The 72,089-nt window shown below is 42.5% G+C and overlaps 3 pseudogenes; all 3 read right to left on the bottom strand.

The window, feature by feature from the left end:
- Positions 1-19,227: 19,227 nt before the first annotated feature.
- LOC148723532 (small subunit ribosomal RNA) lies at positions 19,228-20,098 on the bottom strand (annotated as a pseudogene; the record flags this gene model as incomplete).
- A 22,539-nt stretch (positions 20,099-42,637) lies between these two features.
- LOC148723531 (small subunit ribosomal RNA) lies at positions 42,638-43,508 on the bottom strand (annotated as a pseudogene; the record flags this gene model as incomplete).
- A 24,256-nt stretch (positions 43,509-67,764) lies between these two features.
- LOC148723530 (small subunit ribosomal RNA) lies at positions 67,765-68,635 on the bottom strand (annotated as a pseudogene; the record flags this gene model as incomplete).
- Positions 68,636-72,089: the final 3,454 nt, after the last annotated feature.

Here is a 72,089-nt window from a genome sequence, read left to right as displayed (position 1 = left end):
CAGGTTGACTGATTGAGTGACTGAATGGTCGGCTGACTCAGTGGCACTTGACTGGCTATCTGACCAGTTACCTGACTTGCTGATCGACTGCTGACTAACTGGTTGAGTGCCTGGTGGACTGAGTGGATGACTGGCTGGTGGTACTTGACTGGCTTTCGTACAGGTTAACTGACTTGCTGCCTGAGTGCGATGTTAACCGAGTGGTAACTGACTGGTTATTGACTGATGGTTAACTGGCTGATTGTTAACTTGCTTACTTACTTGTACCCCAACGGCTGACTAACTGGCTAACTGATTTTTTTATCTAACCGCTCAAGTGACTGGTTAAGTGAGTGGTTGTCGGACTGATTGAGTTAATGGTTACTAACTGATTGACGGGTAAACTAACTAACTCATACCTAACCGGATGACTGACTGGTGGAGTGACTCGCTTTTGCCTCACCAGCCCTCCGATTCGTCGACCGACATGGTGACCGACTACCGACGAACTGGTGACGGACTTGTGAACTAACTGGTTGGTACCTGAGCGGGATACTGTATCTCTAACTGACTGACTGAGTTAAAGGTTCCCGAGCCTTTAACTGGTGACTGACTGATTGAATAAATCACTGGTAGCCGACTACCGATCTGACTTGTTGACGGACGCACTGACTGGGAAACGATTGGGTAATTAACTGGTAACTGACTGGTTAATTTGTTGAATGACCCACTACTAGCTGACCAGCCTATTAAGTGGGGTCCTATGCGGTTGGCTCACTGGTTAACTAAACTTCTGACGAACTGTTGACTCACCAGTTAACTGACTTCTTAAATGAGTGATTGGTGACGTGGTGATCGACTGGTCGACTAACTCAGCGGTATTTGATCTGCTGACCAACCGGTTGTCCTAGCTACCGGTTCCTGACCGGCTGACTAACTGGGTTCCTAACTGAATGACTGACTGAACGACTTCAAGATTATTGACTGGCGAGTGACTGACCTAACGGGAATCCTGAGATTTTGACATCCTTGCTGACTCATTTATTGGTACTTAACTCGCTGACTTTCCGGTTGAGCGACTGTTTAACTGACTGGTTGAATGACTTTTTGACTGGCTGGGTGATTGGCTTGCTGACAGACTTATTAGTGGGTAAATACTGTCTTTCCGTCTAATGGGTTGACCGAGTTGACCTAGTACCTGAATGAGTCACTGACTTGTTGACTATCTTTCTGAGCGACTGGAAATGGACTGACTAACTGAGTGGTTACTGACTTGCACACTAAGTGACCGGGTAACTGACTGAGTGACAGACTTGCTAGTACTTGACCATCTGACAAACTCTTACGCTACCTGGCTGACCCATAGGTGATTGACTGGCTTAGTGACCAGTTCACTGAGTGGTTTAGCGAATTACTGGTATCCAACTGTGTATCTTAATGGTTGACTGGGCTGCCGACCCATTAATGAATGCACGGATAAATGACTATCCAACTTAATGACAAGTGAGCAGCTAACTAATTGGTTTACCACCTTGCTAATTGACTGGTGACTGACTTAATAAAAAACAAATAAAAAATATAAACAAAGTGGTGACTGGCTTACTGGCTGACTGACTGGCCGACTTCGTCGGTGGTACCTGACCAGTAGACTGACTAGTTGACTGACACATTGGTTCCTGAGGCCTCTTTGATTGGTCGACTGATGGGTTGACTGACCTTCATACCGACTGGCGACTGAAAGGCTGGGTGAGTGGCTGGTGGACTGACTGGATGACTGAATGATTGAAGTGGTAGTTGACTGGGTACCGGACTGGTCAACCGCCTTGCCAAGCGACTGGCGACTGCGTCGTATTTTGAGTCGTGACTCACCAGCTCACTGGCTGGTTTACTGACTCGCTGCCTGAATGTTTGAGTAACCCAGTCCTACTTAAATGGTTATCTGACTAGTTAACTGATTTGCTGCCCGATTTGTGATTGAATGGCTGGGTGAGTGGCTGGTGGACTGACTGGATGACTGAATGATTGAAGTGGTACTGACTCGCTGGTTTTCTGACTCGCTGTCTGAATGTTTGAGTAACCCAGTCCTACTTAAATGGTTATCTGACTAGTTAACTGATTTGCTGCCCGTCTTGTGATTGAAAGGCTGGGTGAGTAGCTGGTGGACTGACTGGATGACTGAATGATTGAAGTGGTACTTGACTGGCTACCGGACTGGTCAACCGCCTTGTCAAGCGACTGGCGACTGCGTCGTATTTTGAGTCGTGACTGACCAGCTCACTGGCTGGTTTACTGACTCGCTCTCTGAATGTTTGAGTAACCCAGTCCTACTTAAATGGTTATCTGACTAGTTAACTGATTTGCTGGCCGACTTGTGATTGAATGGCTAAGTGACGGGTGACTGATGGCCTGACTGGCCGTTTGACTAATTGGCTCTCGGAATGGGTGATATTTCTCTGGTTAACTGACCTGCTGAGCGATTCGTTACTGTGTGGCTAATTGAATGGTGACTCACTGGCTGCGTGGTTGTCTGAAAGGCTGAGTATGGTACCTGACTGGCTACGTGAATGGTTAACTGACTTTGTTACCGACTAGTGACTTCCAGGCCAATCGAGTACTGCGTGACTGGTATGTAGCCAGTTAACTGAGCTGCTCATCTTGTGGTGACTTGGAGGCTATTTTAAGTGTTGACTGTCTCGCTTGTTGATTGACTGGGTCACTGACTGTTTGACTGACGTAAGAGTACTTGGTATGCCACTTCCTTGGTTAACTAGTTTGCACAGCTAATGGTTCACTGATTCACCGCTACTTGACTGGGTATCTGATTGGTAAACTGACATGCTGACCGATGAGTGACTAATTCACCCACTGACTCGTGACTGACTGGCTGGTTTACTGACTGGATGACTAAATAGTTGACTAACTCACTGGTACTTGATGGTCAGCAAGTCAATTAACCACTCCGATAGTCATTGTGGTGCAGCTGAGTCAATCAAGCATTTAGCCATACAATAAGTCATCCAGCCAGTAAGTGACCAGTAGGTAGGCCAGCCAGTCACTAGTTAGTCAGCAACTCAGTTAAAAGGTCAGTTAGCCAGTCAAGTACCACTGAGTCAGTCAACCATTTAGTCATCCAGTCAGTCAACCAGCCAGTCAGTCACCAGTCAATGGAAGAGGCAGTCACCGGTCGGTCAGCAAGTCAGTTAACCAGTCACATACCCAGTTAGGTACCAGTGAATCAGTCAACCATTAGCTGAGCAAATAAGTGAACCAAGTAAATAATCACTCAAGTACCACCAAGTCAGTGACCCAGTCAGTCACCCAGTCAGTCGACAAGCGAGACAGTCAATACTAAAATAGCCTCCAGGTCACCACTCGGTGAGCAACTTAGTTAACTAGTTAGATAGCTGGTCTAATACCATTCACCTTGTCAACCTCTCAGTCAGCCAGTTAATCAGCACTCAATTAGCCACGCAGTCACCAGTCGGTAACTAAGTCAGTTAACTAGTCACATAGCCATTCAGGTACGATAAGGGTAGTCATCCCTTTATTTAGCCAGTCAGACAACCAAACCGTCAGCCAGTCAGTAACAATTCTATTAGCCACTCAGTAACGAATCGCTCAGCAGGTCAATTAACCAGACAAATATCACTTTAACAGTCACCCATTCAGAGAGTAATCTGGTCAATCGGCCAGTCAGGCCGTCAATCACCTGTCAATTGGCCACTCAATCACAAGTCGGCCAGCAAATCAGTTGACCAGTCAGTTAACCACTTAAGGTGGACTGGGTCACTCAAACATTCAGACAAGGAGTGAGTAAACAAGCCAGTCATCTGATAAGTTGCGACGGAAAAGGCGACGCAGTCGTGAGTCGTTCGAAAAGTTGGTTAACCAGTCCGATAACCAGTCAAGTACCACGTAGTCATTCAACCATTCAGTCATCCAGTCAGTCCACCAGCCACTCACCCAGCCACTCTGTCACAAGTCAGTAAGCAAGTCAGTCAACCCATAAGTCATCCAATGACATAGGCGTTAGGAACCAATGAGTCAGTCAACTAGTCAGTCATTTGGTAAGGTACTACTGACGAGGTCGCCCAGTCAGTCAGCCAGTCAGCCAGTCACAACTTTGTTAGCTAGTCAGTCACAAGTCGCTTATTAAGTCAGTCACCAGTCAATTAGCAAGGTGGTAAACCAATCAGTAAGCTCGTCACTTGTCAGTAAGTCAGATAGTCACTAAGCCGTGCATTCATTAATGGGTCCGCAACCCAGTCAACCATTGAGATACACAGTCGGATACCAGTGATTCACTCAACCAATTGGTGAAGTAGTCAATAGGCCAATCAGCTATGGGTCAGCCAGATAGCGTAACAGTTTGTCAGCCCATCAAGTACTAGCAAGTCTGTCACTCAGTCTGTCACTCAGCCACTCAGTGAGCAATTTGCTAACCACTCAGTTAGTCAAGCATTACTAGTCGTTCAGTAAGGTAGTCAACAAGTCAGTCGGTGAGGTACCAGTGATTAGTTCAAACCATTAGACGGTCAGGCAGTAATCACACACCAATAAGTCTGTCAGCAAGTGAATCACGTAGCCAATCAATTAGTCATTTAACCCGTCAGTCAATCAGTCGCTCAACCAGGAGGTCAGTAGTGAACAATCAGCCAGTAAACCATCAGTCACTAACCCGTCAGTTGCCACTAGGCTAACATCGCACTTAGAGAGCAAGTAAATTAACCAGTCTGATAACCAGTCAATTACCACTAAGAAAGTCAATCATTCAGTCATCCAGTCAGTCCGCCAGGCACTTAGCCAGCTATTCCGTAGTCGGTCAGCAAGTCAGGTAACTGTTCAGATAGCCAGTCAAATGCCACTGAGTAGGCCCACCATTCAGTCACTCACTCAGTCAACCTGCCAGTCAGCATCTCAATCACCATTCAGCTAGGCACTTAGTTGCCAGTCGGTCAGCAACTCAGCTAACTAGTCAGACAGCCAGTCAAGTACCACTGAGTCATGCAGTCAGTCCACAAGACACTCAGACAGTTAGTCACCAGGCAGTTAGTCACCTAGTCAGCAGTCGGTCAGCAAGTTAGTTAACCGGTTAGATAACCAAGCAAGGACCACTGAGTCAGTCAACCGTTCAGTCAGTTACTCAGTTAATCAGCCAGTCAGCATCTCAATTACCATTCAACGAGGCACTTAGTCACAAGTCGGTCACGAACTTAGTTAACCAGTCAGATAGCAAGTCAAGTGCTTCTGAGCCAGTCAACCATTCATTAATCGGGTGAGTCAACCAGCCAGTCGACCAGTCAGTCAGTAGTAATTTTATTAGTGACGTTGGGTTCATTTAATCAGCACGTCGACTAACCAAACACATAGCCAGTCAATTACTATTGATTTACTCAGTCTTTCTATCAGCCGCTTGGTCAGCGAGTCGCTTAGTCACCAGTGGATTAGCCGACCAGTCACCAGTTGTACACCAAGTGAGTTAACCAGGCAGATATGCAGTCCAGTACCATTAAGACAGTTTACCTTTCAGTCGGCCGGTAAGTCAATCAGGCAGTGAGCCAGTCAGTCAGTGCGATGTTAGCCGAGTGGCAACTGACTAGTTACTGACTGATGGTTTACTGGCTGATGGTTAACTACTTGAACGGCTGACTAACTGGCTAACTAATTGGTTATTTAGGTGCTTGAGTAACTGGTTGAGTGAGACGTTGTCCGACTCACTGAGTTAATGGTTACTGACTAATTGACGGCTAAACTAACTCACTAATAACTGACTGGCTGACTGACTGGCTGAATCACTCGCTCGTGCCTCACTAGCCCTCTGACTTGTTGACTGACGTGGTGACCGACTACTCACAAACTAATTGGCTGGTGACGGAATACTGATTTAACTAGTCGGTAACTCAGCGAGTTACTGAATGTTTAACTGACTGAATGAGTTAAAGATTCCTGAGCCGATTTACTCATTGATTGACTGACTCAATGGTAGCTGACTGGCCATTTGACCCGTTGACGGACGCACCGACTGAAAAATGATTAGCTAGGGTCACTCAACCATTCAGACAGCGAGTCAGTAAACCAGCCAATCAGCTGGTCAGTCACAACTCAATGAGCCACGCAGTCGCTAGTCGATCGTCGAGTCGGTTAGCCAGTCCGATAACCAGTCAAGTACCACTGAGTCAGTCAACCACACAGTCACCCAGTCAGTCCACCAGCCACTTACCCAGCCAATCAGTCACCAGTCGGTAAGCAAGTCACTCAACCCATCAGTCAACTAGTCAGATAGGCGTCAGGAACCAATGAGTCAGTCAACCAGTCCGTCAGCTTGTCAGGCACCACCGACGAGGTCGACCAGTCAGTCGGCCAGTCAGCCAGTCACTACTTTGTTAGCTAGTCGGTCACTAGTCGCTTATTCAGTCAGTCACCAGTCCCTTAGCAAGGTGGTAAACCAATCAGTCAACTGGTCACTTTCAGTAAGTCGGATAGTCACTTAGCCGTGCATTTATTAATGGTCCGCAACTCAGTCAACCATTGAGAGACACAGAAGGATACCAGTAATTCACTCAACCACTCAGTAAACTAGTCACTAAGCCAGTCAATCACCTATGGGTCAGCCAGGTAGCGTAACACTTTGTCAGCCGGTCAAGTACTAGCAAGTCTGTCACTCAGTCAGTCACTCGGCCACTCAGTGAGCAAGTCAGTAACCACTCAGTTCGTCAGTCCATTACCAGTCCCTCAGTAAGGTAGTCAACGAGTCAATTAGTCGGTCAGGTACCACTGATTAGGTCAACCCATTAAACGGTCAGACAGTAATCACCCACCAATAAGTCTGTCACCAAGTCAATCACCTAGCCAATCAACCAGTCATTTAACAAGTCAGTCAATAAGTCGCTCAACCAGGAAGTCACCGAGTTAAGTACCAATTAATAAGTCACCAGTCGGTCAGTAAGGCAGTCAACACCTCAGGATTCCAGTTAAGTAACAGTAGGTCGGTCAAGCCATCAGTCAGCCGGTCAAATATCATTGAGTCAGTCAAGAAGTCAGTCAGCCGGCGAGTCATCATTCAGTGAACTAGTTAGTAAACCAGTCAGTCAGTTAGTCAGGTACTAGTGGGTCATTCAATTAGTCAGTGAGCCTATTACTCAATCGTCAGTTAGACAGTCCGTCAGTAGTCGGCCACGAATGACTTAATTAACGCGTCAGACCGTCACTTAATCAGTCAGTCGCCAGTCAGTAATCTTTAAGTCTTTCAGTCAGTCAACCAGTTAGGGACCCAGTTAGTGAGCCGTTCATGAACCAGTGTGTCAATCAAACAGTTAGCCAGCGGATCAGGTACCAGTGAATAGTAAATCAAGTAGAACCAGTAAATAGGCTGGTCAGCTAGTAGTGAGTCAGGCAACCACTTAACCAGTCAGTTACCAGTCAATTAGCCAATCGTTTCTCAGTCAGTGCGTCAGTCAACAAGTCAGATTGCCAGTCAGCTACCAGTGAGTAAGTCAATCAGTCAGCCAATTGGCTCAGGAGCCATTAACTCAGTCAGTCAGTTAAACATTCAGTAACCCGCTCAAGTACCAACCAGTTAGTTCAAAAGTCCGTCACCAGTCAATTAGCCCGTCGGTAGTCGGTCACCACGTCGGTCAACAAGTCGGTGGGCTAGTGGGGCACTACCGAGTCACTCAACCAGTCAGTCAGCCGGTCAGGTACCAGTAAGTTAGATTACCCGTTAATCAGTCAGTAACGATTAACTCAGTCAGTCGGAATACTACTCACTCAACCAGTCACTTAACCAGTCACTCAAGCAGTCACTCAACCAATGAGTTAGCCAGTTAGTAAGCCGTTCAGGTACAAGTCAGTCAGCAGGTTAAGAATCAGCCATTTAACCATCAGTCAGTAACCAGTCAGTTGCCACTCGGTTAACATCGCACTCAGGCAGCAAATCAGTTAACCAGCCCGATAACCAGTCAAGTACCACTAGGTAAGTCAACCATTCAGTCATCCAGTCAGTCCACCAGGCACTCACCCAGTTAATCACCAGTCGATCAGCAAGTCAGGTAAACGGTCAGATAGCCAGTCAAGTGCCACTGAGTCAGCCGACCATTCAGTCACTCACTCACTCAACCTGCCAGTCACCATCTCAATCACCATTCAGCTAGGCACTTAGTCGCCAGTCGGTCAGCAACTCAGGTAACTAGTCAGACAGCCAGTCAAGTACCATTGAGTCATGCAGTCAGTCCACAAGACACTCAGCCAGTTAGTCTCCAGGCAGTTAGTCACTAAGTCAGGACTCGGTCAGCAAGTAAGTTAACTGGTTAGATAGCCAAGCAAGTACCACTAAATCAGCCAACCATTCAGTCAGTGAATCAGTCAACCAGCCAGTCAGCATCTCAATCACCATTCAACTAGGCACTTAGTCACAAGTCGGTCATTAAGTTTGTTAACCAGTCAGATAGTAAATGAAGTGCCACTGAGCCAGTCAACCATTCATTAATCGAGTCAGTCAACCAGCCAGTCGGCCAGTCAGTCAGCAGTCTATTATTCGCGACCAATTGGGCAGCAAGTCGACCAACCAGACAGATAGTCAGTCAAGTACCATTGAGTAACTCAGTCTTTCAATCAGCCACTCAGACAATGAGTCACTTACTCATTAGTCAACTAGCCGATCAGTCACCAGTTGTTCAGCAAGTCAGTTAACCAGTCAAATATCCAGTCCAACACCATTAAGTCCGTCAACCTTTCAGTCGGCCAGTCAGTCAATCATGCAGTCAGCCAGTTATCCAGCATTCAATGCGCCATTCGCTCACCATTCGATTCGCATGTCAGACAACCAGTCAGATAGCCAGTCAAGTACCACTGGGTCAGACAACTTCTTAGTCAGTCGGCTAGTCAACCAGCGAGTCAGCCAGTCAGTCACCAGTCAATTAGCCACTCAGTCACCAGTCGGTCAGCAATTAAGTTAGCTTGTCAAGTGCCAATGGTTTAGTCAACCTTTTCGTTAGCCGGTCAGTCAACAAGCCAGTCACCAGTCAATTACCTTCAGTCACCAGTCGGTAACCCGGTCACTTACCCAGTCAGATGGCCAGTCAAGTACCATTGAGCAGTCAACGTTTCAGTCATCTAGGCAGTCAACAAGGCAATTAGACACTCATTTACGAATCTGTCACGAAGTTAGGTAACGAGTCACAGCCACTCAGCTTCAACACACTGATTCAACCGATCAGTCAGAGAGTCACTCGTCACTCAGCAACCGGTAGGTGGTCAGCCAGTCTAATACCAGCTAGTATGTCAACCAGTCAGTCAGCCAGTCAGTCACCTTTGTTTTGCCAGTCACTCACCTGTCGGCCAACAACTTAGTAAAAAACAGTCAACCAGTCGGTCAGGCAGTCTCAAAGGAAACAATAAAATGTGGTTGATACTTGATGTTTCCTTAGGAATTTGGCCAGAGAGTGTAATGGGTCAAGTCTTGCTCAGTTCACGCTGAAAACACGGTTATACAAAAATTATCCGCAGACAACCCAAAAGCAGTTTATTTTACTAGATTGCATTGAAATCTGTAAGAAAATACTAAACTTTGCTTAATACTCGGTTTTCCTGCAAAACTTGGTTAGAGGGTGAAAAGGGTCAAGTCTTGCTCACCTCACCCTGAAAGCACGGTTTTGCCAAATTTATTTGCAAAGAAGCCAAAAGCAATCTTTTTGACTACATTGCATCGAAATCTAAGAGAAAACGCCAAAATTTGGTTGAGACCCGATCTTTCCTGCAAAATTTGGCCAGAGAGTGATATGTGCCAAATTTTGCTCAGCTGTGGCTCAAACCACGGTTTTACGATAAAGTATCTACGAACAAGCCAAATCCAACTGTTTTCATCAGACTGTATTAAAATCTATAAGAAAACACTAAAATTTGGATGAAACACGATGTTTCCTGCGAAATGTAGCCACAGAGTGGAATAGGTCGTCTTTCTCTAATATCGGTGAGAACTCGGTTTTGCAAAAAAGTATCTGCAAACACGTCAAAATCAATTTTTTTTGGAGAGATTGTGTTCAAATTTCTAAAAAAGCAAAATGTGGTTGATACTTTATGTTTCCTGGGATATTTAGCCAGAGAGTGAAATGGGTCAAGTCTTGCTGAACTCACTCTGACAACAGGCGTTTGCAAAAAGTATCTGCAAACAACCAAAAAGTAATTTGTTTGAATAGATTGCATTGAACTCTGCAAGAAACCACTAAAATTTCCTTCATACCTGGTGTTTCCTGCAAAACTTGGCCAGAGAGTAAAATAGGTGAATGGCTCAACTCACTCTGAAAATACGCTTTTGCAAAAACTATTTGCAAACAACCCAGAAGCACTTTTTTTACTAGATTGCATTGAAATCTATGACAAAACACAAAAATTAGCTTAACACCCGGTGTTTCCTGCAAAACTTGGCCAGACAGTGAAATAAGTCAAGACTTGCTCATCGCCAAAAACACGGTTTTGCAAAAATTATCTGTAAAGCCAAAACAATTTTTTTGACTAGATTGCATCAAAATCTGAAAGACAACGCTAAAATTTAAATGATACCCGATCTTTCTAGCAACATTTGGACAGAGAGTAAATTGAAAATTTGCCAAGTCTTGCTCAACTCAAGCTGAAAAGACAGTTTTCCACAAGGTATCTACGAACAAGCCCAATCCAATTTTTTTTACCAGATTGGAATGAAATCTATAAGAAAAAACTAGAATTTAGTTTAAACACGATGTTTCCTGCGAAATGTGGCCACAGTGAGAAATGGGTTAAGTCTTGTTTAACTCAGGCTAAGAACTCGGATTTGCAAAAGGTATCTGCAAACTTGCCAAAACCAATTGTTTTCAATAGATCATTACAAAACATGTAAGAAAACACTAACATTAGGGTTTAGCGTTAGGGTCAGGGTTAGGGTTAGGAATATGGATGGCATTTTCCTACATGCTACCTTCAGAGTCTAACTGGGTTCTCTTGGGGCAGCATGCCAAGAAATGGCACGGGGTAGTTGTACGCGGAAAAGACGTGGCTACATAGAGTTTTGTCTGCGTTGGGGAAAATAAGAGAGAAGGCCCGATGGCTCAGCGACCTTTGATGGGGACGCTTTGACGGGGAAGCAGCGAGCCAAGGCGCGATCTTTTGGAGGCCTTTCGCTGTCTGAGCATTCGAAAGAACGGAGGGTGCGGCATCGTCCGTTGGTGAGAGAGGCTTGTGGCCGGAGATTGAGTTGTTTTATTGGCGACTGACTCCGATATGGGATAGCTACCTTGTGTATCCTGCCAGTAGTCATATGCTCGTCTCAAAGATTAAGCCATGCATGTCTAACTATAAGCACTAGTACTGTGAAACTTCGAATGGCTCATCAAATCAGTTATCGTTTATTTGATTGTACCGTTACTACTTGGATAACCGTAGTAATTCTAGAGTTACAGTTGCGAAAAGTCCCGACTGTCTTCGGAAGGGATGTATTTATTAGAGTAAAAACCAATGCAGATTTTGCCCGGTGTTGTGGTGAATCATAGTAACTAATGGAATCGCACGGTCTTTGCGCTGGCGATGTTTCATTGAAATATCTACCCCATCAACTGTCGATGGTAAGGTAGTGGCTTACCATGGTTGGAACGGGTGACAAAGAATTAGGGTTCGATTCCGGAGAGGGAGCCTGAGAAACGGCTACCACATCCAAGGAGGGCAGCAGGCGCGCAAATTACCCAATCCTGACTTAGGGAGGTAGTGACAAGAAATAACAATACAAGGCTTTACAATACAACGATTTATATGTTTTCCCCCACTTTCATCATTACATATGCAACCTTCCTTCCATCCCCAGATCCTCATTAACAAAATGCTTACCTTTTTTTCTGAAGCTTATAACTTCCCCAAAATAAAAGATTAAGACATGAAACTTATACACAATATAGCTAATTTCATATGGTTTATACCGCTTGAATTTGTCGTGATTTTACCAAATATTTTTTATTTTATTCATATTTATCTTTCAACTTTCAGAAAATGAGACGTGAAGATCATAACAAATGTCCAATTATTTTGCCAACATTTTATCAAAGTACAACAACTTATATACCATAATAAATATCTAAGTAAGGGAAATACATTGGTGTATTTATATTCTCTAAAGGTTTGAATCCACATGTGTTGGAGACGCTAACAGATTGAAAGGTTTAGGTAGTTACCCACTAGCCCTGATGCCAAAAGAAACTCATTAAAAAGTTAGGTTTTAAGTAAAGAAGCCGCTCTTTCACGTATGTATAGACCTGATTACTTACTATATTTGTACAAGGTCTCGTATCATTTGATATGAAATTTTAGAAGTTATCGCAGTTAGAGTTAAATTTAAGGTAACAACGTTAAAAATGATACCAAAAAAAATTCATAAAAAAATTAGGTTTTAAGTAAAGAAGCCGCATTTTCATGTATGTACAGACATGGTTACTTACTATATTTATACAAGGTTTCATATCATTTGATTAAAAAGTGTAGAAATTATCGCAGTTAGGGTTAGATTTTGGGTAACCACCTTAACATCTCTGGAGAATCAGGCTAAAAATATCTCAAAGAAGCCCAAATTTGGTGTGTACATAGTTTGCACCATTCCCCACTCAGTGATTTTAACTAACGTCCATTCCCTCTAATTTTAGAAATCTGACGGAAAGCAAAAAAACCTTGGTATAGGTATATATCCTACACAAGGCTTGACACGAAACTCAACCTTGAAACTAGGGCTAGATCGCAAAACTGCTAAAACCTTTATTCTTAAGAGTTGAGAGCTGAAATTTTCAGAGGATGCTTATGGCATACTTTCTATCACGTGCACCAAGTTTCAAGTGATTTCAATCAATATTTTGGAATTTTTAGCCCTTTTTCGTTAAATTTGCATATTTTGAGAATAGTGAGTGTTAGGGCTTAAGGGCTTTTCGCGTTTTTTTAAGCACCATCTCATTGAATGTCAACAAGTTATACATCGTTGGAAAGTTCGTATTAAGGACTACAACTTCATGTATTCAAAAGTATTGAAATAATTACTGCGCATGCGCTGGAGACAAAAAAAGCTCGAAAAAAGGGGTTTTTTGAGTCTGTTTTTGCAGGGCTAAGAAACCTTAAAATTCAAACGAAATTGACACAAAATGATATACATATGATTGTCCATTTTCTTAACAATGGTTTTCTGTAATTGGTTTAAAAAAGAATTCATTTGAGATTTTTTTATGAATTTTCTTGTAACACGAGTCTCATATGTACGCTCTGCGGACCTATGTTTTTGACTTTTAAAAATTCGTAAAAAACTCACTTTTTATCGGTTTTCTGTTAAACTTACACCGATATCATTACAATTAAAAGTAGTTTTGATTAAAGTTAAAAACGGATTGATTTTTCCAACCTTTTCCGTCTTCTTTTACACGCCTTAAATCTTAAGCGTTTCTATCCATTCACCTAATACTTACACATACAATGGAACAGTTTCCGTACTTAATGCCTGCTAAGTTTGAAGGTCGGAACAATGAGGGCTTTTGAGTAACAGTAGATTTAGTGTGCCTGTCCATTTCACGATTACGCTATTTTCGCCTAACTCCTGACGTTTGAAAAATTCTAAAAAATTAACAAAACATTAACTGTATCTTATTTCACCAGCATAAGATAGAACATTAAACGACGTTATCTACCATTTAAATTTTGTTGAAACTTTTAAAATTAAATATTTGCTGTGATTGACAGAGGTCAACCTTAATTGACAGGTAGCAATCAACCTAATTTGCCTAAATTAAGAACACCATAAGAAAATCAAATGTCTCATCTCTTATGCCTGTAGGTTTGAAGTTGTTCAACAATAAGGTTATTGAGTTACAGTAGAATGAATGAATGCTACCCTTGGCCAAAAAATCCAAGATGGCGGACATCAAATAGGATACCCTCATGGGTACTGCTCTAACTCCTCAACCTGTGATGCTCTTCACTTGCAATTTATGAGAGTACTACAAGAGGTATAGAACTAGTCACACACCCAATATAAATACATTTCTTCAAGAGAATGGAGTTACGTTAGTTTGAAGATTGACTAGGAAAACATCAAAAATGGGCTAAGGTGTAAAAGTGAGAAAAACTCAGTCTTAAGGTCTGGAGACCACTCAGAAAGCGCTAGAGGCTGTTGTTGGGGATTATTGAGCGTATAGCAGGAGTTTCAAAGAAATTCAAAATTTTGACCAAAATGGCCATGCTACCCCTTTGCCAATAAATCCAAGATGGCAGACATCAAATGGGATGCCCTCATGGGAACTGCTCTAATTCCTTAACCTGTCATGCTCTTGACTTGCAATTTAAGAGAGTACTACATGAGGTATAGAACTAGTCACTTACCAAATATGAATACATTTCTTCAAGAGACAATGGAGTTAAGATAGTTTGAAGATTGACTAGCAAAACTTCAAAAATGTGCAAAGGGGTAAAAGTGAGAAAAACAGTCTTAAGGTCTCGAGACCACTCAAAAAGTGCTAGAAGTTGTTGTTAGGGATCATTGAGCCTATAGCAGGAGTTTCAGGGAAATTTAAAATTTTGATCAAAATGGCCATGCTTTGGCCAATTTAAAATTTTGATCAAAATGGCCATGCCTTGGCCAAAATATCCAAGATGGCGAACACCAAATGGGGTGCTATCATGGCAACTACTACAACTAACGAATCTCTAAGGATGTGGAATTGTAATTTTTGTGAGACATAGACATGGCGTGGAACTAGTTTGCTGAGATTTGAAGTAGTTAGATGCCTAATGAAAAGAGATATTGCAGCTGGAAGATTGACAAGTCAAACGTGTCAGATGGGCTAAGGGGTATAAGTGAGAATATCTTTGTTGTTGGAAAGAATAATGGACTTCAAATTTTTTTATCAAACAACAACATATTATATATTGTTAGAAAGGTGTTGACGAGAGGAACTTTTTGGTGTATTTAAAACCCTTCAATGCGCAGGCCTTGGACTATGCCTAGGACTAAGACTATGATTGTGACTAGCGCTCTTACAATGACAATGATTATGACTGGCTAGGAAGATTACTATTACTAATACTAGGACGATAGATTTGACTATGTCCAAGAGTAACGCCATGGACATGGTTATTGTCATAGTCATAGTCCTCCTAATCATAGTCAGAGTACTAGTCATAGTCAGACAGTCATGGTCATAGTCATAGTTTTGGTCATGGCTATGACTTTAATAATGACTATGACCATACTATGGTTGTGACTATGGCTAAGACTATGACTATGACTGATACTAGGAGTCATAACCATAGTATCGTCATAGTCGTTATCAAAGTCATAGCCATGACAAAAACTATGACTATGACTATGACTATGTCTTACTGTGACTAGGACTATGGCTATGACTATAGCTATGACAAGGACTAGGACTATGACTATGACTATGGCCTTACTCATAGGCATAGTCATATCTATAGTCATAGTATCAAGTATAGTCATAGCTATAGCCATAGTCACAACCATAGTATGTTCATAGTCATTTTGAAAGTCATAGCCATGTCATAAACTATGACTATGACTATGACTATGTCTGACTATGACTAGGACTATGGCTATGACTATGACTATTACTGTTACTATGACAAACACTATGACTTTGACTAGGAATAGGACGAGGACTATGTCTATGTCTATGGCCTTACTCTTAGCCATAGTCATATCCATAGTCATAGTATCAGTAATACTCATAGTCATAGCCGTAGTCAAAATCATAGTATCGTCATAGTCATTATCACAGTCATAGCCATGACAAAAACTGATTATGACTATGTCTGACTATGACTATGACTATGGCTATGTCTATGACTGTGACTATGGCCCTACTCCTAGCCATAGTCATATCTATAGTCGTAGTATCAGGTATAGTTATAGTGATAGCCATAGTGACAACCATAGTATGTTTATAGTCATTATCAGTAATAGCCATGTCACAAACTATGACTATGTCTGACTATGACTAGGACTATAGCTATGACTATGACTATGACTATTACCATGACTATCACTATGACTTTGACTAGGACTAGGACTAGGACTAGGACTATGCCTATGAATGGGGCCCTAACCCTTTAGGGTAACCGTTTGGGGTAAATTAGGGTGTGGTTGTGACTGTGACTGGCTGTGACTGGTTACCTAACTTCGTTACCGACTCGGGACTGACCTGGTTGCCTGGTTGACTGCCTCTTTGACTGAAACGTTGACTGGCTCAATGATACTAGAGTGGCGATCTCACCCTATATCTAAAAGATAAGGACTAACCCTGGTCGTTTATTCAAGAGCTAAGGAATAACCCAATCGCTAACCCTAACCGATATTTATTCCTAGCCATACCCCTATCCCTAGACCTAACCTAAATTTATTCTCGACCCTACCCTACCCTTAACCGTTTACCCTACCCTTAACCGTTATTTACTCCTTACCCTAACCCTAATTTAGAGTTAGCGTTATACGGTTGGGGTAAGAATAAATTATTGCATTGATGAGCCTAGAGAAATTTTACTAACCCTAGCCGTAACCCTCAGAGGTTAGGGTTAGAGAAGAATTAGGATTAGGGTTAGGGTTAACTTGATAACTTTTAGGATTAGGGATAAGTATAAATTAAAGTTGGGGTCAGGGTTAGGGTTAGGAATATGGATAGCATTTTCCTACATGCTACTCTTAGAGTCTAACCGGGTTCTGTTGGGGCAGCATGTCAGGAGATGGCACGGGGTAGTTGTACGCGGAAAAGACGTGGCATACATAGAGGTTTGTCTGCGCTGGGCAAATTAAGAGAGAAGGCATGTCTAAGCATAAGCACTAGTACTGTGAAACTTCGAATGGCTCATTAAATCAGTTATCGGATTTTTGATTGTACCCTTACTACTTGGATAACCGTAACAATTGTAGAGGTTACAGTTGCGAAAAGTCCCGACTGTCTTCGGAAGGGATGTATTTATTAGAGTAAAAACCAATGCAGATTTTGCCCGGTGTTGTGGTGAATCATAGTAACTAATGGAATCACACGGCTTTTGCGCTGCCGATGATTTATTCAAATATCTATCCCATCAACTGTCGATGGTAAGGTAGTGACTTACCATGGCTGCAACGGGTGACGAAGAATTAGGGTTCGATTCCAGAGAGGGAGCCTGAGAAACGGCTACCACATCCAAGGAAGGCAGCAGGCGCGCAGATTACCCAATCCTTACTCAGGGAGGTAGTGATAAGATATAACAATACAAGGCTTTTGTAAGTCTTGTAATTGGAATGAGTACAACCTAAATCCTTTAACGAGAATCCATTGGAGGGTAGGTCTGTTGCCAGAAACCGCGGTAATTCCAACTTCAATGGCGTATATTAAGGTTGTTGCAGTTAACAAGCCCCTAATTGGATCTCGGGATAGCCCGGCCGGTCTGCCCCAAGGTACGTCACTGGCCGAGCTTTTCCTCCTCGCAGAGACTGGGTGTGCTCTTACCTGAGTGTGCTCGGGATCTGGGACGTTTACTTTGAAAAAATTAGAGTGTTCAAAGCAAGCCGGTGCGTGAATACGTAAGCCTGGAATAATGGAATAGGACTTTGGTTCTAAAAGGACGTAAAGACAGCAGAGTGACAATAACTCTCAAAAAAGAAACAACATCTTTGAATTTAAATTTACAAGACATGTCATGACATTCTCATGTCATCTTCACTTGCAAATGAGCATTTAACTGTTGTACATTTGAATATAAATTAAGGGACGTTACACACTACGTGTCCGGGCTTACGTTACATTTGAATGTAAAAACGCGAAAAATGTAATTAGCACGCGCTTGACTAGATCAAAAAATAAATAAATAAATATAGTAATAATAAAAATAGATTAGAAGACCAAGGAACAACGTAATTAAAAGAAGAGAGACAATTCTAGGTTTTTCAATTGCTGATTAAGGATGGGTTTTTTCCACTTAATATGCAATGCCTCTTTGATCTTAATTTGGTATTTTGAAGCGGCAGAATCTAAGATCGTGAAAGATTCAGTATCACAAGAGTCAAGACAGGCCCTTGATGATTGCAGGTGCTTGTAAATATGCGAAGTTTTGAGAATACTTCTATCGAAGTAAGCAAAGCTGAGTTGGATTTGAATTTTCTTAAAAACTGTTTATCCTTCAATGTGTTTCCGATGTCCATCTGTTTTCAACTTCCTAACATAAGTAGACATGATGTACATGCTATTCGAAAACGCCTATTAAGTGCTATCGCCAAACGAAGAAAGAAACTCTGTAAGTTAACCATAGTGAGAGACAGATTAGCGGTGCAAATCAATGCCATTGTCAGCAACATCGATGGATACATCCTCCATGGAACTATTAATTATAATGTAAAGAAAGCTGTGAAAGGTGTTATCGTCACTCACGAGAAGAAACTTAGAAAGTTTAACGCGAAATGTGGTTCTACCGTTTGCTTCAACGGAGACAGTCACCAACCTCTCGTCGCACAATCTCACGTCCGAACAATTGGAAATACTTAAATATGGTCCTTCACACTCTATCTGTCCTCCTAACATTAGCAAAACGGATGTCTTCTCTTGTTTTGAGCTGATTAATCGCACCATGGTCAGAAATCTACTCGACAGAGAGCTAAAGGGAAACTGGTCGCAGACCTTTCTCATCTTGCCCATTCGTACGTTTCTTCCCACCAACCTTCTGCAGCGGACTTAAAGAAATGTAGGATACTAAAGGATTTGAGGAGGAACAAGGACATTGTAATACTGAAGCCTGAAAAACGAACTGGCTTGGTATTCATGGACAGGAAAGCCTACGAAGAAAGTATTTTTTCCATTATCAGAGAAACTTCTAAGTTTAAGGTTAATGATAACGATCCTACATTACAAAGGGAGGGTAAATTACAACGTTATTTAAGAGCGCATAAAAATAAGGGCCACTTAGAAAAAGATACGTGTGAGAGAATCTATCCAACTGGTTCTCAATCAGCCAGGTTTTATGGGCTACCTAAAATGCACAAGGCTCGGCAGCCTAATGAAACACCTCCTTTTCGACCCATAGTATCTTCAATAGGTACCTACATTTACAATTTATCTAAAATCCCTTGTAATCCTCTAGAGCCACATGTCCCGCGTGAATACAACGTCCGCGACACGTTTTCATTTGTACGTGAAATCAACCAGTTATCAACCTTAGGGAAGTTCATGTTATCTTTCGATGTCTTATAAAGTTGTTGTTTCTTTTTTGAGAGTTATTGTCACTCTGCTGTCTTTACGTCCTTTTAGAACCAAAGTCCTATTCCATTATTCCATGCTTACGTATTCCCGCACTGGCTTGCTTTGAACACTCTCATTTGTTCAAAGTAAACGTTCCAGATCCCGAGCACACTCAGGTAGGAGCACACCCAGTCTCTGCGAGGAAAAAACGCTAGGCTAGTAACCTACCTTGGGGCAGACCGGCCGGGCTATCCCAAGATCCAATTAGGGGCTTCTCAACTGCAACAACTTTAATGTACGCTATTGAAGCTGGATCTACCGCGGTTTCTGGCAACAGACTTACCCTCCAATGGATCCTCGTTAAAAGATTTAGGTTATACTCACTCCAATTACAAGACTTGCAAAAGCCTTGTATTGTTATATCTTGTCACTACCTCCCTGAGTCAAGATTGGGTAATCTGCGCGCCTGCTGCCTTCCTTGGATGTGGTAGCCGTTTCTCAGGCTCCCTCTCCGGAATCGAACCCTAATTCTTCGTCACCCGTTGCAACCATGGTGACTCACTACTTTACCATCGACAGTTGATGGGATAGATATTTGAATAAAACATCGCCAGCGCAAAGACCGTGCGATTCCATTAGTTTCTATGATTCACCACAACACCGGGCAAAATCTGCATTGGTTTTTACTCTAATAAATACATCCCTTCCGAAGACAGTCGGGACTTTTCGCAACCGTAACCTCTAGAATTACTACGGCTATCCAAGTACTAACGGTACAATCAAATAAACGATAACTAATTTAATGAGCCATTCGAAGTTTCACAGTACTAGTGCTTATACTTAGACATGCATGGCTTAATCTTTGAGACAAGCATATGACTACTGGCAGGATACACAAGGTAGCTATGCCATATCGGAGTCAGTGGCCAATAAAACAACTCAAACTCCGGCCACAAGCCTCTCCCACCAACGGACGATGCCGCACCTTCCGTTCTTTTGATCGCTCAGACAGCGAAAAGCCACCAAAAGATCGCGCCTTGGCTCGTTGCTCCCCCGTCAAGGCGGCCCTATCAAAGGTCGCCGAGCCATCGGGCCTTCTCTTTTATTTTGCCCAACGCAGACAAAACTCAATGTATGCCACGTCTTTTCCGCGTACAACTAGCCCGTGCCATTTCCTGGCATGCTGCCCCAACAGAACCCGATTAGACTCTGAAGGTAGGATGTAGGAGAATGCTATCCATATTCCTAACCCTAACCATTATCCTAACTCTCAACCCTAATGTTAGTGTTTTCTTACATATTTTGTAATGATCTATTGAAAACAATTGGTTTTGGCAAGTTTGCAGATACCTTTTGCAAATCCGAGTTCTTAGCCCTACTTGAACAAGACTTTACCCATTTCTCACTGTGGCCATATTTCGCAGGAAATATCGTGTTTAAACTAAATTCTAGTTTTTTCTTATAGATGTCATTACCATCTGGTCAAAAAATTGGATTTGGCTTGTTCGTGGATACATTGTGGAAAACTGTCTTTTCAGCTTGCGTTGAGAAAGACTTAACAAGTCCTTACTCTCTGTCTAAATGTTGCTGGAGAGATCGGGTATCATACAAATCTTAGCGTTGTCTTTCAGATTTCGTTGCAATTTAATCAAAAATATTCCTTTGCCTTCTTTGCAGATACTTTTTGCAAAACCGTGTTTTCGGCGTGGGATGAGCAAGTCTTGACTTATTTTACTGTCTGGCCAACCTTTGCAGGTAACACCGGGTTTTAATCAAATTTTTGTGTTTTGTTACAGATTTCAATGCAATCTAGTAAAAAAAAGTGCTTTTGGGTTGTTTGCAAATACTTTTTGCAAGAGCGTATTTTCAGAGTGAGTTGAGCAAGACTTCACCCATTTCACTCTCTGGCCAAATTTGCAGGAAACACCAGGTATGAAGGAAATTTTAGTGGTTTCTTAGAGAGTTCAAGGCAATCTAGTCAAGCAAATTACTTTTTGGTTATTTGCAGATACTTTTTGCAAACGCCTGTCCTCAGAGTGAGTTCAGCAAGACTTGACCCATTTCACTCTCTGGCTAAATATCCCAGGAAACATAAAGTATAAACCACATTTTTTTAAAGAAATTTGAACAAAATCTCTTCCAAACACTTGGTTTTGACGTGTTTCCAGCTACTTTTTTGCAAAACCGAGTTCTCAGCGAGATTTGAGAAAGACGACCTATTCCATTCTGTGGCCACATATCTCAGGAAACATCATGTTTCATTCAAATTTTAGTGTTTCCTTATACATTTTAATACAATCTGATGAAAACAGTTGGATTTAGCTTGTTCGTAGATACTTTATCATAAAACCGTGGTTTGAGCCACAGCTGAGCAAAACTTGGCACATATCACTCTCTGGCCAAATTTTGCAGGAAAGATCGGGTCTTAACCAAATTTTGGCGTTTTCTCTTAGATTTCGCTGCGATGTAGTCAAAAAGATTGCTTTTGGCTTCTTTGCAGATAAATTTTGCAAAACCATGCTTTCAGCGTGAGTTGAGCAAGACTTGACCCTTTTCACCCTCTAAAGAAGTTTTGCAGGAAAACCGGGTATTAAGCAAATTTTAGTATTTTCCTACAGATTTCAATGTCATCTAGTAAAATAAACTGCCTTTGGGTTGTTTGCGGATACCTTTTGCATAACCGTGTTTTCAGCGTGAACTGAGCAAGACTTGACCCATTTAACTCTCTGACCAAATTGCCAAGGAAACATCAAGTATCAACCACATTTCATTTTTTCCTCAGACACTGCCTGACCGACTGGTTGACATTTTTTAACTAAGTTGTTGTCCGACAGGTAAATGACTGGCAAACCAAAGGTGACTAACTGGCTGACTGGCTGGTTGACATACTAGCTGGTATCACACTGGCTGACTACCTACCGGTTGCTGAGTGACGAGTGACTCTCTGACTGATTGGTTGAATCTGTGTGTTCAAGCTGACTGGCTGTGACTCGTTACCTAACTTCGTGACAGGTTCGTGAATGAGTGTCTAATTTCCTTGTTGACTGCCTAGATGACTAAACCGTTGACTGCTCAATGGTACTTGACTGGCCATCTGACTGGGTAAGTGTGCGGGTTACCAACTGGTGACTGAAGGTAATTGACTGGTGACTGGCTTGTTGACTGACCGGCTAAAAAAAAAGGTTGACTGAACCATTGGCACTTGACAGGCTAACTTAATGGCTGACCGACTGGTGACTGAGTGGCTAATTGACTAGTGACTGACTGGTTGGCTGAGTGGCCGACTGACTAAGAAGTTGTCTGACCAAGTGGTACTTGGCTGGCTATCTGACTGGTTTTCTGATCTGCGAGTCGACTGGTGAGGGAATGGCTTATTGAATGCTGACTAACCGGCTGACTGCCTGATCGACTGTCTGGCAGACTGAAAGGTTGACGGATTCATTGGTATTGGACTGGATATTTGACTGGTTAACTGACTTGCTGAACAACTGGTGACTGATCGGCTAGTCAACTAATGATTAAGTGACTCATTGACTGAGTGGCTGATTAACAGTGATTTACTCAATGTTACTTGACTGGCTATCTGTCTGGTTAGTCGACTTCCTCCCCAATTGGTCGCGAATAATAGACTGCTGACTTACTGCCCGACTGGCTGGTTGAGTGACTCGGTTAATGAATGGTTGACTCGCTCAGTGGAACTTGACTTGCTATCTGACTTGTTAACTAACTTGGTGACCGACTTGTGACTAAGTGCCTAGTTGAATGGTGATTGAGATGCGACTGGCTGGTAGACTCAGTGAATAACTGAATGCTTGAATGACTCACTGGTATTTGCTTGGCTATCTAACCGGTTAACTAACCTGCTGACCAACTGCTGACTGAGTGACTAACCGACTAATCTGGTGACTAACTGGCTTTGTCTTGTGGACTGACTGCATGACTCAATGGTACTTAACTGGCTGTGTGATTACTTACCTGAGTTGCTGATCGACTGGCGACCAAGTGCTTAGCCGAATGGTGATTGAGATGGTGACTGGCAGGTTGACTGATTGAGTGACTGAATGGTCGGCTGACTCAGTGGCACTTGACTGGCTATCTGACCAGTTACCTGACTTGCTGATCGACTGCTGACTAACTGGTTGAGTGCCTGGTGGACTGAGTGGATGACTGGCTGGTGGTACTTGACTGGCTTTCGTACAGGTTAACTGACTTGCTGCCTGAGTGCGATGTTAACCGAGTGGTAACTGACTGGTTATTGACTGATGGTTAACTGGCTGATTGTTAACTTGCTTACTTACTTGTACCCCAACGGCTGACTAACTGGCTAACTGATTTTTTTATCTAACCGCTCAAGTGACTGGTTAAGTGAGTGGTTGTCGGACTGATTGAGTCAATGGTTACTAACTGATTGACGGGTAAACTAACTAACTCATACCTAACCGGATGACTGACTGGTGGAGTGACTCGCTTTTGCCTCACCAGCCCTCCGATTCGTCGACCGACATGGTGACCGACTACCGACGAACTGGTGACGGACTTGTGAACTAACTGGTTGGTACCTGAGCGGGATACTGTATCTCTAACTGACTGACTGAGTTAAAGGTTCCCGAGCCTTTAACTGGTGACTGACTGATTGAATAAATCACTGGTAGCCGACTACCGATCTGACTTGTTGACGGACGCACTGACTGGGAAACGATTGGGTAATTAACTGGTAACTGACTGGTTAATTTGTTGAATGACCCACTACTAGCTGACCAGCCTATTAAGTGGGGTCCTATGCGGTTGGCTCACTGGTTAACTAAACTTCTGACGAACTGTTGACTCACCAGTTAACTGACTTCTTAAATGAGTGATTGGTGACGTGGTGATCGACTGGTCGACTAACTCAGCGGTATTTGATCTGCTGACCAACCGGTTGTCCTAGCTACCGGTTCCTGACCGGCTGACTAACTGGGTTCCTAACTGAATGACTGACTGAACGACTTCAAGATTATTGACTGGCGAGTGACTGACCTAACGGGAATCCTGAGATTTTGACATCCTTGCTGACTCATTTATTGGTACTTAACTCGCTGACTTTCCGGTTGAGCGACTGTTTAACTGACTGGTTGAATAACTTTTTGACTGGCTGGGTGATTGGCTTGCTGACAGACTTATTAGTGGGTAAATACTGTCTTTCCGTCTAATGGGTTGACCGAGTTGACCTAGTACCTGAATGAGTCACTGACTTGTTGACTATCTTTCTGAGCGACTGGAAATGGACTGACTAACTGAGTGGTTACTGACTTGCACACTAAGTGACCGGGTAACTGACTGAGTGACAGACTTGCTAGTACTTGACCATCTGACAAACTCTTACGCTACCTGGCTGACCCATAGGTGATTGACTGGCTTAGTGACCAGTTCACTGAGTGGTTTAGCGAATTACTGGTATCCAACTGTGTATCTTAATGGTTGACTGGGCTGCCGACCCATTAATGAATGCACGGATAAATGACTATCCAACTTAATGACAAGTGAGCAGCTAACTAATTGGTTTACCACCTTGCTAATTGACTGGTGACTGACTTAATAAAAAACAAATAAAAAATATAAACAAAGTGGTGACTGGCTTACTGGCTGACTGACTGGCCGACTTCGTCGGTGGTACCTGACCAGTAGACTGACTAGTTGACTGACACATTGGTTCCTGAGGCCTCTTTGATTGGTCGACTGATGGGTTGACTGACCTTCATACCGACTGGCGACTGAAAGGCTGGGTGAGTGGCTGGTGGACTGACTGGATGACTGAATGATTGAAGTGGTAGTTGACTGGGTACCGGACTGGTCAACCGCCTTGCCAAGCGACTGGCGACTGCGTCGTATTTTGAGTCGTGACTCACCAGCTCACTGGCTGGTTTACTGACTCGCTGCCTGAATGTTTGAGTAACCCAGTCCTACTTAAATGGTTATCTGACTAGTTAACTGATTTGCTGCCCGATTTGTGATTGAATGGCTGGGTGAGTGGCTGGTGGACTGACTGGATGACTGAATGATTGAAGTGGTACTGACTCGCTGGTTTTCTGACTCGCTGTCTGAATGTTTGAGTAACCCAGTCCTACTTAAATGGTTATCTGACTAGTTAACTGATTTGCTGCCCGTCTTGTGATTGAAAGGCTGGGTGAGTAGCTGGTGGACTGACTGGATGACTGAATGATTGAAGTGGTACTTGACTGGCTACCGGACTGGTCAACCGCCTTGTCAAGCGACTGGCGACTGCGTCGTATTTTGAGTCGTGACTGACCAGCTCACTGGCTGGTTTACTGACTCGCTCTCTGAATGTTTGAGTAACCCAGTCCTACTTAAATGGTTATCTGACTAGTTAACTGATTTGCTGGCCGACTTGTGATTGAATGGCTAAGTGACGGGTGACTGATGGCCTGACTGGCCGTTTGACTAATTGGCTCTCGGAATGGGTGATATTTCTCTGGTTAACTGACCTGCTGAGCGATTCGTTACTGTGTGGCTAATTGAATGGTGACTCACTGGCTGCGTGGTTGTCTGAAAGGCTGAGTATGGTACCTGACTGGCTACGTGAATGGTTAACTGACTTTGTTACCGACTAGTGACTTCCAGGCCAATCGAGTACTGCGTGACTGGTATGTAGCCAGTTAACTGAGCTGCTCATCTTGTGGTGACTTGGAGGCTATTTTAAGTGTTGACTGTCTCGCTTGTTGATTGACTGGGTCACTGACTGTTTGACTGACGTAAGAGTACTTGGTATGCCACTTCCTTGGTTAACTAGTTTGCACAGCTAATGGTTCACTGATTCACCGCTACTTGACTGGGTATCTGATTGGTAAACTGACATGCTGACCGATGAGTGACTAATTCACCCACTGACTCGTGGCTGACTGGCTGGTTTACCGACTGGATGACTAAATAGTTGACTAACTCACTGGTACTTGATGGTCAGCAAGTCAATTAACCACTCCGATAGTCATTGTGGTGCAGCTGAGTCAATCAAGCATTTAGCCATACAATAAGTCATCCAGCCAGTAAGTGACCAGTAGGTAGGCCAGCCAGTCACTAGTTAGTCAGCAACTCAGTTAAAAGGTCAGTTAGCCAGTCAAGTACCACTGAGTCAGTCAACCATTTAGTCATCCAGTCAGTCAACCAGCCAGTCAGTCACCAGTCAATGGAAGAGGCAGTCACCGGTCGGTCAGCAAGTCAGTTAACCAGTCACATACCCAGTTAGGTACCAGTGAATCAGTCAACCATTAGCTGAGCAAATAAGTGAACCAAGTAAATAATCACTCAAGTACCACCAAGTCAGTGACCCAGTCAGTCACCCAGTCAGTCGACAAGCGAGACAGTCAATACTAAAATAGCCTCCAGGTCACCACTCGGTGAGCAACTTAGTTAACTAGTTAGATAGCTGGTCTAATACCATTCACCTTGTCAACCTCTCAGTCAGCCAGTTAATCAGCACTCAATTAGCCACGCAGTCACCAGTCGGTAACTAAGTCAGTTAACTAGTCACATAGCCATTCAGGTACGATAAGGGTAGTCATCCCTTTATTTAGCCAGTCAGACAACCAAACCGTCAGCCAGTCAGTAACAATTCTATTAGCCACTCAGTAACGAATCGCTCAGCAGGTCAATTAACCAGACAAATATCACTTTAACAGTCACCCATTCAGAGAGTAATCTGGTCAATCGGCCAGTCAGGCCGTCAATCACCTGTCAATTGGCCACTCAATCACAAGTCGGCCAGCAAATCAGTTGACCAGTCAGTTAACCACTTAAGGTGGACTGGGTCACTCAAACATTCAGACAAGGAGTGAGTAAACAAGCCAGTCATCTGATAAGTTGCGACGGAAAAGGCGACGCAGTCGTGAGTCGTTCGGTAAGTTGGTTAACCAGTCCGATAACCAGTCAAGTACCACGTAGTCATTCAACCATTCAGTCATCCAGTCAGTCCACCAGCCACTCACCCAGCCACTCTGTCACAAGTCGGTAAGCAAGTCAGTCAACCCATAAGTCATCCAATGACATAGGCGTTAGGAACCAATGAGTCAGTCAACTAGTCAGTCATTTGGTAAGGTACTACTGACGAGGTCGCCCAGTCAGTCAGCCAGTCAGCCAGTCACAACTTTGTTAGCTAGTCAGTCACAAGTCGCTTATTAAGTCAGTCACCAGTCAATTAGCAAGGTGGTAAACCAATCAGTAAGCTCGTCACTTGTCAGTAAGTCAGATAGTCACTAAGCCGTGCATTCATTAATGGGTCCGCAACCCAGTCAACCATTGAGATACACAGTCGGATACCAGTGATTCACTCAACCAATTGGTGAAGTAGTCAATAGGCCAATCAGCTATGGGTCAGCCAGATAGCGTAACAGTTTGTCAGCCCATCAAGTACTAGCAAGTCTGTCACTCAGTCTGTCACTCAGCCACTCAGTGAGCAATTTGCTAACCACTCAGTTAGTCAAGCATTACTAGTCGTTCAGTAAGGTAGTCAACAAGTCAGTCGGTGAGGTACCAGTGATTAGTTCAAACCATTAGACGGTCAGGCAGTAATCACACACCAATAAGTCTGTCAGCAAGTGAATCACGTAGCCAATCAATTAGTCATTTAACCCGTCAGTCAATCAGTCGCTCAACCAGGAGGTCAGTAGTGAACAATCAGCCAGTAAACCATCAGTCACTAACCCGTCAGTTGCCACTAGGCTAACATCGCACTTAGAGAGCAAGTAAATTAACCAGTCTGATAACCAGTCAATTACCACTAAGAAAGTCAATCATTCAGTCATCCAGTCAGTCCGCCAGGCACTTAGCCAGCTATTCCGTAGTCGGTCAGCAAGTCAGGTAACTGTTCAGATAGCCAGTCAAATGCCACTGAGTAGGCCCACCATTCAGTCACTCACTCAGTCAACCTGCCAGTCAGCATCTCAATCACCATTCAGCTAGGCACTTAGTTGCCAGTCGGTCAGCAACTCAGCTAACTAGTCAGACAGCCAGTCAAGTACCACTGAGTCATGCAGTCAGTCCACAAGACACTCAGACAGTTAGTCACCAGGCAGTTAGTCACCTAGTCAGCAGTCGGTCAGCAAGTTAGTTAACCGGTTAGATAGCCAAGCAAGGACCACTGAGTCAGCCAACCGTTCAGTCAGTTACTCAGTTAATCAGCCAGTCAGCATCTCAATTACCATTCAACGAGGCACTTAGTCACAAGTCGGTCACGAACTTAGTTAACCAGTCAGATAGCAAGTCAAGTGCTTCTGAGCCAGTCAACCATTCATTAATCGGGTGAGTCAACCAGCCAGTCGACCACTCAGTCAGTAGTAATTTTATTAGTGACGTTGGGTTCATTTAATCAGCACGTCGACTAACCAAACACATAGCCAGTCAATTACTATTGATTTACTCAGTCTTTCTATCAGCCGCTTGGTCAGCGAGTCGCTTAGTCACCAGTGGATTAGCCGACCAGTCACCAGTTGTACACCAAGTGAGTTAACCAGGCAGATATGCAGTCCAGTACCATTAAGACAGTTTACCTTTCAGTCGGCCGGTAAGTCAATCAGGCAGTGAGCCAGTCAGTCAGTGCGATGTTAGCCGAGTGGCAACTGACTAGTTACTGACTGATGGTTTACTGGCTGATGGTTAACTACTTGAACGGCTGACTAACTGGCTAACTAATTGGTTATTTAGGTGCTTGAGTAACTGGTTGAGTGAGACGTTGTCCGACTGACTGAGTTAATGGTTACTGACTAATTGACGGCTAAACTAACTCACTAATAACTGACTGGCTGACTGACTGGCTGAATCACTCGCTCGTGCCTCACTAGCCCTCTGACTTGTTGACTGACGTGGTGACCGACTACTCACAAACTAATTGGCTGGTGACGGAATACTGATTTAACTAGTCGGTAACTCAGCGAGTTACTGAATGTTTAACTGACTGAATGAGTTAAAGATTCCTGAGCCGATTTACTCATTGATTGACTGACTCAATGGTAGCTGACTGGCCATTTGACCCGTTGACGGACGCACCGACTGAAAAATGATTAGCTAGGGTCACTCAACCATTCAGACAGCGAGTCAGTAAACCAGCCAATCAGCTGGTCAGTCACAACTCAATGAGCCACGCAGTCGCTAGTCGATCGTCGAGTCGGTTAGCCAGTCCGATAACCAGTCAAGTACCACTGAGTCAGTCAACCACACAGTCACCCAGTCAGTCCACCAGCCACTTACCCAGCCAATCAGTCACCAGTCGGTAAGCAAGTCACTCAACCCATCAGTCAACTAGTCAGATAGGCGTCAGGAACCAATGAGTCAGTCAACCAGTCCGTCAGCTTGTCAGGCACCACCGACGAGGTCGACCAGTCAGTCGGCCAGTCAGCCAGTCACTACTTTGTTAGCTAGTCGGTCACTAGTCGCTTATTCAGTCAGTCACCAGTCCCTTAGCAAGGTGGTAAACCAATCAGTCAACTGGTCACTTTCAGTAAGTCGGATAGTCACTTAGCCGTGCATTTATTAATGGTCCGCAACTCAGTCAACCATTGAGAGACACAGAAGGATACCAGTAATTCACTCAACCACTCAGTAAACTAGTCACTAAGCCAGTCAATCACCTATGGGTCAGCCAGGTAGCGTAACACTTTGTCAGCCGGTCAAGTACTAGCAAGTCTGTCACTCAGTCAGTCACTCGGCCACTCAGTGAGCAAGTCAGTAACCACTCAGTTCGTCAGTCCATTACCAGTCCCTCAGTAAGGTAGTCAACGAGTCAATTAGTCGGTCAGGTACCACTGATTAGGTCAACCCATTAAACGGTCAGACAGTAATCACCCACCAATAAGTCTGTCACCAAGTCAATCACCTAGCCAATCAACCAGTCATTTAACAAGTCAGTCAATAAGTCGCTCAACCAGGAAGTCACCGAGTTAAGTACCAATTAATAAGTCACCAGTCGGTCAGTAAGGCAGTCAACACCTCAGGATTCCAGTTAAGTAACAGTAGGTCGGTCAAGCCATCAGTCAGCCGGTCAAATATCATTGAGTCAGTCAAGAAGTCAGTCAGCCGGCGAGTCATCATTCAGTGAACTAGTTAGTAAACCAGTCAGTCAGTTAGTCAGGTACTAGTGGGTCATTCAATTAGTCAGTGAGCCTATTACTCAATCGTCAGTTAGACAGTCCGTCAGTAGTCGGCCACGAATGACTTAATTAACGCGTCAGACCGTCACTTAATCAGTCAGTCGCCAGTCAGTAATCTTTAAGTCTTTCAGTCAGTCAACCAGTTAGGGACCCAGTTAGTGAGCCGTTCATGAACCAGTGTGTCAATCAAACAGTTAGCCAGCGGATCAGGTACCAGTGAATAGTAAATCAAGTAGAACCAGTAAATAGGCTGGTCAGCTAGTAGTGAGTCAGGCAACCACTTAACCAGTCAGTTACCAGTCAATTAGCCAATCGTTTCTCAGTCAGTGCGTCAGTCAACAAGTCAGATTGCCAGTCAGCTACCAGTGAGTAAGTCAATCAGTCAGCCAATTGGCTCAGGAGCCATTAACTCAGTCAGTCAGTTAAACATTCAGTAACCCGCTCAAGTACCAACCAGTTAGTTCAAAAGTCCGTCACCAGTCAATTAGCCCGTCGGTAGTCGGTCACCACGTCGGTCAACAAGTCGGTGGGCTAGTGGGGCACTACCGAGTCACTCAACCAGTCAGTCAGCCGGTCAGGTACCAGTAAGTTAGATTACCCGTTAATCAGTCAGTAACGATTAACTCAGTCAGTCGGAATACTACTCACTCAACCAGTCACTTAACCAGTCACTCAAGCAGTCACTCAACCAATGAGTTAGCCAGTTAGTAAGCCGTTCAGGTACAAGTCAGTCAGCAGGTTAAGAATCAGCCATTTAACCATCAGTCAGTAACCAGTCAGTTGCCACTCGGTTAACATCGCACTCAGGCAGCAAATCAGTTAACCAGTCCGATAACCAGTCAAGTACCACTAGGTAAGTCAACCATTCAGTCATCCAGTCAGTCCACCAGGCACTCACCCAGTTAATCACCAGTCGATCAGCAAGTCAGGTAAACGGTCAGATAGCCAGTCAAGTGCCACTGAGTCAGCCGACCATTCAGTCACTCACTCACTCAACCTGCCAGTCACCATCTCAATCACCATTCAGCTAGGCACTTAGTCGCCAGTCGGTCAGCAACTCAGGTAACTAGTCAGACAGCCAGTCAAGTACCATTGAGTCATGCAGTCAGTCCACAAGACACTCAGCCAGTTAGTCTCCAGGCAGTTAGTCACTAAGTCAGGACTCGGTCAGCAAGTAAGTTAACTGGTTAGATAGCCAAGTAAGTACCACTAAATCAGCCAACCATTCAGTCAGTGAATCAGTCAACCAGCCAGTCAGCATCTCAATCACCATTCAACTAGGCACTTAGTCACAAGTCGGTCATTAAGTTTGTTAACCAGTCAGATAGTAAATGAAGTGCCACTGAGCCAGTCAACCATTCATTAATCGAGTCAGTCAACCAGCCAGTCGGCCAGTCAGTCAGCAGTCTATTATTCGCGACCAATTGGGCAGCAAGTCGACCAACCAGACAGATAGTCAGTCAAGTACCATTGAGTAACTCAGTCTTTCAATCAGCCACTCAGACAATGAGTCACTTACTCATTAGTCAACTAGCCGATCAGTCACCAGTTGTTCAGCAAGTCAGTTAACCAGTCAAATATCCAGTCCAACACCATTAAGTCCGTCAACCTTTCAGTCGGCCAGTCAGTCAATCATGCAGTCAGCCAGTTATCCAGCATTCAATGCGCCATTCGCTCACCATTCGATTCGCATGTCAGACAACCAGTCAGATAGCCAGTCAAGTACCACTGGGTCAGACAACTTCTTAGTCAGTCGGCTAGTCAACCAGCGAGTCAGCCAGTCAGTCACCAGTCAATTAGCCACTCAGTCACCAGTCGGTCAGCAATTAAGTTAGCTTGTCAAGTGCTAATGGTTTAGTCAACCTTTTCGTTAGCCGGTCAGTCAACAAGCCAGTCACCAGTCAATTACCTTCAGTCACCAGTCGGTAACCCGGTCACTTACCCAGTCAGATGGCCAGTCAAGTACCATTGAGCAGTCAACGTTTCAGTCATCTAGGCAGTCAACAAGGCAATTAGACACTCATTTACGAATCTGTCACGAAGTTAGGTAACGAGTCACAGCCACTCAGCTTCAACACACTGATTCAACCGATCAGTCAGAGAGTCACTCGTCACTCAGCAACCGGTAGGTGGTCAGCCAGTCTAATACCAGCTAGTATGTCAACCAGTCAGTCAGCCAGTCAGTCACCTTTGTTTTGCCAGTCACTCACCTGTCGGCCAACAACTTAGTAAAAAACAGTCAACCAGTCGGTCAGGCAGTCTCAAAGGAAACAATAAAATGTGGTTGATACTTGATGTTTCCTTAGGAATTTGGCCAGAGAGTGTAATGGGTCAAGTCTTGCTCAGTTCACGCTGAAAACACGGTTATACAAAAATTATCCGCAGACAACCCAAAAGCAGTTTATTTTACTAGATTGCATTGAAATCTGTAAGAAAATACTAAACTTTGCTTAATACTCGGTTTTCCTGCAAAACTTGGTTAGAGGGTGAAAAGGGTCAAGTCTTGCTCACCTCACCCTGAAAGCACGGTTTTGCCAAATTTATTTGCAAAGAAGCCAAAAGCAATCTTTTTGACTACATTGCATCGAAATCTAAGAGAAAACGCCAAAATTTGGTTGAGACCCGATCTTTCCTGCAAAATTTGGCCAGAGAGTGATATGTGCCAAATTTTGCTCAGCTGTGGCTCAAACCACGGTTTTACGATAAAGTATCTACGAACAAGCTAAATCCAACTGTTTTCATCAGACTGTATTAAAATCTATAAGAAAACACTAAAATTTGGATGAAACACGATGTTTCCTGCGAAATGTAGCCACAGAGTGGAATAGGTCGTCTTTCTCTAATATCGGTGAGAACTCGGTTTTGCAAAAAAGTATCTGCAAACACGTCAAAATCAATTTTTTTTGGAGAGATTGTGTTCAAATTTCTAAAAAAGCAAAATGTGGTTGATACTTTATGTTTCCTGGGATATTTAGCCAGAGAGTGAAATGGGTCAAGTCTTGCTGAACTCACTCTGACAACAGGGGTTTGCAAAAAGTATCTGCAAACAACCAAAAAGTAATTTGTTTGAATAGATTGCATTGAACTCTGCAAGAAACCACTAAAATTTCCTTCATACCTGGTGTTTCCTGCAAAACTTGGCCAGAGAGTAAAATAGGTGAATGGCTCAACTCACTCTGAAAATACGCTTTTGCAAAAACTATTTGCAAACAACCCAGAAGCACTTTTTTTACTAGATTGCATTGAAATCTGTGACAAAACACAAAAATTAGCTTAACACCCGGTGTTTCCTGCAAAACTTGGCTAGACAGTGAAATAAGTCAAGACTTGCTCATCGCCAAAAACACGGTTTTGCAAAAATTATCTGTAAGGCCAAAACAATTTTTTTGACTAGATTGCATCAAAATCTGAAAGACAACGCTAAAATTTAAATGATACCCGATCTTTCTAGCAACATTTGGACAGAGAGTAAATTGAAAATTTGCCAAGTCTTGCTCAACTCAAGCTGAAAAGACAGTTTTCCACAAGGTATCTACGAACAAGCCCAATCCAATTTTTTTTACCAGATTGGAATGAAATCTATAAGAAAAAACTAGAATTTAGTTTAAACACGATGTTTCCTGCGAAATGTGGCCACAGTGAGAAATGGGTTAAGTCTTGTTTAACTCAGGCTAAGAACTCGGATTTGCAAAAGGTATCTGCAAACTTGCCAAAACCAATTGTTTTCAATAGATCATTACAAAACATGTAAGAAAACACTAACATTAGGGTTTAGCGTTAGGGTCAGGGTTAGGGTTAGGAATATGGATGGCATTTTCCTACATGCTACCTTCAGAGTCTAACTGGGTTCTCTTGGGGCAGCATGCCAAGAAATGGCACGGGGTAGTTGTACGCGGAAAAGACGTGGCTACATAGAGTTTTGTCTGCGTTGGGGAAAATAAGAGAGAAGGCCCGATGGCTCAGCGACCTTTGATGGGGACGCTTTGACGGGGAAGCAGCGAGCCAAGGCGCGATCTTTTGGAGGCCTTTCGCTGTCTGAGCATTCGAAAGAACGGAGGGTGCGGCATCGTCCGTTGGTGAGAGAGGCTTGTGGCCGGAGATTGAGTTGTTTTATTGGCGACTGACTCCGATATGGGATAGCTACCTTGTGTATCCTGCCAGTAGTCATATGCTCGTCTCAAAGATTAAGCCATGCATGTCTAACTATAAGCACTAGTACTGTGAAACTTCGAATGGCTCATCAAATCAGTTATCGTTTATTTGATTGTACCGTTACTACTTGGATAACCGTAGTAATTCTAGAGTTACAGTTGCGAAAAGTCCCGACTGTCTTCGGAAGGGATGTATTTATTAGAGTAAAAACCAATGCAGATTTTGCCCGGTGTTGTGGTGAATCATAGTAACTAATGGAATCGCACGGTCTTTGCGCTGGCGATGTTTCATTGAAATATCTACCCCATCAACTGTCGATGGTAAGGTAGTGGCTTACCATGGTTGGAACGGGTGACAAAGAATTAGGGTTCGATTCCGGAGAGGGAGCCTGAGAAACGGCTACCACATCCAAGGAGGGCAGCAGGCGCGCAAATTACCCAATCCTGACTTAGGGAGGTAGTGACAAGAAATAACAATACAAGGCTTTACAATACAACGATTTATATGTTTTCCCCCACTTTCATCATTACATATGCAACCTTCCTTCCATCCCCAGATCCTCATTAACAAAATGCTTACCTTTTTTTCTGAAGCTTATAACTTCCCCAAAATAAAAGATTAAGACATGAAACTTATACACAATATAGCTAATTTCATATGGTTTATACCGCTTGAATTTGTCGTGATTTTACCAAATATTTTTTATTTTATTCATATTTATCTTTCAACTTTCAGAAAATGAGACGTGAAGATCATAACAAATGTCCAATTATTTTGCCAACATTTTATCAAAGTACAACAACTTATATACCATAATAAATATCTAAGTAAGGGAAATACATTGGTGTATTTATATTCTCTAAAGGTTTGAATCCACATGTGTTGGAGACGCTAACAGATTGAAAGGTTTAGGTAGTTACCCACTAGCCCTGATGCCAAAAGAAACTCATTAAAAAGTTAGGTTTTAAGTAAAGAAGCCGCTCTTTCACGTATGTATAGACCTGATTACTTACTATATTTGTACAAGGTCTCGTATCATTTGATATGAAATTTTAGAAGTTATCGCAGTTAGAGTTAAATTTAAGGTAACAACGTTAAAAATGATACCAAAAAAAATTCATAAAAAAATTAGGTTTTAAGTAAAGAAGCCGCATTTTCATGTATGTACAGACATGGTTACTTACTATATTTATACAAGGTTTCATATCATTTGATTAAAAAGTGTAGAAATTATCGCAGTTAGGGTTAGATTTTGGGTAACCACCTTAACATCTCTGGAGAATCAGGCTAAAAATATCTCAAAGAAGCCCAAATTTGGTGTGTACATAGTTTGCACCATTCCCCACTCAGTGATTTTAACTAACGTCCATTCCCTCTAATTTTAGAAATCTGACGGAAAGCAAAAAAACCTTGGTATAGGTATATATCCTACACAAGGCTTGACACGAAACTCAACCTTGAAACTAGGGCTAGATCGCAAAACTGCTAAAACCTTTATTCTTAAGAGTTGAGAGCTGAAATTTTCAGAGGATGCTTATGGCATACTTTCTATCACGTGCACCAAGTTTCAAGTGATTTCAATCAATATTTTGGAATTTTTAGCCCTTTTTCGTTAAATTTGCATATTTTGAGAATAGTGAGTGTTAGGGCTTAAGGGCTTTTCGCGTTTTTTTAAGCACCATCTCATTGAATGTCAACAAGTTATACATCGTTGGAAAGTTCGTATTAAGGACTACAACTTCATGTATTCAAAAGTATTGAAATAATTACTGCGCATGCGCTGGAGACAAAAAAAGCTCGAAAAAAGGGGTTTTTTGAGTCTGTTTTTGCAGGGCTAAGAAACCTTAAAATTCAAACGAAATTGACACAAAATGATATACATATGATTGTCCATTTTCTTAACAATGGTTTTCTGTAATTGGTTTAAAAAAGAATTCATTTGAGATTTTTTTATGAATTTTCTTGTAACACGAGTCTCATATGTACGCTCTGCGGACCTATGTTTTTGACTTTTAAAAATTCGTAAAAAACTCACTTTTTATCGGTTTTCTGTTAAACTTACACCGATATCATTACAATTAAAAGTAGTTTTGATTAAAGTTAAAAACGGATTGATTTTTCCAACCTTTTCCGTCTTCTTTTACACGCCTTAAATCTTAAGCGTTTCTATCCATTCACCTAATACTTACACATACAATGGAACAGTTTCCGTACTTAATGCCTGCTAAGTTTGAAGGTCGGAACAATGAGGGCTTTTGAGTAACAGTAGATTTAGTGTGCCTGTCCATTTCACGATTACGCTATTTTCGCCTAACTCCTGACGTTTGAAAAATTCTAAAAAATTAACAAAACATTAACTGTATCTTATTTCACCAGCATAAGATAGAACATTAAACGACGTTATCTACCATTTAAATTTTGTTGAAACTTTTAAAATTAAATATTTGCTGTGATTGACAGAGGTCAACCTTAATTGACAGGTAGCAATCAACCTAATTTGCCTAAATTAAGAACACCATAAGAAAATCAAATGTCTCATCTCTTATGCCTGTAGGTTTGAAGTTGTTCAACAATAAGGTTATTGAGTTACAGTAGAATGAATGAATGCTACCCTTGGCCAAAAAATCCAAGATGGCGGACATCAAATAGGATACCCTCATGGGTACTGCTCTAACTCCTCAACCTGTGATGCTCTTCACTTGCAATTTATGAGAGTACTACAAGAGGTATAGAACTAGTCACACACCCAATATAAATACATTTCTTCAAGAGAATGGAGTTACGTTAGTTTGAAGATTGACTAGGAAAACATCAAAAATGGGCTAAGGTGTAAAAGTGAGAAAAACTCAGTCTTAAGGTCTGGAGACCACTCAGAAAGCGCTAGAGGCTGTTGTTGGGGATTATTGAGCGTATAGCAGGAGTTTCAAAGAAATTCAAAATTTTGACCAAAATGGCCATGCTACCCCTTTGCCAATAAATCCAAGATGGCAGACATCAAATGGGATGCCCTCATGGGAACTGCTCTAATTCCTTAACCTGTCATGCTCTTGACTTGCAATTTAAGAGAGTACTACATGAGGTATAGAACTAGTCACTTACCAAATATGAATACATTTCTTCAAGAGACAATGGAGTTAAGATAGTTTGAAGATTGACTAGCAAAACTTCAAAAATGTGCAAAGGGGTAAAAGTGAGAAAAACAGTCTTAAGGTCTCGAGACCACTCAAAAAGTGCTAGAAGTTGTTGTTAGGGATCATTGAGCCTATAGCAGGAGTTTCAGGGAAATTTAAAATTTTGATCAAAATGGCCATGCTTTGGCCAATTTAAAATTTTGATCAAAATGGCCATGCCTTGGCCAAAATATCCAAGATGGCGAACACCAAATGGGGTGCTATCATGGCAACTACTACAACTAACGAATCTCTAAGGATGTGGAATTGTAATTTTTGTGAGACATAGACATGGCGTGGAACTAGTTTGCTGAGATTTGAAGTAGTTAGATGCCTAATGAAAAGAGATATTGCAGCTGGAAGATTGACAAGTCAAACGTGTCAGATGGGCTAAGGGGTATAAGTGAGAATATCTTTGTTGTTGGAAAGAATAATGGACTTCAAATTTTTTTATCAAACAACAACATATTATATATTGTTAGAAAGGTGTTGACGAGAGGAACTTTTTGGTGTATTTAAAACCCTTCAATGCGCAGGCCTTGGACTATGCCTAGGACTAAGACTATGATTGTGACTAGCGCTCTTACAATGACAATGATTATGACTGGCTAGGAAGATTACTATTACTAATACTAGGACGATAGATTTGACTATGTCCAAGAGTAACGCCATGGACATGGTTATTGTCATAGTCATAGTCCTCCTAATCATAGTCAGAGTACTAGTCATAGTCAGACAGTCATGGTCATAGTCATAGTTTTGGTCATGGCTATGACTTTAATAATGACTATGACCATACTATGGTTGTGACTATGGCTAAGACTATGACTATGACTGATACTAGGAGTCATAACCATAGTATCGTCATAGTCGTTATCAAAGTCATAGCCATGACAAAAACTATGACTATGACTATGACTATGTCTTACTGTGACTAGGACTATGGCTATGACTATAGCTATGACAAGGACTAGGACTATGACTATGACTATGGCCTTACTCATAGGCATAGTCATATCTATAGTCATAGTATCAAGTATAGTCATAGCTATAGCCATAGTCACAACCATAGTATGTTCATAGTCATTTTGAAAGTCATAGCCATGTCATAAACTATGACTATGACTATGACTATGTCTGACTATGACTAGGACTATGGCTATGACTATGACTATTACTGTTACTATGACAAACACTATGACTTTGACTAGGAATAGGACGAGGACTATGTCTATGTCTATGGCCTTACTCTTAGCCATAGTCATATCCATAGTCATAGTATCAGTAATACTCATAGTCATAGCCGTAGTCAAAATCATAGTATCGTCATAGTCATTATCACAGTCATAGCCATGACAAAAACTGATTATGACTATGTCTGACTATGACTATGACTATGGCTATGTCTATGACTGTGACTATGGCCCTACTCCTAGCCATAGTCATATCTATAGTCGTAGTATCAGGTATAGTTATAGTGATAGCCATAGTGACAACCATAGTATGTTTATAGTCATTATCAGTAATAGCCATGTCACAAACTATGACTATGTCTGACTATGACTAGGACTATAGCTATGACTATGACTATGACTATTACCATGACTATCACTATGACTTTGACTAGGACTAGGACTAGGACTAGGACTATGCCTATGAATGGGGCCCTAACCCTTTAGGGTAACCGTTTGGGGTAAATTAGGGTGTGGTTGTGACTGTGACTGGCTGTGACTGGTTACCTAACTTCGTTACCGACTCGGGACTGACCTGGTTGCCTGGTTGACTGCCTCTTTGACTGAAACGTTGACTGGCTCAATGATACTAGAGTGGCGATCTCACCCTATATCTAAAAGATAAGGACTAACCCTGGTCGTTTATTTAAGAGCTAAGGAATAACCCAATCGCTAACCCTAACCGATATTTATTCCTAGCCATACCCCTATCCCTAGACCTAACCTAAATTTATTCTCGACCTCTACTTTACCCTACCCTTAACCGTTATTTACTCCTTACCCTAACCCTAATTTAGAGTTAGCGTTATACGGTTGGGGTAAGAATAAATTATTGCATTGATGAGCCTAGAGAAATTTTACTAACCCTAGCCGTAACCCTCAGAGGTTAGGGTTAGAGAAGAATTAGGATTAGGGTTAGGAATATGGATAGTATTAAACTCCGGTTAGGTTGGGGTTAGGGTTAAATTAGGATGAGGGTTAGGAATAAAACTACAGTTAGGGTTAAATTTTATAACTTTTAGGCATAACTTTTAGGATAATTTTTAACGGTTAGATTAGGGTTAGGGTTAAATTACGATGAGGGTTAGAAATAAAATTAGGGTTAGGGTTAACTTGATAACTTTTAGGATTAGGGATAAGTATAAATTAAAGTTGGGGTCAGGGTTAGGGTTAGGAATATGGATAGCATTTTCCTACATGCTACTCTTAGAGTCTAACCGGGTTCTGTTGGGGCAGCATGTCAGGAGATGGCACGGGGTAGTTGTACGCGGAAAAGACGTGGCATACATAGAGGTTTGTCTGCGCTGGGCAAATTAAGAGAGAAGGCATGTCTAAGCATAAGCACTAGTACTGTGAAACTTCGAATGGCTCATTAAATCAGTTATCGGATTTTTGATTGTACCCTTACTACTTGGATAACCGTAACAATTGTAGAGGTTACAGTTGCGAAAAGTCCCGACTGTCTTCGGAAGGGATGTATTTATTAGAGTAAAAACCAATGCAGATTTTGCCCGGTGTTGTGGTGAATCATAGTAACTAATGGAATCACACGGCTTTTGCGCTGCCGATGATTTATTCAAATATCTATCCCATCAACTGTCGATGGTAAGGTAGTGACTTACCATGGCTGCAACGGGTGACGAAGAATTAGGGTTCGATTCCAGAGAGGGAGCCTGAGAAACGGCTACCACATCCAAGGAAGGCAGCAGGCGCGCAGATTACCCAATCCTTACTCAGGGAGGTAGTGATAAGATATAACAATACAAGGCTTTTGTAAGTCTTGTAATTGGAATGAGTACAACCTAAATCCTTTAACGAGAATCCATTGGAGGGTAGGTCTGTTGCCAGAAACCGCGGTAATTCCAACTTCAATGGCGTATATTAAGGTTGTTGCAGTTAACAAGCCCCTAATTGGATCTCGGGATAGCCCGGCCGGTCTGCCCCAAGGTACGTCACTGGCCGAGCTTTTCCTCCTCGCAGAGACTGGGTGTGCTCTTACCTGAGTGTGCTCGGGATCTGGGACGTTTACTTTGAAAAAATTAGAGTGTTCAAAGCAAGCCGGTGCGTGAATACGTAAGCCTGGAATAATGGAATAGGACTTTGGTTCTAAAAGGACGTAAAGACAGCAGAGTGACAATAACTCTCAAAAAAGAAACAACATCTTTGAATTTAAATTTACAAGACATGTCATGACATTCTCATGTCATCTTCACTTGCAAATGAGCATTTAACTGTTGTACATTTGAATATAAATTAAGGGACGTTACACACTACGTGTCCGGGCTTACGTTACATTTGAATGTAAAAACGCGAAAAATGTAATTAGCACGCGCTTGACTAGATCAAAAAATAAATAAATAAATATAGTAATAATAAAAATAGATTAGAAGACCAAGGAACAACGTAATTAAAAGGAGAGAGACAATTCTAGGTTTTTCAATTGCTGATTAAGGATGGGTTTTTTCCACTTAATATGCAATGCCTCTTTGATCTTAATTTGGTATTTTGAAGCGGCAGAATCTAAGATCGTGAAAGATTCAGTATCACAAGAGTCAAGACAGGCCCTTGATGATTGCAGGTGCTTGTAAATATGCGAAGTTTTGAGAATACTTCTATCGAAGTAAGCAAAGCTGAGTTGGATTTGAATTTTCTTAAAAACTGTTTATCCTTCAATGTGTTTCCGATGTCCATCTGTTTTCAACTTCCTAACATAAGTAGACATGATGTACATGCTATTCGAAAACGCCTATTAAGTGCTATCGCCAAACGAAGAAAGAAACTCTGTAAGTTAACCATAGTGAGAGACAGATTAGCGGTGCAAATCAATGCCATTGTCAGCAACATCGATGGATACATCCTCCATGGAACTATTAATTATAATGTAAAGAAAGCTGTGAAAGGTGTTATCGTCACTCACGAGAAGAAACTTAGAAAGTTTAACGCGAAATGTGGTTCTACCGTTTGCTTCAACGGAGACAGTCACCAACCTCTCGTCGCACAATCTCACGTCCGAACAATTGGAAATACTTAAATATGGTCCTTCACACTCTATCTGTCCTCCTAACATTAGCAAAACGGATGTCTTCTCTTGTTTTGAGCTGATTAATCGCACCATGGTCAGAAATCTACTCGACAGAGAGCTAAAGGGAAACTGGTCGCAGACCTTTCTCATCTTGCCCATTCGTACGTTTCTTCCCACCAACCTTCTGCAGCGGACTTAAAGAAATGTAGGATACTGAAGGATTTGAGGAGGAACAAGGACATTGTAATACTGAAGCCTGAAAAACGAACTGGCTTGGTATTCATGGACAGGAAAGCCTACGAAGAAAGTATTTTTTCCATTATCAGAGAAACTTCTAAGTTTAAGGTTAATGATAACGATCCTACATTACAAAGAGAGGGTAAATTACAACGTTATTTAAGAGCGCATAAAAATAAGGGCCACTTAGAAAAAGATACGTGTGAGAGAATCTATCCAACTGGTTCTCAATCAGCCAGGTTTTATGGGCTACCTAAAATGCACAAGGCTCGGCAGCCTAATGAAACACCTCCTTTTCGACCCATAGTATCTTCAATAGGTACCTACATTTACAATTTATCTAAAGTCCCTTGTAATCCTCTAGAGCCACATGTCCCGCGTGAATACAACGTCCGCGACACGTTTTCATTTGTACGTGAAATCAACCAGTTATCAACCTTAGGGAAGTTCATGTTATCTTTCGATGTCTTATAAAGTTGTTGTTTCTTTTTTGAGAGTTATTGTCACTCTGCTGTCTTTACGTCCTTTTAGAACCAAAGTCCTATTCCATTATTCCATGCTTACGTATTCCCGCACTGGCTTGCTTTGAACACTCTCATTTGTTCAAAGTAAACGTTCCAGATCCCGAGCACACTCAGGTAGGAGCACACCCAGTCTCTGCGAGGAAAAAACGCTAGGCTAGTAACCTACCTTGGGGCAGACCGGCCGGGCTATCCCAAGATCCAATTAGGGGCTTCTCAACTGCAACAACTTTAATGTACGCTATTGAAGCTGGATCTACCGCGGTTTCTGGCAACAGACTTACCCTCCAATGGATCCTCGTTAAAAGATTTAGGTTATACTCACTCCAATTACAAGACTTGCAAAAGCCTTGTATTGTTATATCTTGTCACTACCTCCCTGAGTCAAGATTGGGTAATCTGCGCGCCTGCTGCCTTCCTTGGATGTGGTAGCCGTTTCTCAGGCTCCCTCTCCGGAATCGAACCCTAATTCTTCGTCACCCGTTGCAACCATGGTGACTCACTACTTTACCATCGACAGTTGATGGGATAGATATTTGAATAAAACATCGCCAGCGCAAAGACCGTGCGATTCCATTAGTTTCTATGATTCACCACAACACCGGGCAAAATCTGCATTGGTTTTTACTCTAATAAATACATCCCTTCCGAAGACAGTCGGGACTTTTCGCAACCGTAACCTCTAGAATTACTACGGCTATCCAAGTACTAACGGTACAATCAAATAAACGATAACTAATTTAATGAGCCATTCGAAGTTTCACAGTACTAGTGCTTATACTTAGACATGCATGGCTTAATCTTTGAGACAAGCATATGACTACTGGCAGGATACACAAGGTAGCTATGCCATATCGGAGTCAGTGGCCAATAAAACAACTCAAACTCCGGCCACAAGCCTCTCCCACCAACGGACGATGCCGCACCTTCCGTTCTTTTGATCGCTCAGACAGCGAAAAGCCACCAAAAGATCGCGCCTTGGCTCGTTGCTCCCCCGTCAAGGCGGCCCTATCAAAGGTCGCCGAGCCATCGGGCCTTCTCTTTTATTTTGCCCAACGCAGACAAAACTCAATGTATGCCACGTCTTTTCCGCGTACAACTAGCCCGTGCCATTTCCTGGCATGCTGCCCCAACAGAACCCGATTAGACTCTGAAGGTAGGATGTAGGAGAATGCTATCCATATTCCTAACCCTAACCATTATCCTAACTCTCAACCCTAATGTTAGTGTTTTCTTACATATTTTGTAATGATCTATTGAAAACAATTGGTTTTGGCAAGTTTGCAGATACCTTTTGCAAATCCGAGTTCTTAGCCCTACTTGAACAAGACTTTACCCATTTCTCACTGTGGCCATATTTCGCAGGAAATATCGTGTTTAAACTAAATTCTAGTTTTTTCTTATAGATGTCATTACCATCTGGTCAAAAAATTGGATTTGGCTTGTTCGTGGATACATTGTGGAAAACTGTCTTTTCAGCTTGCGTTGAGAAAGACTTAACAAGTCCTTACTCTCTGTCTAAATGTTGCTGGAGAGATCGGGTATCATACAAATCTTAGCGTTGTCTTTCAGATTTCGTTGCAATTTAATCAAAAATATTCCTTTGCCTTCTTTGCAGATACTTTTTGCAAAACCGTGTTTTCGGCGTGGGATGAGCAAGTCTTGACTTATTTTACTGTCTGGCCAACCTTTGCAGGTAACACCGGGTTTTAATCAAATTTTTGTGTTTTGTTACAGATTTCAATGCAATCTAGTAAAAAAAAGTGCTTTTGGGTTGTTTGCAAATACTTTTTGCAAGAGCGTATTTTCAGAGTGAGTTGAGCAAGACTTCACCCATTTCACTCTCTGGCCAAATTTGCAGGAAACACCAGGTATGAAGGAAATTTTAGTGGTTTCTTAGAGAGTTCAAGGCAATCTAGTCAAGCAAATTACTTTTTGGTTATTTGCAGATACTTTTTGCAAACGCCTGTCCTCAGAGTGAGTTCAGCAAGACTTGACCCATTTCACTCTCTGGCTAAATATCCCAGGAAACATAAAGTATAAACCACATTTTTTTAAAGAAATTTGAACAAAATCTCTTCCAAACACTTGGTTTTGACGTGTTTGCAGCTACTTTTTTGCAAAACCGAGTTCTCAGCGAGATTTGAGAAAGACGACCTATTCCATTCTGTGGCCACATATCTCAGGAAACATCATGTTTCATTCAAATTTTAGTGTTTCCTTATACATTTTAATACAATCTGATGAAAACAGTTGGATTTAGCTTGTTCGTAGATACTTTATCATAAAACCGTGGTTTGAGCCACAGCTGAGCAAAACTTGGCACATATCACTCTCTGGCCAAATTTTGCAGGAAAGATCGGGTCTTAACCAAATTTTGGCGTTTTCTCTTAGATTTCGCTGCGATGTAGTCAAAAAGATTGCTTTTGGCTTCTTTGCAGATAAATTTTGCAAAACCATGCTTTCAGCGTGAGTTGAGCAAGACTTGACCCTTTTCACCCTCTAAAGAAGTTTTGCAGGAAAACCGGGTATTAAGCAAATTTTAGTATTTTCCTACAGATTTCAATGTCATCTAGTAAAATAAACTGCCTTTGGGTTGTTTGCGGATACCTTTTGCATAACCGTGTTTTCAGCGTGAACTGAGCAAGACTTGACCCATTTAACTCTCTGACCAAATTGCCAAGGAAACATCAAGTATCAACCACATTTCATTTTTTCCTCAGACACTGCCTGACCGACTGGTTGACATTTTTTAACTAAGTTGTTGTCCGACAGGTAAATGACTGGCAAACCAAAGGTGACTAACTGGCTGACTGGCTGGTTGACATACTAGCTGGTATCACACTGGCTGACTACCTACCGGTTGCTGAGTGACGAGTGACTCTCTGACTGATTGGTTGAATCTGTGTGTTCAAGCTGACTGGCTGTGACTCGTTACCTAACTTCGTGACAGGTTCGTGAATGAGTGTCTAATTTCCTTGTTGACTGCCTAGATGACTAAACCGTTGACTGCTCAATGGTACTTGACTGGCCATCTGACTGGGTAAGTGTGCGGGTTACCAACTGGTGACTGAAGGTAATTGACTGGTGACTGGCTTGTTGACTGACCGGCTAAAAAAAAAGGTTGACTGAACCATTGGCACTTGACAGGCTAACTTAATGGCTGACCGACTGGTGACTGAGTGGCTAATTGACTAGTGACTGACTGGTTGGCTGAGTGGCCGACTGACTAAGAAGTTGTCTGACCAAGTGGTACTTGGCTGGCTATCTGACTGGTTTTCTGATCTGCGAGTCGACTGGTGAGGGAATGGCTTATTGAATGCTGACTAACCGGCTGACTGCCTGATCGACTGTCTGGCAGACTGAAAGGTTGACGGATTCATTGGTATTGGACTGGATATTTGACTGGTTAACTGACTTGCTGAACAACTGGTGACTGATCGGCTAGTCAACTAATGATTAAGTGACTCATTGACTGAGTGGCTGATTAACAGTGATTTACTCAATGTTACTTGACTGGCTATCTGTCTGGTTAGTCGACTTCCTCCCCAATTGGTCGCGAATAATAGACTGCTGACTTACTGCCCGACTGGCTGGTTGAGTGACTCGGTTAATGAATGGTTGACTCGCTCAGTGAAACTTGACTTGCTATCTGACTTGTTAACTAACTTGGTGACCGACTTGTGACTAAGTGCCTAGTTGAATGGTGATTGAGATGCGACTGGCTGGTAGACTCAGTGAATAACTGAATGCTTGAATGACTCACTGGTATTTGCTTGGCTATCTAACCGGTTAACTAACCTGCTGACCAACTGCTGACTGAGTGACTAACCGACTAACCTGGTGACTAACTGGCTTTGTCTTGTGGACTGACTGCATGACTCAATGGTACTTAACTGGCTGTGTGATTACTTACCTGAGTTGCTGATCGACTGGCGACCAAGTGCTTAGCCGAATGGTGATTGAGATGGTGACTGGCAGGTTGACTGATTGAGTGACTGAATGGTCGGCTGACTCAGTGGCACTTGACTGGCTATCTGACCAGTTACCTGACTTGCTGATCGACTGCTGACTAACTGGTTGAGTGCCTGGTGGACTGAGTGGATGACTGGCTGGTGGTACTTGACTGGCTTTCGTACAGGTTAACTGACTTGCTGCCTGAGTGCGATGTTAACCGAGTGGTAACTGACTGGTTATTGACTGATGGTTAACTGGCTGATTGTTAACTTGCTTACTTACTTGTACCCCAACGGCTGACTAACTGGCTAACTGATTTTTTTATCTAACCGCTCAAGTGACTGGTTAAGTGAGTGGTTGTCGGACTGATTGAGTTAATGGTTACTAACTGATTGACGGGTAAACTAACTAACTCATACCTAACCGGATGACTGACTGGTGGAGTGACTCGCTTTTGCCTCACCAGCCCTCCGATTCGTCGACCGACATGGTGACCGACTACCGACGAACTGGTGACGGACTTGTGAACTAACTGGTTGGTACCTGAGCGGGATACTGTATCTCTAACTGACTGACTGAGTTAAAGGTTCCCGAGCCTTTAACTGGTGACTGACTGATTGAATAAATCACTGGTAGCCGACTACCGATCTGACTTGTTGACGGACGCACTGACTGGGAAACGATTGGGTAATTAACTGGTAACTGACTGGTTAATTTGCTGAATGACCCACTACTAGCTGACCAGCCTATTAAGTGGGGTCCTATGCGGTTGGCTCACTGGTTAACTAAACTTCTGACGAACTGTTGACTCACCAGTTAACTGACTTCTTAAATGAGTGATTGGTGACGTGGTGATCGACTGGTCGACTAACTCAGCGGTATTTGATCTGCTGACCAACCGGTTGTCCTAGCTACCGGTTCCTGACCGGCTGACTAACTGGGTTCCTAACTGAATGACTGACTGAACGACTTCAAGATTATTGACTGGCGAGTGACTGACCTAACGGGAATCCTGAGATTTTGACATCCTTGCTGACTCATTTATTGGTACTTAACTCGCTGACTTTCCGGTTGAGCGACTGTTTAACTGACTGGTTGAATGACTTTTTGACTGGCTGGGTGATTGGCTTGCTGACAGACTTATTAGTGGGTAAATACTGTCTTTCCGTCTAATGGGTTGACCGAATCACTAGTACCTGAATGAGTCACTGACTTGTTGACTATCTTTCTGAGCGACTGGAAATGGACTGACTAACTGAGTGGTTACTGACTTGCACACTAAGTGACCGGGTAACTGACTGAGTGACAGACTTGCTAGTACTTGACCATCTGACAAACTCTTACGCTACCTGGCTGACCCATAGGTGATTGACTGGCTTAGTGACCAGTTCACTGAGTGGTTTAGCGAATTACTGGTATCCAACTGTGTATCTTAATGGTTGACTGGGCTGCCGACCCATTAATGAATGCACGGATAAATGACTATCCAACTTAATGACAAGTGAGCAGCTAACTAATTGGTTTACCACCTTGCTAATTGACTGGTGACTGACTTAATAGAAAACAAATAAAAAATATAAACAAAGTGGTGACTGGCTTACTGGCTGACTGACTGGCCGACTTCGTCGGTGGTACCTGACCAGTAGACTGACTAGTTGACTGACACATTGGTTCCTGAGGCCTCTTTGATTGGTCGACTGATGGGTTGACTGACCTTCATACCGACTGGCGACTGAAAGGCTGGGTGAGTGGCTGGTGGACTGACTGGATGACTGAATGATTGAAGTGGTAGTTGACTGGGTACCGGACTGGTCAACCGCCTTGCCAAGCGACTGGCGACTGCGTCGTATTTTGAGTCGTGACTCACCAGCTCACTGGCTGGTTTACTGACTCGCTGCCTGAATGTTTGAGTAACCCAGTCCTACTTAAATGGTTATCTGACTAGTTAACTGATTTGCTGCCCGATTTGTGATTGAATGGCTGGGTGAGTGGCTGGTGGACTGACTGGATGACTGAATGATTGAAGTGGTACTGACTCGCTGGTTTTCTGACTCGCTGTCTGAATGTTTGAGTAACCCAGTCCTACTTAAATGGTTATCTGACTAGTTAACTGATTTGCTGCCCGTCTTGTGATTGAAAGGCTGGGTGAGTAGCTGGTGGACTGACTGGATGACTGAATGATTGAAGTGGTACTTGACTGGCTACCGGACTGGTCAACCGCCTTGTCAAGCGACTGGCGACTGCGTCGTATTTTGAGTCGTGACTGACCAGCTCACTGGCTGGTTTACTGACTCGCTCTCTGAATGTTTGAGTAACCCAGTCCTACTTAAATGGTTATCTGACTAGTTAACTGATTTGCTGGCCGACTTGTGATTGAATGGCTAAGTGACGGGTGACTGATGGCCTGACTGGCCGTTTGACTAATTGGCTCTCGGAATGGGTGATATTTCTCTGGTTAACTGACCTGCTGAGCGATTCGTTACTGTGTGGCTAATTGAATGGTGACTCACTGGCTGCGTGGTTGTCTGAAAGGCTGAGTATGGTACCTGACTGGCTACGTGAATGGTTAACTGACTTTGTTACCGACTAGTGACTTCCAGGCCAATCGAGTACTGCGTGACTGGTATGTAGCCAGTTAACTGAGCTGCTCATCTTGTGGTGACTTGGAGGCTATTTTAAGTGTTGACTGTCTCGCTTGTTGATTGACTGGGTCACTGACTGTTTGACTGACGTAAGAGTACTTGGTATGCCACTTCCTTGGTTAACTAGTTTGCACAGCTAATGGTTCACTGATTCACCGCTACTTGACTGGGTATCTGATTGGTAAACTGACATGCTGACCGATGAGTGACTAATTCACCCACTGACTCGTGACTGACTGGCTGGTTTACCGACTGGATGACTAAATAGTTGACTAACTCACTGGTACTTGATGGTCAGCAAGTCAATTAACCACTCCGATAGTCATTGTGGTGCAGCTGAGTCAATCAAGCATTTAGCCATACAATAAGTCATCCAGCCAGTAAGTGACCAGTAGGTAGGCCAGCCAGTCACTAGTTAGTCAGCAACTCAGTTAAAAGGTCAGTTAGCCAGTCAAGTACCACTGAGTCAGTCAACCATTTAGTCATCCAGTCAGTCAACCAGCCAGTCAGTCACCAGTCAATGGAAGAGGCAGTCACCGGTCGGTCAGCAAGTCAGTTAACCAGTCACATACCCAGTTAGGTACCAGTGAATCAGTCAACCATTAGCTGAGCAAATAAGTGAACCAAGTAAATAATCACTCAAGTACCACCAAGTCAGTGACCCAGTCAGTCACCCAGTCAGTCGACAAGCGAGACAGTCAATACTAAAATAGCCTCCAGGTCACCACTCGGTGAGCAACTTAGTTAACTAGTTAGATAGCTGGTCTAATACCATTCACCTTGTCAACCTCTCAGTCAGCCAGTTAATCAGCACTAAATTAGCCACGCAGTCACCAGTCGGTAACTAAGTCAGTTAACTAGTCACATAGCCATTCAGGTACGATAAGGGTAGTCATCCCTTTATTTAGCCAGTCAGACCACCAAACCGTCAGCCAGTCAGTAACAATTCTATTAGCCACTCAGTAATGAATCGCTCAGCAGGTCAATTAACCAGACAAATATCACTTTAACAGTCACCCATTCAGAGAGTAATCTGGTCAATCGGCCAGTCAGGCCGTCAATCACCTGTCAATTGGCCACTCAATCACAAGTCGGCCAGCAAATCAGTTGACCAGTCAGTTAACCACTTAAGGTGGACTGGGTCACTCAAACATTCAGACAAGGAGTGAGTAAACAAGCCAGTCATCTGATAAGTTGCGACGGAAAAGGCGACGCAGTCGTGAGTCGTTCGGTAAGTTGGTTAACCAGTCCGATAACCAGTCAAGTACCACGTAGTCATTCAACCATTCAGTCATCCAGTCAGTCCACCAGCCACTCACCCAGCCACTCTGTCACAAGTCGGTAAGCAAGTCAGTCAACCCATAAGTCATCCAATGACATAGGCGTTAGGAACCAATGAGTCAGTCAACTAGTCAGTCATTTGGTAAGGTACTACTGACGAGGTCGCCCAGTCAGTCAGCCAGTCAGCCAGTCACAACTTTGTTAGCTAGTCAGTCACAAGTCGCTTATTAAGTCAGTCACCAGTCAATTAGAAAGGTGGTAAACCAATCAGTAAGCTCGTCACTTGTCAGTAAGTCAGATAGTCACTAAGCCGTGCATTCATTAATGGGTCCGCAACCCAGTCAACCATTGAGATACACAGTCGGATACCAGTGATTCACTCAACCAATTGGTGAAGTAGTCAATAGGCCAATCAGCTATGGGTCAGCCAGATAGCGTAACAGTTTGTCAGCCCATCAAGTACTAGCAAGTCTGTCACTCAGTCTGTCACTCAGCCACTCAGTGAGCAATTTGCTAACCACTCAGTTAGTCAAGCATTACTAGTCGTTCAGTAAGGTAGTCAACAAGTCAGTCGGTGAGGTACCAGTGATTAGTTCAAACCATTAGACGGTCAGGCAGTAATCACACACCAATAAGTCTGTCAGCAAGTGAATCACGTAGCCAATCAATTAGTCATTTAACCCGTCAGTCTATCAGTCGCTCAACCAGGAGGTCAGTAGTGAACAATCAGCCAGTAAACCATCAGTCACTAACCCGTCAGTTGCCACTAGGCTAACATCGCACTTAGAGAGCAAGTAAATTAACCAGTCTGATAACCAGTCAATTACCACTAAGAAAGTCAATCATTCAGTCATCCAGTCAGTCCGCCAGGCACTTAGCCAGCTATTCCGTAGTCGGTCAGCAAGTCAGGTAACTGTTCAGATAGCCAGTCAAATGCCACTGAGTAGGCCCACCATTCAGTCACTCACTCAGTCAACCTGCCAGTCAGCATCTCAATCACCATTCAGCTAGGCACTTAGTTGCCAGTCGGTCAGCAACTCAGCTAACTAGTCAGACAGCCAGTCAAGTACCACTGAGTCATGCAGTCAGTCCACAAGACACTCAGACAGTTAGTCACCAGGCAGTTAGTCACCTAGTCAGCAGTCGGTCAGCAAGTTAGTTAACCGGTTAGATAGCCAAGCAAGGACCTCTGAGTCAGCCAACCGTTCAGTCAGTTACTCAGTTAATCAGCCAGTCAGCATCTCAATTACCATTCAACGAGGCACTTAGTCACAAGTCGGTCACGAACTTAGTTAACCAGTCAGATAGCAAGTCAAGTGCTTCTGAGCCAGTCAACCATTCATTAATCGGGTGAGTCAACCAGCCAGTCGACCAGTCAGTCAGTAGTAATTTTATTAGTGACGTTGGGTTCATTTAATCAGCACGTCGACTAACCAAACACATAGCCAGTCAATTACTATTGATTTACTCAGTCTTTCTATCAGCCGCTTGGTCAGCGAGTCGCTTAGTCACCAGTGGATTAGCCGACCAGTCACCAGTTGTACACCAAGTGAGTTAACCAGGCAGATATGCAGTCCAGTACCATTAAGACAGTTTACCTTTCAGTCGGCCGGTAAGTCAATCAGGCAGTGAGCCAGTCAGTCAGTGCGATGTTAGCCGAGTGGCAACTGACTAGTTACTGACTGATGGTTTACTGGCTGATGGTTAACTACTTGAACGGCTGACTAACTGGCTAACTAATTGGTTATTTAGGTGCTTGAGTAACTGGTTGAGTGAGACGTTGTCCGACTCACTGAGTTAATGGTTACTGACTAATTGACGGCTAAACTAACTCACTAATAACTGACTGGCTGACTGACTGGCTGAATCACTCGCTCGTGCCTCACTAGCCCTCTGACTTGTTGACTGACGTGGTGACCGACTACTCACAAACTAATTGGCTGGTGACGGAATACTGATTTAACTAGTCGGTAACTCAGCGAGTTACTGAATGTTTAACTGACTGAATGAGTTAAAGATTCCTGAGCCGATTTACTCATTGATTGACTGACTCAATGGTAGCTGACTGGCCATTTGACCCGTTGACGGACGCACCGACTGAAAAATGATTAGCTAGGGTCACTCAACCATTCAGACAGCGAGTCAGTAAACCAGCCAATCAGCTGGTCAGTCACAACTCAATGAGCCACGCAGTCGCTAGTCGATCGTCGAGTCGGTTAGCCAGTCCGATAACCAGTCAAGTACCACTGAGTCAGTCAACCACACAGTCACCCAGTCAGTCCACCAGCCACTTACCCAGCCAATCAGTCACCAGTCGGTAAGCAAGTCACTCAACCCATCAGTCAACTAGTCAGATAGGCGTCAGGAACCAATGAGTCAGTCAACCAGTCCGTCAGCTTGTCAGGCACCACCGACGAGGTCGACCAGTCAGTCGGCCAGTCAGCCAGTCACTACTTTGTTAGCTAGTCGGTCACTAGTCGCTTATTCAGTCAGTCACCAGTCCCTTAGCAAGGTGGTAAACCAATCAGTCAACTGGTCACTTTCAGTAAGTCGGATAGTCACTTAGCCGTGCATTTATTAATGGTCCGCAACTCAGTCAACCATTGAGAGACACAGAAGGATACCAGTAATTCACTCAACCACTCAGTAAACTAGTCACTAAGCCAGTCAATCACCTATGGGTCAGCCAGGTAGCGTAACACTTTGTCAGCCGGTCAAGTACTAGCAAGTCTGTCACTCAGTCAGTCACTCGGCCACTCAGTGAGCAAGTCAGTAACCACTCAGTTCGTCAGTCCATTACCAGTCCCTCAGTAAGGTAGTCAACGAGTCAATTAGTCGGTCAGGTACCACTGATTAGGTCAACCCATTAAACGGTCAGACAGCAATCACCCACCAATAAGTCTGTCACCAAGTCAATCACCTAGCCAATCAACCAGTCATTTAACAAGTCAGTCAATAAGTCGCTCAACCAGGAAGTCACCGAGTTAAGTACCAATTAATAAGTCACCAGTCGGTCAGTAAGGCAGTCAACACCTCAGGATTCCAGTTAAGTAACAGTAGGTCGGTCAAGCCATCAGTCAGCCGGTCAAATATCATTGAGTCAGTCAAGAAGTCAGTCAGCCGGCGAGTCATCATTCAGTGAACTAGTTAGTAAACCAGTCAGTCAGTTAGTCAGGTACTAGTGGGTCATTCAATTAGTCAGTGAGCCTATTACTCAATCGTCAGTTAGACAGTCCGTCAGTAGTCGGCCACGAATGACTTAATTAACGCGTCAGACCGTCACTTAATCAGTCAGTCGCCAGTCAGTAATCTTTAAGTCTTTCAGTCAGTCAACCAGTTAGGGACCCAGTTAGTGAGCCGTTCATGAACCAGTGTGTCAATCAAACAGTTAGCCAGCGGATCAGGTACCAGTGAATAGTAAATCAAGTAGAACCAGTAAATAGGCTGGTCAGCTAGTAGTGAGTCAGGCAACCACTTAACCAGTCAGTTACCAGTCAATTAGCCAATCGTTTCTCAGTCAGTGCGTCAGTCAACAAGTCAGATTGCCAGTCAGCTACCAGTGAGTAAGTCAATCAGTCAGCCAATTGGCTCAGGAGCCATTAACTCAGTCAGTCAGTTAAACATTCAGTAACCCGCTCAAGTACCAACCAGTTAGTTCAAAAGTCCGTCACCAGTCAATTAGCCCGTCGGTAGTCGGTCACCACGTCGGTCAACAAGTCGGTGGGCTAGTGGGGCACTACCGAGTCACTCAACCAGTCAGTCAGCCGGTCAGGTACCAGTAAGTTAGATTACCCGTTAATCAGTCAGTAACGATTAACTCAGTCAGTCGGAATACTACTCACTCAACCAGTCACTTAACCAGTCACTCAAGCAGTCACTCAACCAATGAGTTAGCCAGTTAGTAAGCCGTTCAGGTACAAGTCAGTCAGCAGGTTAAGAATCAGCCATTTAACCATCAGTCAGTAACCAGTCAGTTGCCACTCGGTTAACATCGCACTCAGGCAGCAAATCAGTTAACCAGCCCGATAACCAGTCAAGTACCACTAGGTAAGTCAACCATTCAGTCATCCAGTCAGTCCACCAGGCACTCACCCAGTTAATCACCAGTCGATCAGCAAGTCAGGTAAACGGTCAGATAGCCAGTCAAGTGCCACTGAGTCAGCCGACCATTCAGTCACTCACTCACTCAACCTGCCAGTCACCATCTCAATCACCATTCAGCTAGGCACTTAGTCGCCAGTCGGTCAGCAACTCAGGTAACTAGTCAGACAGCCAGTCAAGTACCATTGAGTCATGCAGTCAGTCCACAAGACACTCAGCCAGTTAGTCTCCAGGCAGTTAGTCACTAAGTCAGGACTCGGTCAGCAAGTAAGTTAACTGGTTAGATAGCCAAGCAAGTACCACTAAATCAGCCAACCATTCAGTCAGTGAATCAGTCAACCAGCCAGTCAGCATCTCAATCACCATTCAACTAGGCACTTAGTCACAAGTCGGTCATTAAGTTTGTTAACCAGTCAGATAGTAAATGAAGTGCCACTGAGCCAGTCAACCATTCATTAATCGAGTCAGTCAACCAGCCAGTCGGCCAGTCAGTCAGCAGTCTATTATTCGCGACCAATTGGGCAGCAAGTCGACCAACCAGACAGATAGTCAGTCAAGTACCATTGAGTAACTCAGTCTTTCAATCAGCCACTCAGACAATGAGTCACTTACTCATTAGTCAACTAGCCGATCAGTCACCAGTTGTTCAGCAAGTCAGTTAACCAGTCAAATATCCAGTCCAACACCATTAAGTCCGTCAACCTTTCAGTCGGCCAGTCAGTCAATCATGCAGTCAGCCAGTTATCCAGCATTCAATGCGCCATTCGCTCACCATTCGATTCGCATGTCAGACAACCAGTCAGATAGCCAGTCAAGTACCACTGGGTCAGACAACTTCTTAGTCAGTCGGCTAGTCAACCAGCGAGTCAGCCAGTCAGTCACCAGTCAATTAGCCACTCAGTCACCAGTCGGTCAGCAATTAAGTTAGCTTGTCAAGTGCCAATGGTTTAGTCAACCTTTTCGTTAGCCGGTCAGTCAACAAGCCAGTCACCAGTCAATTACCTTCAGTCACCAGTCGGTAACCCGGTCACTTACCCAGTCAGATGGCCAGTCAAGTACCATTGAGCAGTCAACGTTTCAGTCATCTAGGCAGTCAACAAGGCAATTAGACACTCATTTACGAATCTGTCACGAAGTTAGGTAACGAGTCACAGCCACTCAGCTTCAACACACTGATTCAACCGATCAGTCAGAGAGTCACTCGTCACTCAGCAACCGGTAGGTGGTTAGCCAGTCTAATACCAGCTAGTATGTCAACCAGTCAGTCAGCCAGTCAGTCACCTTTGTTTTGCCAGTCACTCACCTGTCGGCCAACAACTTAGTAAAAAACAGTCAACCAGTCGGTCAGGCAGTCTCAAAGGAAACAATAAAATGTGGTTGATACTTGATGTTTCCTTAGGAATTTGGCCAGAGAGTGTAATGGGTCAAGTCTTGCTCAGTTCACGCTGAAAACACGGTTATACAAAAATTATCCGCAGACAACCCAAAAGCAGTTTATTTTACTAGATTGCATTGAAATCTGTAAGAAAATACTAAACTTTGCTTAATACTCGGTTTTCCTGCAAAACTTGGTTAGAGGGTGAAAAGGGTCAAGTCTTGCTCACCTCACCCTGAAAGCACGGTTTTGCCAAATTTATTTGCAAAGAAGCCAAAAGCAATCTTTTTGACTACATTGCATCGAAATCTAAGAGAAAACGCCAAAATTTGGTTGAGACCCGATCTTTCCTGCAAAATTTGGCCAGAGAGTGATATGTGCCAAATTTTGCTCAGCTGTGGCTCAAACCACGGTTTTACGATAAAGTATCTACGAACAAGCCAAATCCAACTGTTTTCATCAGACTGTATTAAAATCTATAAGAAAACACTAAAATTTGGATGAAACACGATGTTTCCTGCGAAATGTAGCCACAGAGTGGAATAGGTCGTCTTTCTCTAATATCGGTGAGAACTCGGTTTTGCAAAAAAGTATCTGCAAACACGTCAAAATCAATTTTTTTTGGAGAGATTGTGTTCAAATTTCTAAAAAAGCAAAATGTGGTTGATACTTTATGTTTCCTGGGATATTTAGCCAGAGAGTGAAATGGGTCAAGTCTTGCTGAACTCACTCTGACAACAGGCGTTTGCAAAAAGTATCTGCAAACAACCAAAAAGTAATTTGTTTGAATAGATTGCATTGAACTCTGCAAGAAACCACTAAAATTTCCTTCATACCTGGTGTTTCCTGCAAAACTTGGCCAGAGAGTAAAATAGGTGAATGGCTCAACTCACTCTGAAAATACGCTTTTGCAAAAACTATTTGCAAACAACCCAGAAGCACTTTTTTTACTAGATTGCATTGAAATCTATGACAAAACACAAAAATTAGCTTAACACCCGGTGTTTCCTGCAAAACTTGGCCAGACAGTGAAATAAGTCAAGACTTGCTCATCGCCAAAAACACGGTTTTGCAAAAATTATCTGTAAAGCCAAAACAATTTTTTTGACTAGATTGCATCAAAATCTGAAAGACAACGCTAAAATTTAAATGATACCCGATCTTTCTAGCAACATTTGGACAGAGAGTAAATTGAAAATTTGCCAAGTCTTGCTCAACTCAAGCTGAAAAGACAGTTTTCCACAAGGTATCTACGAACAAGCCCAATCCAATTTTTTTTACCAGATTGGAATGAAATCTATAAGAAAAAACTAGAATTTAGTTTAAACACGATGTTTCCTGCGAAATGTGGCCACAGTGAGAAATGGGTTAAGTCTTGTTTAACTCAGGCTAAGAACTCGGATTTGCAAAAGGTATCTGCAAACTTGCCAAAACCAATTGTTTTCAATAGATCATTACAAAACATGTAAGAAAACACTAACATTAGGGTTTAGCGTTAGGGTCAGGGTTAGGGTTAGGAATATGGATGGCATTTTCCTACATGCTACCTTCAGAGTCTAACTGGGTTCTCTTGGGGCAGCATGCCAAGAAATGGCACGGGGTAGTTGTACGCGGAAAAGACGTGGCTACATAGAGTTTTGTCTGCGTTGGGGAAAATAAGAGAGAAGGCCCGATGGCTCAGCGACCTTTGATGGGGACGCTTTGACGGGGAAGCAGCGAGCCAAGGCGCGATCTTTTGGAGGCCTTTCGCTGTCTGAGCATTCGAAAGAACGGAGGGTGCGGCATCGTCCGTTGGTGAGAGAGGCTTGTGGCCGGAGATTGAGTTGTTTTATTGGCGACTGACTCCGATATGGGATAGCTACCTTGTGTATCCTGCCAGTAGTCATATGCTCGTCTCAAAGATTAAGCCATGCATGTCTAACTATAAGCACTAGTACTGTGAAACTTCGAATGGCTCATCAAATCAGTTATCGTTTATTTGATTGTACCGTTACTACTTGGATAACCGTAGTAATTCTAGAGTTACAGTTGCGAAAAGTCCCGACTGTCTTCGGAAGGGATGTATTTATTAGAGTAAAAACCAATGCAGATTTTGCCCGGTGTTGTGGTGAATCATAGTAACTAATGGAATCGCACGGTCTTTGCGCTGGCGATGTTTCATTGAAATATCTACCCCATCAACTGTCGATGGTAAGGTAGTGGCTTACCATGGTTGGAACGGGTGACAAAGAATTAGGGTTCGATTCCGGAGAGGGAGCCTGAGAAACGGCTACCACATCCAAGGAGGGCAGCAGGCGCGCAAATTACCCAATCCTGACTTAGGGAGGTAGTGACAAGAAATAACAATACAAGGCTTTACAATACAACGATTTATATGTTTTCCCCCACTTTCATCATTACATATGCAACCTTCCTTCCATCCCCAGATCCTCATTAACAAAATGCTTACCTTTTTTTCTGAAGCTTATAACTTCCCCAAAATAAAAGATTAAGACATGAAACTTATACACAATATAGCTAATTTCATATGGTTTATACCGCTTGAATTTCTCGTGATTTTACCAAATATTTTTTATTTTATTCATATTTATCTTTCAACTTTCAGAAAATGAGACGTGAAGATCATAACAAATGTCCAATTATTTTGCCAACATTTTATCAAAGTACAACAACTTATATACCATAATAAATATCTAAGTAAGGGAAATACATTGGTGTATTTATATTCTCTAAAGGTTTGAATCCACATGTGTTGGAGACGCTAACAGATTGAAAGGTTTAGGTAGTTACCCACTAGCCCTGATGCCAAAAGAAACTCATTAAAAAGTTAGGTTTTAAGTAAAGAAGCCGCTCTTTCACGTATGTATAGACCTGATTACTTACTATATTTGTACAAGGTCTCGTATCATTTGATATGAAATTTTAGAAGTTATCGCAGTTAGAGTTAAATTTAAGGTAACAACGTTAAAAATGATACCAAAAAAAATTCATAAAAAAATTAGGTTTTAAGTAAAGAAGCCGCATTTTCATGTATGTACAGACATGGTTACTTACTATATTTATACAAGGTTTCATATCATTTGATTAAAAAGTGTAGAAATTATCGCAGTTAGGGTTAGATTTTGGGTAACCACCTTAACATCTCTGGAGAATCAGGCTAAAAATATCTCAAAGAAGCCCAAATTTGGTGTGTACATAGTTTGCACCATTCCCCACTCAGTGATTTTAACTAACGTCCATTCCCTCTAATTTTAGAAATCTGACGGAAAGCAAAAAAACCTTGGTATAGGTATATATCCTACACAAGGCTTGACACGAAACTCAACCTTGAAACTAGGGCTAGATCGCAAAACTGCTAAAACCTTTATTCTTAAGAGTTGAGAGCTGAAATTTTCAGAGGATGCTTATGGCATACTTTCTATCACGTGCACCAAGTTTCAAGTGATTTCAATCAATATTTTGGAATTTTTAGCCCTTTTTCGTTAAATTTGCATATTTTGAGAATAGTGAGTGTTAGGGCTTAAGGGCTTTTCGCGTTTTTTTAAGCACCATCTCATTGAATGTCAACAAGTTATACATCGTTGGAAAGTTCGTATTAAGGACTACAACTTCATGTATTCAAAAGTATTGAAATAATTACTGCGCATGCGCTGGAGACAAAAAAAGCTCGAAAAAAGGGGTTTTTTGAGTCTGTTTTTGCAGGGCTAAGAAACCTTAAAATTCAAACGAAATTGACACAAAATGATATACATATGATTGTCCATTTTCTTAACAATGGTTTTCTGTAATTGGTTTAAAAAAGAATTCATTTGAGATTTTTTTATGAATTTTCTTGTAACACGAGTCTCATATGTACGCTCTGCGGACCTATGTTTTTGACTTTTAAAAATTCGTAAAAAACTCACTTTTTATCGGTTTTCTGTTAAACTTACACCGATATCATTACAATTAAAAGTAGTTTTGATTAAAGTTAAAAACGGATTGATTTTTCCAACCTTTTCCGTCTTCTTTTACACGCCTTAAATCTTAAGCGTTTCTATCCATTCACCTAATACTTACACATACAATGGAACAGTTTCCGTACTTAATGCCTGCTAAGTTTGAAGGTCGGAACAATGAGGGCTTTTGAGTAACAGTAGATTTAGTGTGCCTGTCCATTTCACGATTACGCTATTTTCGCCTAACTCCTGACGTTTGAAAAATTCTAAAAAATTAACAAAACATTAACTGTATCTTATTTCACCAGCATAAGATAGAACATTAAACGACGTTATCTACCATTTAAATTTTGTTGAAACTTTTAAAATTAAATATTTGCTGTGATTGACAGAGGTCAACCTTAATTGACAGGTAGCAATCAACCTAATTTGCCTAAATTAAGAACACCATAAGAAAATCAAATGTCTCATCTCTTATGCCTGTAGGTTTGAAGTTGTTCAACAATAAGGTTATTGAGTTACAGTAGAATGAATGAATGCTACCCTTGGCCAAAAAATCCAAGATGGCGGACATCAAATAGGATACCCTCATGGGTACTGCTCTAACTCCTCAACCTGTGATGCTCTTCACTTGCAATTTATGAGAGTACTACAAGAGGTATAGAACTAGTCACACACCCAATATAAATACATTTCTTCAAGAGAATGGAGTTACGTTAGTTTGAAGATTGACTAGGAAAACATCAAAAATGGGCTAAGGTGTAAAAGTGAGAAAAACTCAGTCTTAAGGTCTGGAGACCACTCAGAAAGCGCTAGAGGCTGTTGTTGGGGATTATTGAGCGTATAGCAGGAGTTTCAAAGAAATTCAAAATTTTGACCAAAATGGCCATGCTACCCCTTTGCCAATAAATCCAAGATGGCAGACATCAAATGGGATGCCCTCATGGGAACTGCTCTAATTCCTTAACCTGTCATGCTCTTGACTTGCAATTTAAGAGAGTACTACATGAGGTATAGAACTAGTCACTTACCAAATATGAATACATTTCTTCAAGAGACAATGGAGTTAAGATAGTTTGAAGATTGACTAGCAAAACTTCAAAAATGTGCAAAGGGGTAAAAGTGAGAAAAACAGTCTTAAGGTCTCGAGACCACTCAAAAAGTGCTAGAAGTTGTTGTTAGGGATCATTGAGCCTATAGCAGGAGTTTCAGGGAAATTTAAAATTTTGATCAAAATGGCCATGCTTTGGCCAATTTAAAATTTTGATCAAAATGGCCATGCCTTGGCCAAAATATCCAAGATGGCGAACACCAAATGGGGTGCTATCATGGCAACTACTACAACTAACGAATCTCTAAGGATGTGGAATTGTAATTTTTGTGAGACATAGACATGGCGTGGAACTAGTTTGCTGAGATTTGAAGTAGTTAGATGCCTAATGAAAAGAGATATTGCAGCTGGAAGATTGACAAGTCAAACGTGTCAGATGGGCTAAGGGGTATAAGTGAGAATATCTTTGTTGTTGGAAAGAATAATGGACTTCAAATTTTTTTATCAAACAACAACATATTATATATTGTTAGAAAGGTGTTGACGAGAGGAACTTTTTGGTGTATTTAAAACCCTTCAATGCGCAGGCCTTGGACTATGCCTAGGACTAAGACTATGATTGTGACTAGCGCTCTTACAATGACAATGATTATGACTGGCTAGGAAGATTACTATTACTAATACTAGGACGATAGATTTGACTATGTCCAAGAGTAACGCCATGGACATGGTTATTGTCATAGTCATAGTCCTCCTAATCATAGTCAGAGTACTAGTCATAGTCAGACAGTCATGGTCATAGTCATAGTTTTGGTCATGGCTATGACTTTAATAATGACTATGACCATACTATGGTTGTGACTATGGCTAAGACTATGACTATGACTGATACTAGGAGTCATAACCATAGTATCGTCATAGTCGTTATCAAAGTCATAGCCATGACAAAAACTATGACTATGACTATGACTATGTCTTACTGTGACTAGGACTATGGCTATGACTATAGCTATGACAAGGACTAGGACTATGACTATGACTATGGCCTTACTCATAGGCATAGTCATATCTATAGTCATAGTATCAAGTATAGTCATAGCTATAGCCATAGTCACAACCATAGTATGTTCATAGTCATTTTGAAAGTCATAGCCATGTCATAAACTATGACTATGACTATGACTATGTCTGACTATGACTAGGACTATGGCTATGACTATGACTATTACTGTTACTATGACAAACACTATGACTTTGACTAGGAATAGGACGAGGACTATGTCTATGTCTATGGCCTTACTCTTAGCCATAGTCATATCCATAGTCATAGTATCAGTAATACTCATAGTCATAGCCGTAGTCAAAATCATAGTATCGTCATAGTCATTATCACAGTCATAGCCATGACAAAAACTGATTATGACTATGTCTGACTATGACTATGACTATGGCTATGTCTATGACTGTGACTATGGCCCTACTCCTAGCCATAGTCATATCTATAGTCGTAGTATCAGGTATAGTTATAGTGATAGCCATAGTGACAACCATAGTATGTTTATAGTCATTATCAGTAATAGCCATGTCACAAACTATGACTATGTCTGACTATGACTAGGACTATAGCTATGACTATGACTATGACTATTACCATGACTATCACTATGACTTTGACTAGGACTAGGACTAGGACTAGGACTATGCCTATGAATGGGGCCCTAACCCTTTAGGGTAACCGTTTGGGGTAAATTAGGGTGTGGTTGTGACTGTGACTGGCTGTGACTGGTTACCTAACTTCGTTACCGACTCGGGACTGACCTGGTTGCCTGGTTGACTGCCTCTTTGACTGAAACGTTGACTGGCTCAATGATACTAGAGTGGCGATCTCACCCTATATCTAAAAGATAAGGACTAACCCTGGTCGTTTATTTAAGAGCTAAGGAATAACCCAATCGCTAACCCTAACCGATATTTATTCCTAGCCATACCCCTATCCCTAGACCTAACCTAAATTTATTCTCGACCTCTACTTTACCCTACCCTTAACCGTTATTTACTCCTTACCCTAACCCTAATTTAGAGTTAGCGTTATACGGTTGGGGTAAGAATAAATTATTGCATTGATGAGCCTAGAGAAATTTTACTAACCCTAGCCGTAACCCTCAGAGGTTAGGGTTAGAGAAGAATTAGGATTAGGGTTAGGAATATGGATAGTATTAAACTCCGGTTAGGTTGGGGTTAGGGTTAAATTAGGATGAGGGTTAGGAATAAAACTACAGTTAGGGTTAAATTTTATAACTTTTAGGCATAACTTTTAGGATAATTTTTAACGGTTAGATTAGGGTTAGGGTTAAATTACGATGAGGGTTAGAAATAAAATTAGGGTTAGGGTTAACTTGATAACTTTTAGGATTAGGGATAAGTATAAATTAAAGTTGGGGTCAGGGTTAGGGTTAGGAATATGGATAGCATTTTCCTACATGCTACTCTTAGAGTCTAACCGGGTTCTGTTGGGGCAGCATGTCAGGAGATGGCACGGGGTAGTTGTACGCGGAAAAGACGTGGCATACATAGAGGTTTGTCTGCGCTGGGCAAATTAAGAGAGAAGGCATGTCTAAGCATAAGCACTAGTACTGTGAAACTTCGAATGGCTCATTAAATCAGTTATCGGATTTTTGATTGTACCCTTACTACTTGGATAACCGTAACAATTGTAGAGGTTACAGTTGCGAAAAGTCCCGACTGTCTTCGGAAGGGATGTATTTATTAGAGTAAAAACCAATGCAGATTTTGCCCGGTGTTGTGGTGAATCATAGTAACTAATGGAATCACACGGCTTTTGCGCTGCCGATGATTTATTCAAATATCTATCCCATCAACTGTCGATGGTAAGGTAGTGACTTACCATGGCTGCAACGGGTGACGAAGAATTAGGGTTCGATTCCAGAGAGGGAGCCTGAGAAACGGCTACCACATCCAAGGAAGGCAGCAGGCGCGCAGATTACCCAATCCTTACTCAGGGAGGTAGTGATAAGATATAACAATACAAGGCTTTTGTAAGTCTTGTAATTGGAATGAGTACAACCTAAATCCTTTAACGAGAATCCATTGGAGGGTAGGTCTGTTGCCAGAAACCGCGGTAATTCCAACTTCAATGGCGTATATTAAGGTTGTTGCAGTTAACAAGCCCCTAATTGGATCTCGGGATAGCCCGGCCGGTCTGCCCCAAGGTACGTCACTGGCCGAGCTTTTCCTCCTCGCAGAGACTGGGTGTGCTCTTACCTGAGTGTGCTCGGGATCTGGGACGTTTACTTTGAAAAAATTAGAGTGTTCAAAGCAAGCCGGTGCGTGAATACGTAAGCCTGGAATAATGGAATAGGACTTTGGTTCTAAAAGGACGTAAAGACAGCAGAGTGACAATAACTCTCAAAAAAGAAACAACATCTTTGAATTTAAATTTACAAGACATGTCATGACATTCTCATGTCATCTTTACTTGCAAATGAGCATTTAACTGTTGTACATTTGAATATAAATTAAGGGACGTTACACACTACGTGTCCGGGCTTACGTTACATTTGAATGTAAAAACGCGAAAAATGTAATTAGCACGCGCTTGACTAGATCAAAAAATAAATAAATAAATATAGTAATAATAAAAATAGATTAGAAGACCAAGGAACAACGTAATTAAAAGGAAAGAGACAATTCTAGGTTTTTCAATTGCTGATTAAGGATGGGTTTTTTCCACTTAATATGCAATGCCTCTTTGATCTTAATTTGGTATTTTGAAGCGGCAGAATCTAAGATCGTGAAAGATTCAGTATCACAAGAGTCAAGACAGGCCCTTGATGATTGCAGGTGCTTGTAAATATGCGAAGTTTTGAGAATACTTCTATCGAAGTAAGCAAAGCTGAGTTGGATTTGAATTTTCTTAAAAACTGTTTATCCTTCAATGTGTTTCCGATGTCCATCTGTTTTCAACTGCCTAACATAAGTAGACATGATGTACATGCTATTCGAAAACGCCTATTAAGTGCTATCGCCAAACGAAGAAAGGAACTCTGTAAGTTAACCATAGTGAGAGACAGATTAGCGGTGCAAATCAATGCCATTGTCAGCAACATCGATGGATACATCCTCCATGGAACTATTAATTATAATGTAAAGAAGGCTGTGAAACGTGTTATCGCCACTCACGAGAAGAAACTTAGAAAGTTTAACGCGAAACGTGGTTCTACCGTTTGCTTCAACGGTCCAAAACTTGCCAGTGAGATAAATTGTGATAGTGGTAGCTATCAAAGATATCTTACCGCAACAGATAAACGGTTTAAGCTCCAACCCACCAATCCAACTAAAGTATTTTCACTTTTAAATAAACTAGACAAGTCAAAGGCAACAGGCCTTGACAAAATATCTGCTAGGCTTATCAGGGAATGTGCTGATCTCATTTGTGTGCCGATATGTGATATTTTCAATCAATCTATTAGCCAAGGGACGTTCCCAGACGACTGGAAATATGCAAGGATTACCCCTCTTTATAAACAAGGTGACCGCGGTGATGCTAACAATTACCGCCCAATATCGGTGATTCCAATAATGGCGAAGGTGTTTGAAAGGATAGTTTATGAACAGTTATATGCCTATTTGGAAGAGCACGATATTTTATGTCAAAACCAATCAGGGTTTCGTGCTAATCATTCAACTGTAACAGCTTTGTTGGAAGCGACAGATTCTTGGGCATATAATATTGATAACGAGAAAATCAATGGAGTCATTTTTCTAGATTTGAAAAAAGCTTTTGACACTGTTGATCATCAGATCCTTCTATCGAAACTAAACTATTATGGTATACATGGAAAATCTTTCAGATGGTTTCAGTCATATTTGGAAAACCGAACACAAAAATGCTCTGTCAACGGGTCGCTGTCCAGTAGCTACTCGTTGACTTGCGGCGTCCCTCAAGGGACCATTCTCGGTCCATTATTGTTCTTATTATATATCAACGATCTTCCAAATTGCTTATCAAATTGTAAACCGAGAATGTATGCCGATGACACGCACCTCACATATGCGGGAAGCAATCTTGAGAACGTTCAGTTTTGTCTAAATGAAGACCTAGAAAACGTCTTCAACTGGCTACAAGCGAACAAACTCATAGGGTCGAGGCAGAGACTGAATACTCTCACAGCTTCACCAACAATTAGAATGAACAATACTCAAGTGAGCCAGGTTTCAGCTACAAAATCGCTTGGTGTAATAATAGACGATAAACTCGATTGGCATGGTCACATCGAAAAACTAACGAAAAAGATCGCCTCTGGTATCGGGGCCCTAAAGCGAATTAGGCACCTGATCCCAGCATCAACCTTACATCTCATCTACCAAGCTTTAGTAAAACCTCACTTTGATTACTGTGACATTGTTTGGGGTAGCTGTGGGAAAACGCTACGAGACAAACTGCAGAAATTGCAGAATAGAGCAGCCCGTGTGTTGACATTCTCTAACTATGATGCTGATGCAACTGAGCTACTCGAGTTTTTAGGGTGGAAAAATCTTGCACGCCAGCAGGAAATCCATAAAGCCACCATGATGTTTAGATGTCTGCACGGGCTAGCTCCAAGGTATCTATATTCAAAGTTTACGTGGCGTGACTCTGCTTATGACCTCAGGGACTCTGAAAATAAGCTTAATGTTCCACTACCGCGCACTAATTATTACAGAGAAAGCTTTAGCTACAATGGCGCCACATTATGGAACAGTTTACCACGCGATATAAGGAACACAGAGTCTCTGGGGTTATTTAAACGTAAGATCAATGACATTTTTTAAGTCTAACGCACGGCATTCACGGAAAACAGCTTTAGTGTTATAGTATGTAGTTTTAATTTTAAATATCTTAGCGTATGTGATATGTATTTTTATAGGCTGATGAATTGATCGTGTCTAAATAAAGATTACAATACAATACAAAAAGAAAGTCACCAACCTCTCGTCGCACAATCTCACGTCCGAACAATTGGAAATACTTAAATATGGTCCTTCACACTCTATCTGTCCTCCTAACATTAGCAAAACGGATGTCTTCTCTTGTTTTGAGCTGATTAATCGCACCATGGTCAGAAATCTACTCGACAGAGAGCTAAAGGGAAACTGGTCGCAGACCTTTCTCATCTTGCCCATTCGTACGTTTCTTCCCACCAACCTTCTGCAGCGGACTTAAAGAAATGTAGGATACTAAAGGATTTGAGGAGGAACAAGGACATTGTAATACTGAAGCCTGAAAAACGAACTGGCTTGGTATTCATGGACAGGAAAGCCTACGAAGAAAGTATTTTTTCCATTATCAGAGAAACTTCTAAGTTTAAGGTTAATGATAACGATCCTACATTACAAAGGGAGGGTAAATTACAACGTTATTTAAGAGCGCATAAAAATAAGGGCCACTTAGAAAAAGATACGTGTGAGAGAATCTATCCAACTGGTTCTCAATCAGCCAGGTTTTATGGGCTACCTAAAATGCACAAGGCTCGGCAGCCTAATGAAACACCTCCTTTTCGACCCATAGTATCTTCAATAGGTACCTACATTTACAATTTATCTAAAATCCCTTGTAATCCTCTAGAGCCACATGTCCCGCGTGAATACAACGTCCGCGACACGTTTTCATTTGTACGTGAAATCAACCAGTTATCAACCTTAGGGAAGTTCATGTTATCTTTCGATGTCTTATAAAGTTGTTGTTTCTTTTTTGAGAGTTATTGTCACTCTGCTGTCTTTACGTCCTTTTAGAACCAAAGTCCTATTCCATTATTCCATGCTTACGTATTCCCGCACTGGCTTGCTTTGAACACTCTCATTTGTTCAAAGTAAACGTTCCAGATCCCGAGCACACTCAGGTAAGAGCACAACCAGTCTCTGCGAGGAAAAAACGCTTGGCTAGTAACCTACCTTGGGGCAGACCGGCCGGGCTATCCCAAGATCCAATTAGGGGCTTCTCAACTGCAACAACTTTAATGTACGCTATTGAAGCTGGATCTACCGCGGTTTCTGGCAACAGACTTACCCTCCAATTGATCCTCGTTAAAGGATTTAGGTTATACTCACTCCAATTACAAGACTTGCAAAAGCCTTGTATTGTTATATCTTGTCACTACCTCCCTGAGTCAAGATTGGGTAATCTGCACGCCTACTGCCTTCCTTGGATGTGGTAGACGTTTCTCAGGCTCCCTCTCCGGAATCGAACCCTAATTCTTCGTCACCCGTTGCAACCATGGTGACTCACTACTTTACCATCGACAGTTGATGGGATAGATATTTGAATAAAACATCGCCAGCGCAAAGACCGTGCGATTCCATTAGTTTCTATGATTCACCACAACACCGGGCAAAATCTGCATTGGTTTTTACTCTAATAAATACATCCCTTCCGAAGACAGTCGGGACTTTTCGCAACCGTAACCTCTAGAATTACTACGGCTATCCAAGTAGTAACGGTACAATCAAATAAACGATAACTAATTTAATGAGCCATTCGAAGTTTCCCAGTACTAGTGCTTATACTTAGACATGCATGGCTTAATCTTTGAGACAAGCATATGACTACTGTCAGGATACACAAGGTAGCTATCCCATATCGGAGTCAGTGGCCAATGAAACAACTCAAACTCCGGCCACAAGCCTATCCCGCTAACGGACGATGCCGCAACTTCCGTTCTTTTGATCGCTCAGACAGCGAAAAGCCACCAAAAGATCGCGCCTTGGCTCGTTGCTCCCCCGTCAAGGCGGCCCTATCAAAGGTCGCCGAGCCATCGGGCCTTCTCTTTTATTTTTCCCAACGCAGACAAAACTCAATGTATGCCACGTCTTTTCCGCGTACAACTACCCCGTGCCATTTCCTGGCATGCTGCCCCAACAGAACCCGATTAGACTCTGAAGGTAGGATGTAGGAGAATGCTATCCATATTCCTAACCCTAACCATGATCCTAACTCTCAACCCTAATGTTAGTGTTTTCTTACATATTTTGTAATGATCTATTGAAAACAATTGGTTTTGGCAAGTTTGCAGATACCTTTTGCAAATCCGAGTTCTTAGCCCTACTTGAACAAGACTTTACCCATTTCTCACTGTGGCCATATTTCGCAGGAAATATCGTGTTTAAACTAAATTCTAGTTTTTTCTTATAGATGTCATTACCATCTGGTCAAAAAATTGGATTTGGCTTGTTCGTAGATACATTGTGGAAAACTGTCTTTTCAGCTTGAGTTGAGAAAGACTCAACAAGTCTTTACTCTCTGTCTAAATGTTGCTGGAGAGATCGGGTATCATACAAATCTTAGCGTTCTCTTTCAGATTTCGTAGCAATTTAATCAAAAATATTCCTTTGCCTTCTTTGCACATACTTTTTGCAAAACCGTGTTTTCGGCGTGGGATGAGCAAGTCTTGACTTATTTTACTGTCTGGCCAACCTTTGCAGGTAACACCGGGTTTTAATCAAATTTTTGTGTTTTGTTACAGATTTCAATGCAATCTAGTAAAAAAAAAAGTGCTTTTGGGTTGTTTGCAAATACTTTTTGCAAGAGCGTATTTTCAGAGTGAGTGGAGCAAGACTTCACCCATTTCACTCTCTGGCCAAATTTGCAGGAAACACCAGGTATGAAGGAAATTTTAGTGGTTTCTTACAGAGTTCAATGCAATCTAGTCAAGCAAATTACTTTTTGGTTATTTGCAGATACTTTTTGCAAACGCCTGTCGTCAGAGTGAGTTCAGCAAGACTTGACCCATTTCATTCTCTGGCTAAATATCCCAGGAAACATAAAGTATAAACCACATTTTGTTAAAGAAATTTGAACAAAATCTCTTCCAAACACTTGGTTTTGACGTGTTTGCAGCTACTTTTTTGCAAAACCGAGTTCTCAGCGAGATTTGAGAAAGACGACCTATTCCATTCTGTGGCCACATATCTCAGGAAACATCATGTTTCATTCAAATTTTAGTGTTTCCTTATACATTTTAATACAATCTGATGAAAACAGTTGGATTTAGCTTTTTCGTAGATACTTTATCATAAAACCGTGGTTTGAGCCACAGCTGAGCAAAACTTGGCGCATATCACTCTCTGGCCAAATTTTGCAGGAAAGATCGGGTCTTAACCAAATTTTGGCGTTTTCTCTTAGATTTCGCTGCAATGTAGTCAAAAAGATTCCTTTTGGCTTCGTTGCAGATAAATTTTGCAAAAGCATGCTTTCAGCGTGAGTTGAGCAAGACTTGACCCTTTTCACCCTCTAAAGAAGTTTTGCAGGAAAACCGGGTATTAAGCAAATTTTAGTATTTTCTTCCAGATTTCAATGTCATCTAGTAAAATAAACTGCCTTTCGGTTGTTTGCGGATACCTTTTGCATAACCGTGTTTTCAGCGTGAACTGAGCAAGACTTGACCCATTTCACTCTCTGACCAAATTCCCAAGGAAACATCAAGTATCAACCACATTTCATTTTTTCCTCAGAGACTGCCTTACCGAGTGGTTGACATTTTTTAACTAAGTTGTTGTCCGACAGGTAAATGACTGGCAAACCAAAGGTGACTAAGTGGCTGACTGGCTGGTTGACATACTAGCTGGTATCACACTGGCTGACTACCTACCGGTTGCTGAGTGACGAGTGACTCTCTGACTGATTGGTTGAATCAGTGTGTTAAAGCTGACTGGCTGTGACTCGTTACCTAACTTCGTGACAGGTTCGTGAATGAGTGTCTAATTGCCTTGTTGACTGCCTAGATGACTAAAACGTTGACTGCTCAATGGTACTTGACTGGCCATCTGACTGGGTAAGTGACCGGGTTACCAACTGGTGACTGAAGGTAATTGACTGGTGACTGGCTTGTTGACTGACCGGCTAAAGAAAAGGTTGACTGAGGCATTGGCACTTGACAGGCTAACTTAATTGCTGACCGACTGGTGACTGAGTGGCTAATTGACTAGTGACGACTGGTTGGCTGAGTGGCCGACTGACTAAGAAGTTGTCTGACCAAGTGGTACTTGGCTATCTGGCTGGTTGTCTGACCTGCGAGTCGACTGGTGAGGGAATGGCTCATTGAATGCTGACTAACTGGCTGACTGCCTGTTCGACTGTCTGGCCGACTGAAAGATTGACGGAGTCATTGGTATTGGACTGGATATTTGACTGGTTAACTGACTTGCTGAACAACTGGTGACTGATCGGCTAGTCAACTAATGATTAAGTGACTCATTGACTGAGTGGCTGATTAAGAGTGATTTAGTCAATGGTACTTGACTGGCTATCTGTCTGGTTAGTCGACTTCCACCCCAATTGGTCGCGAATAATAGACTGCTGAATTACTGGCCGACTGGCTGGTTGACTGACTCGGTTAATGAATGGTTGACTCGCTCAGTGGAACTTGACGCTATCTGACTTGTTAACTAACTTGGTGACCGACTTGTGACTAAGTGCCTAGTTGAATGGTGATTGAGATGCGACTGGCTGGTTGACTCAGTGAATAACTGAATGCTTGAATGACTCACTGGTATTTGCTTGGCTATCTAACCGGTTAACTAACTTGCTGACCAACTGCTGACTGAGTGACTAACCGACTAACCTGGTGACTAACTGGCTGTGTCTTGTGGACTGACTGCATGACTCAATGGTACTTAACTGGCTGTGTGATTACTTACCTGAGTTTCTGATCGACTGGCGACCAAGTGCTTAGCCGAATGGTGATTGAGATGGTGACTGGCAGGCTGACTGAGTGAGTGACTGAATGGTCGGCTGACTCAGTGGCACTTGACTGGCTATCTGACCAGTTACCTGACTTGCTGATCGACTGGTGACTAACTGGTCGAGTGCCTGGTGGAATGAGTGGATGACTGGGTGGTGGTACTTGACTGGCTTTCGTACAGGTTAACTGACTTGCTGCCTGAGTGCGATGTTAACCGAGTGGTAACTGACTGGTTATTGACTGATGGTTAACTGGCTGATTGTTAACTTGCTTACTTACTTGTACCCCAACGGCTGACTAGCTGGCTAACTGATTTTTTATCTAACTGCTCAAGTGACTG

This window comes from Stylophora pistillata, chromosome 9 (genome assembly GCF_964205215.1).
Source record: "Stylophora pistillata chromosome 9, jaStyPist1.2, whole genome shotgun sequence".
Taxonomy (NCBI): Eukaryota; Metazoa; Cnidaria; class Anthozoa; order Scleractinia; family Pocilloporidae; genus Stylophora; species Stylophora pistillata.
The sequence above is the reverse complement of the archived record's forward strand: the minus strand, read 5'-3'. Positions and strand labels throughout refer to the sequence as shown.